General features: G+C 38.0%; 1 protein-coding gene across 1 annotated transcript; it reads left to right on the top strand.

Moving 5' to 3' along the window:
• Positions 1 to 8498: 8498 nt before the first annotated feature.
• Positions 8499 to 20948, top strand: LOC113091490 (CD209 antigen-like protein C). Its single transcript, XM_026257052.1, has 5 exons — positions 8499 to 8932; positions 9430 to 9606; positions 19919 to 20046; positions 20574 to 20695; positions 20804 to 20948. The coding sequence occupies exons 1-5, from the start codon at positions 8761 to 8763 to the stop codon at positions 20946 to 20948; spliced, it is 744 nt and encodes a 247-aa protein (XP_026112837.1). The 5' UTR covers positions 8499 to 8760.
• The last annotated feature ends 44613 nt before the right edge of the window (positions 20949 to 65561 follow it).

The raw sequence follows: 65561 nt of genomic DNA, 5'->3' as shown, positions 1-65561 counted from the left end.
AATGGCATGAAGAGGAAAAACTAGAAAGCGCACCAAGGCATGTCAAATCAAGGGGAAATAACTGGAGCCTAAGACATTCTTTAATGCAGCCCTGAAATGAATTTTATTATGATATATATATATATATATATATATATATATATATATAAAGGTAAATTTAAATGGTAAAATACATTATTCTCACCAAGTTTTGTTAAAACATGAATCACGAGGGGGCAGCTTATGAATGCAGAGTGCTTGCTATGAGCTCTCAACATTTACAAATGGGCTTATGAATATGGAAGCTTTAGCCTAAGTTCTGCCAGGAAGACTCAATCACTTCGTCACCAATTACCTTCATCATTATCCAATCACGTCCTTATACTCCTGTATAAAAGATCGTACTTACACATGTTTGAGTTCGCAGATGCCGACGCGACAACAACCTCCACCCTCCCCACCACCACCAGGATGGTCCTGTCCTTACCTTCCAGGGGGGTCGGCTGCACCCCTGCCTTCGTCTTCAGGCAAGAAATGCAGATTCACTACCCTCGGATTACGAACCTTGGACGGGGCCTTCCGCCAAAGAAATTTATAATTGTGCTTGCTGAGCTGTCAATAAATGTATGCTTCGTACATCATTTTATCTCCCGAGTCTTTCTGGTAGAACTGTAATTCATACAATAACAGGCACATTTTGGTCAAGTGTTTTCATTGAGCTATTCACTATCATAGGCTGCATCCGAAAACTGAAAAATGCTGCCTTTGGAGGTCGCATTCCAAGGTAGGAAGGCTTCAAGGCATGTCCGAAATCAAAGTCAGCTTCATTTCCTGTCTCCTGAGATGACTTCATCTGGCCGGTTTTGAAGGCAGGATAGATGTATCCTTCGCTGCCTTTGATATCCCACAATCCCATGTGTTCCATTCTGTGACAGTTAAGCCAAAAAAAATAATTATGGCGTCTGAAAGTTGTGGTCGGTGGTCAGTTTGTGTTTAAATGTATGTTTCTGAACAACGTTTTCCACTTATAAAATTTCTAGCGAGAAATTTATATTGCAGTAATGAAATATCCACTTAGTTATAACCAAAGCTCTCTATATTTTAATGTAGAGCATTAAACCATTACTCCGCCTCAGAAGCCTGTCCAAAATCCGTTGCATGAGGTGCCTTTGGGAAAAAAAAACGTAATGTAATATGTAATGTAATATGTAAATGTAATATCTTAAATTGAATGATATACAAACTGCCATCGTATTAGGCTGCTGCTGCTAGGGGTGCATGCTTCCCCCTTAATGTGATTTTTCAGCATGTAATATCTTAAATTGAATGATATACAAACTGCCATCGTATTAGGCTGCTGCTGCTGCTAGGGGTGTATGCTTCCCCCTCCATACTGTTCTCTCAATTATTTTGCATAAGCAGCTAAGCAACATGCTTGTTGTATGCTTCTCTCCAAGTTTGGGTGATGCTTCCCCCATAAATATAGCAACATTTCTCATTGCTGGCCATTCATATTGCATCAGTTGTGTTGGGGAGTTTTGGCATATGGTTGTTTTGGGGGTTTGTCTTGCTGCTCTCCCTGCTCTGTCCAAGCATGGCTGCATAGCGTAATTTGAATAATGTTCTACACCGGGTTGTACTGTATTCCCTTTTAACCATGATTGATAGCCAGACGTCTACTCGTAACTTTTACTTGTATTGTGTAGTTTATAATTTGTTTAATTTAACTGCATGCATGTATTTACATATACTTAAATGATGCATGTTGCCAGCTTGTAAGCGATTCCGAGGTTCTTTTGGGACTTGATGTGGCATGCTTTTCTATATTGTTGCTTACCTGTTAAGGGTGATGTCTAAGTGTCTAAGTGCATGGAGTATGTGTTTATTGATTTAGTTTGTGTATTCTTCCAGGATTAGGGCAGCAGAAGGCAGAAGGATTAGGAGTGGTTTCCTATTACTCTCGGTGGTGGTAGTCTTCACTGCGTGACTGAAACATTGCACTTCCAGACCAACTTTCATGAGCAGTCCTGAAGACAAGGAAAACTGCTTCTCCACCTATCTTGATGTCTGGTGACCCGCGATACTCATTGGTGCCTTCAATACCTGCAAACGTGGTCAGTACCGCCATTACACACACTGCAACACACGCACGCACCCATTCACATAGCTTTCATATTCGCACATTCTGTGTGCTTAGTGTTTTGTTTATAATGTTTAGTGTTGTAGCCCGTTAAAATTATTGATGCTGTTGATTTAATGTGTGTCATTTAATGAAACTTAATGAGATGTTCATCCAATGTTTTCTGTGTTCTCTCTTTTTGTTTATATTTTTTTATGGACATTTTTGTGAATAAATGTGGACACAAATCTGCAAACGTGGATTAGCGTGACGCGGTCGGTTTCTGGCAAGGGCATGGATTCCGGAGAGAGACCGCTAGTGGGAACGTATGGTCATTTCTTATTTTGTTTTATTTTTATTTTTTTGTCCATTTCGTTTTCTGTGTTATTATGATTTTGAAAATATGAAAGAATAAATATCCTGATGACCTTTAGTCTGGGATTATTATTATAATTTGTTGTGTAACAGGTGGTTTTTTTTCTGCTATCCTGGGTAAAGTTAATTATTGACAGGTTTAATCCTGTCTGGCGCCCGAAGGTTTTTTTCTTTAAAATGGTTATTTAAGTTAGGGCGCCTACCACCGTTATAGTTGGTGTGCATGTGTAGTGGACATGGATTTTGTGTCCTTTTTCTAGATAGGAGAATTTTGGGACTTATTGCTTAAGAGGAGCTGGATGCTGACCCCAATCTGTGTGTTTTTTGTTTTTTTTTGTAACGTGTATTGTCATTTGTGAATCATATTATTTTGTTTGTGATGTTTTGTGTGGTTCCTCTGTTTTTGTATTAAATAAATCTTTTGTATAATTTTTTTCTCATACCTGACCCCACCGAACTGAACCTGTGAGCTTGTTCTCATTTAGATAAATTCCCCTATAATCAGACTTGGGGTGGCGTAGTCGGTCTTATTTGGGCTTTTAAGTTCGTTGCCCTGTAATTTGTATCTGCCACACAACACTTGTCCAAACTTGCACCCTCACTCATCTTTGAGTCCCCTCTCCCCTTTCCCTCTTCTCCTCCTCCAGGCTCAAGTCCAGGCTGAGAGTTCATTAAATATGTCTTTACTCCACATATGAAGTATTTTGTGAATCTATTATTATTTTCACTTCCATGTTTGGTGTCATTTTAAATGTCTCGCTGTGATTGGTAAAATGGTCTCAATCTCACATCAGAAATCTTAGAAGAATTCTGTTCTACTGTTGAGGAACATGTTTTCCTCAAGGTCTGGTGAGAATGTTTCCCAGGTCATTCCACGAAATCGGTGCCTTTTTCAACTGAACCATTTAAAATGATTCAGTTCGATTTGGTGAACAGTTTCAAAAAGATCCGGTTACATCGAATGATTCGTTCGCGAACCAGATATGACAAACTGCTTTATTTTAAACTCTCACAACAGACACGGAAGAGAAGACAATGCTGAATAAAGTCGTAGTTTTTGCTATTTTTGGACCAAAATGTATTTTCGATGCTTCAAAAAATTCTAACTGACCCTCTGATGTCACATGGACTACTTTGAAGATGTTTTTCTTACCTTTCTGGACATGGACAGTAGACCGTACACACAGCATCAATGGAGGGACTGAGAGCTCTCGGACTAAATCTAAAATATCTTAAACTGTGTTCAGAAGATAAAAGGAGGCCATACGGGTTTGGAACGACATGAGGGTGAGTTATTAATGACATCATTTTTATTTTCGGTTAACTAATCCTTTAAAGTGATCATTATAACTTATACTTTTTAAGTACATTATTAAATAACCTGAAGTTTTAGTATATTTAAAATCAAATTTTTTTGTAAATTTTAAGTTTACTTCTTCATGCTTGGAATTAACTTAGTTACTTGGACATACATTGTTTTCAGAAAGTAATAAAACAAATAAATTATTATATAAAATATTACTTACCTGCAATTGGTTCTCTCGCCGTCTTTCAAGCGCCTCGTAACGTGACATAAATAAAGCGAATGCATTATAAAGTGTACAGTCAAGTAAACACTGTCTATATAACATGGCCAAAACACTCACTCTGCATTAATATTATATCTCTGCATTATTCTAACATATCATTATAAATGTTATGGAGAAATGAAGCTGAAAAAGAACGATTAGCATTCATATCTGAATAAAGCTGCAGAAGTAGTTCCCAATAATCAGATTTTAGTCTATTTCAATATTGTGTGGAAGTGGAATGACTTACAGTTTGTCTTTAGGCCTAATAATTACACATTTCCATTTGAGTGATTGAGGATGGACAGCAAATACAATATAAAATTAAAATACTATGTAAATGTTGAGGATATACTGTGTTTAGCTGAACATCTCTAAAACAAAATTCTTTAGCTAAAACACAGAATCTTTTTGTGGTGGATGCAGAAAATGCCCCATCATCATTCTTGAAAGACACATTTCCTGTAGGACCAGATAGGAAATTACATGTACTGTAAAATGTTATTACATGTATGTAATATGTGTGTGACAAATAAAGAAACTTGAACCAATTGTGCGGAACAGATTGACATTTATGCACCTGTCAAATCTCATTCAGTGTTATCTCATTATTTTTCCTAATGTATACTGGAAATAATAATTTCAGAAGAATAAATCGAGTTTTGATTTGCAAAGTAAAATGTACACATTGCCAGCTGTAGCATTTGGACCGATAAGACACACAACTATTGGTTACATTTAACAAATAATATCTAACGCCTCCTCATCTAACCAAAAGGAAGCCATCACTTAAAAATGGACAGAACAGGCCTCTGGTTCCCCTAGCAACCAAAGGGACACTTTCTGATAACACTAGGTTGACGACGCCCAAAAATGTGGCTAAGCCACTCTTAACTCAAGTCTCTAAAAACAAACACAAAATGCACATAAAAGGGACTCTAATTCACATACTTTCATGCATTGTGTATGCTGTTACTGTTCTTGTATATTGTGTTTTGTGTATTGTATATGTTTTATACATGCTTATGATGGATCACTAGTTAATATAACCTCATCTATATGATGTTTGGTATCTATGAGTTCGTAGTTTCATGATCTAAATGAGAGTGTATATTATATGTTGATTCCTATGCAACACATTAATTTCATAAGAATCTTAAAGATTCTTCTCTTGAACCGCCCAATCTAATTTTATATGCAAGACACCAGACTAGAGACAAAGAGTTGTAAAACTTCCCTCCAAAAGGTACAGGTAGGCCTGTTTCACTTTTACCGCAATTCTCAAAATTCTTAGAGAAGGTTTTCAATTCAAGACTTGATAGCTTTATTGAAAGAAAGAAATTACTCTCAGATAATCAGTTTGGTTTTAGGAATAATTGTTCAACTTCGCATGCACTCTTTGATTTAATTGAGGAAGTAACTAATGCTGTAGACAACAAGGAAAATGCAATAGGGTTATTTATTGACCAAAGTAAAGCATTCGACACATTAAAGGTACAGGTTGTAGGACCTGCCACTAGAGGGCGCACTACCAAAACAATAACAATCGCGTGGTTTGATGACGCTAAGAAGGAGTGTGGAATGATGGGATTTGTTGTCTTCTACAAAACAGCTGACTGCCATCAATCAGACGGAAAGATAAATCATGGATTTAACGGATGGGGTAAAGTTTTAAAAATGTTGGGTTTGATGTCATAATTTTCAAATGCGGGTTCATCGATTTGCACGAGTAGATTACATACAAAATTAATGCAAAGATGCGATCAGACAATGGATCTGACCCGTCCTCGCGCGCATCTAGAGATACGTTGCCCTGCGTTTGACGTCTATCTGCCCCATAATGTTGGTCGTTATAATAGCATATGTTTTCTATAAAGATAAGAATCAAAACAAATCACCTGTCGAGTAAAACACAAGCGAGATCAGCATGTCTTTCTAGTTGAAGTTTGTTGCGAAGCTCTCTCCATTTAGAAAGTGCAACACCGATATTGATCCTCGCTCTTTCTCTCCTCTAGTCCCAAACTTTTCTTGGGTCGTTTGGTTGACCCGTACGTTTATGTTTACGGGAGCTGTCCTTGTCGAACCAGCAGCAGACGGTAAACAGTAATTATGTTCCATAAATAAGTAACACAATCCACCATAAAACGTGCAAGAAGAAGTAAATAAGGAACTGCTTGAAGCAAGCTAGTGGTTTTCCGTACACTAGACACTACTTCCGCATTTGTCCACGACACTGTTGTCATGTGGTTTCTATGTCAGTAAAGGTGGGAACAAAGGGTAACTAACATCATTGACAGGCGACTGCACTGCACCGTGTCACTGTTTAGAAGGGGAATTTTCTCATGATTTACAAGTAGTTTAAAACATTAGAGATATTGTTAGTAATCAGCTGGACAAAATATATAACACTAGCCTAGTGGTTTTTGGATATTTTACTGTAAATATCTTACAAATCGTACCTTTAATTATGATATTTATTTATTAATTTATAAGCTATAACAGTATGGGATTAGAGGGGTAGCACTACAGTGGGTTACTAGTTACCTAAAAAATAGAAAACAATGTGTGATAATAGGAGATTATCAGTCAAGTTATCAAGAAATTGTGGGTGGTTTCCCCACAAGGTTCCATTCTGTGCCCAAAATTGTTTAACACGTATATAAAAGATATTTGTAAAACATCTAAAATATTGAGATTAATTTTGTTTGCAGACATAAATATTTTCACATAGTGTCAAAGTGTTACTTTGGAACTCAAACGTGTTAATAAGTTCAACAATAAATTCAAACAAAATAAATTATCACTAAATCTGAGTAAAAGCAAAATGATGATGTTTGGCAATGGTAATTTCAATGTTCAGGAATCAATTCAGATAGAGGGTGTTGTTATAGAGCGGGTGCATGAAATTAAATTCCTTGGAGTTATTATAGATGATAGAATTACTTGGAACTTTAATATTAAATATTTAATCACTAAATATCAATAAATGTTTCAGTAATTGTCAAAGTAAAGCATATTTTTAACACCAAAGCTTGCATATTTTATACTGTTCTTTGATCTTGCCCCATTTCATTATTGTTCTGTGGTATGGGGTAGTACTTATTAAAGCACATTAAAACCTATAGTAAAGCTGCAAAAAATAATTATCCAATTAATTAATAAAGTTGGGTTTTTGGATCACGCAACTCATTATTTTTAAAATCTAAGATCATGAAGTTTTATGACATTGATGAGTTCCAATAAATACAAATGCTATTTAAATCAAGACACAAATTGTCACCAAGTCAGATACAAAGAAGGTTCCATGAACTTACTGGTTGTTATGAATTATGTGATGAATTAAACTTTAGGAAGCAGAAACACAGTACAACTTTGAAAAGTTTTAGCCCTAAAGTTACTGGGGTACAATTGTGGAATAATTTGGAGATGGAGATGAAACTATGTCCAAATATCAACCTGTTCAAATATAAATATAAACATGTTTTTTTTTTTTTAAGTATAGAGAAGAAGAAATGATTTGTCACTAGGGGTATTTCTAACATGATAAGTTATTGTAAGTGTCTATAATCCATTATTATTATTTATTTATTTTATATTTCTTTTTTTGTTTCCTTGTGTTGTACTATTGTGAAATCTGATTTTTTTTATTGTATTCATTTTGGGGGTAGGCGCTCATAAGTTCTTTTGCTTCGGCCCACTTCTTTTGAGCAGAATGGTTACTGCACAAATAAATAAATAAAAATAATAAAGGTACCATTCCTCATTGGCTCACTCAAATCCTGAGGGTGTGACATCATCCCTCTATATAGATCACTGATAACCAGATCAGGCGGTTCTTCTAGATTCAGGAATTCAGGAAGATGCTGAGCTAAGAGCCTTAAAACCTCCCTAAGCTTGTGCCAGGCTTCGGCCTTGACTATTCACTCATCAAGATCCTCAGATTCAAACTGGTCTCATCAATTCACATCAGCAGAGACAAACTGGAGCCCCAAAGTGCATCAGGACTCTTTATCAAACAGTAGAGACTCACAAATATCAAACTTAGCCTTTTTAATTGATACATTAAGTATCATTTGCATCTTTTACAAAGGTGTGTTTGAACTAAGAAACTGATGTGTCCTTCAGACTGTAGATCAGCTGAATATCAAATTGTACCATAGATTCATGTCTTAGTTTCTTTTCTTTTTACTGCTTAAGTTTAAACTTTTTTTTCCCTATGCCAACTGTATGCATGTGTGTGTGTGTGTGTGTGTGTTAGACTAGTTTAAGTGTTTATGTAGTTAATGAAGTCTTATTTGTATCACACTTCATCATCTGTTACTGTAAAATTAATGCATGTGCTTCAACCACGTTTACATGAACACAATCCACATGGCTGAAACACTTATTTTCAGTGTCCTTATGCAGTGAGTTGAAGTTCCCTTTGACATAAATACTTGAAGTATTTCTGTAAAAACACTTCCTTTCTGCATAAATACTGGCCACACAAACAGATGAGGAACACAACACAGTCCACTACAGAGAGAGAAACTAGTGTTAGTTTACTGAATCTGGAAATGAAAATATAGAAAAGGGTAAAACTGAAAATATGCAGAGAAGAAGAAACAACATGGATGATGTCTAAGAATATGTGAACGTCGTACGAGGTAAAGTCAGAACAGATATCACAGATTCAACGCCACAAGAATCCAGTCATATAGCACGGATAAAGATTCAATAATGGACTCAGAAGACCGAACAGAAAGGATTGTTGATATCTACGTCAGTGCAGAGGCTGTAAGAGACATGAAACATAAGAAAGAGACAGAAGACTTCAACACAGAAGAACCCCGAACACCTCGACACACAGAAGACTTCAACACAGAAGATCCCCAAACACCTCGACACACAGGTAACTGAGATTAAAGGACATTTTCTGATTATTCTCTCTCTTCCAGGTCCTCCAGTATGATCTGACATGCTCCATTTGTTGATGGTGGTTAATGCTTTATTTTTTTTCCTGAAAATGTGACTGATTGTTTTGCTAGAGAAGACACTTATTTGTCAACCAGGGTCATGAAGATTAATTTAAAGGTTGCCAAATATGGATTTTTGACCTTTAGAAAAGGTTTATTTTGAGACCTGTTCATGTTTTCCTCCAAAACCAAAAATATATAATCGGCTGAAAAAAGAAAATCATATACAGTGAAACTGGGATGAGTAAATAATCAGGAAACCATTTTTGAGTGAACTGTTCCTCTGCATTTACTCACAAAACACAAGAACAAAAACCACACTAATAAACGTCTGACAAGCGTTAAAGTTAGTCTACAGTTCACATGTTTCAGAAGATGTGAGTCTTATGATATGAGGAAGTGAAGAGACTAACATCATATCTATCCTCTTCAGGAAGTGATGGTGTGACGATCTCCAGAGCCGCTGGTGTGTGTTTGGGACTGATGTGTGTTCTTCTGATGACTGCAGTCATAGTGTTGTGTTTCATCTTCATTCAAGAGAGACAACAGCTGCAGACTAAGATCACCAACCTCACAGAAGAGAGAATTGATCTTCAGAAGAAGTTTGCGGGTTAGTTTCTTCAGTCTAACTGGTAACTTGATCTAAAGCAGACTCAGATTTTAAAGTGGACTGTCCTGGATCTGTTGTGTAGCTTATGCTTGTAATTGACCTTTCTTTAGCGCTTTATGTTTATAATGATTAATCATAATTTAGGGAAAAAACATTATCTTTTGTGATAATCAATCTTTGGCCTCATATGAGAAAGTCATTGTCTGTTACAGAATACAACATAAACAGAGTGAACAGATACAGTGAAATTAAGCAATAAGCTGTAAAACGCTCTTGCAGTAGATTAAAAGCACTCAAAAAGAGAAGTTAAAAGACCTGTAAATTGAATATGAACACACAATACAGTATACTGTCATTTATTGTACAAAAATGTATAAATAATACTATAAACCGCTATAATAGTGGAGCGGCTAAGTGCTTATGTTTGGCAGAATCGTTCAGTTTATGATACATGCATGAAAATAAGCACCAGCAGTCTCCATGTGTCACTTGACAAGAAAATTGTCCGAGCCACTTGATATTTCAAGATGGCGGCCATTTTTCAAGATTACCACCACCTAAATGGAGCAGTTAAGCGATATAGTTGTTTAGTTAGTGACATAAGCTTGTAAATTGGTATGAGCAGTCTCTAAGGGTTGCTTGACAAGAAAACACTCGCAGCCACTAGAAATTTCTATTTTCAAGATGGCCGATCCCTGGATCCTCAAAAGATAAATTTTTTCTGATAGAAATGTATTGTTTTTTCTTTTTCATTAAGGATGATTTGGTGTCATTTTATTTTATATGTTTTAGATTATTCTAAAGAACAACTTTTAACGCATCAAAATACCGTTGTGTTGATTTGTTGATTAAAGATAGATTACACAAGAGTGAATATCTGCACTACCAGGGCACACTGGTGATATTTCACCACTGTTGGGAACGTTATTTAAAAAAAGTAATCAGTTATAGTTACTCACTACTTGTTCCAAAAAGTAACTGAGTTAGTAACTGAATTACTCTATAATAAAAGTAACAAGTTACCAGGGAAAGTAACTATTTGCGTTACTGTAAAAAAAAAAAAAAAAAAATTAGCTATATGTCAGAGAATTTGTACTCTTTTTTTTTTTTTTTTGCAGTTTTCACAAGTCAGTTGAAATGAGTAGAACAGACAGGTGTTCGTACATAACTTTCGATATTTATTGCACGTCATCAGACAGCAAGAGTTTTATCCTGCACTTTAAGTATTATCTTTGTAAGTGTTTTTGGCCACTAGCTTTATAGATGCGTGTCACAAATTACTTGTACACATTACATGCACGTTCTTGCCTTTGACCACAATGAATTTGAAGTAGTGCTTATATCTCCACCTTGAAAATGCCAACTTTTCATCGGATTGCTCCTGACTCGCCATCTCTGCTGATGCTGCGAATCTCTGTGTAGCATGTGTGTGTGTTTTGGTTAGATTACCCCGTTACTGAAAAAATAACGTCGTTACCTAACGCCGTTCTTTTAAATGCCGTTATTCAAAACACTGTATTTCACTGCTGTTAAACTGAGAGTGGGGTTCAATGTCAGCTAATTGCAAAAGTTAGTATCCCAAATGCTGTCTTATCAACCCCAAAATAGTTAGATAGCCGCACCTGAATTGACAGGTTGTGCCAGTACGGGAGAGCCGAGCCAAGATTAATGGGGTTTTAGTTAACCGTATGGTGTACAGATCACACAGGATATAAATGGCATTGGATGAACGATCGCACTAAATGTAGGGTTAAGGCATGAACATAGTTGTATCCCCTACATCAAAGTGCTTGGTAAAAGGTGGTAAAAGGATAAACCTTCTGCCTATTTGCTGCAGACATGGCAGTGAAACAAGGACCCAAATCCCTGATGATTGATGCCAATGACACAGACATTTTAATCATAGCCACTTCTTTTATGCCGTCTTTGATGCAACTTGGCCTGGAGAAAATGTGGGTGTCGTTTGGCAAAGGAGAAAAGACAAGATGGATCCCTATAGATGAGGTGGTTTCAGCCATAGGACCAGAGAAAACATGTGGTATCCTCTTCTTCCATGCCTTCAGTGGTTGTGACATTGTGTCATCCTTTCATGGCAAATCAAAGAAGTCTGCCTGGAAAACATGGGACGTGTGTGATTAGGTCTCAAAAACATTTGCAAGAGGCCAGGCTTGATCTCTTTGCCAGAAAACAAAAAGACAATATGACTTGATCCCAGCAACTCAAGCAGCAGTCAAAGAGCATGCCAAACGTGCTTCTTATGAGTCTGGATACGTGTGGGGACAGGCATTGAAGTGACATCCACAAATGCCGGGCCTCATCCGACTGGGGATGGGTTAAAAAGGACGAAGAGTGGAAAGTCCTCTGGACTCCACTTCCACCCATTGCAGAAAGTTTTGGGAGTTGACCAAATGTGGGTGCAACAAGGCATGTACTGGAAGGTATAAGTGCTTCAGATATGGAATCAGTTACACATGCCTATGTGGTTGCCCTTGCTTGAACCTATTTGCCTATTAGTCCTGTTTTCGGTGTAGGCCTATGGCTCGGCTTCCCCTTGCCACATTGGCGCATCATGTTTTATTTTGTCACCAGACTATCACTGTGACATTTTCAGTTTAGTTCCTTAGTATTGTTTGAGATACTTTCTGTTTGTCATGGTTCCACGGCTGTGAGCCAGAATCGCTGTTGCCTTTGGATCTGTTCTTATTGACATTCAGTATTAGTCATTGCTCAATTTTTCAATAGTACGTTCCTGCACAACCGGAGGCTGCAGATTCAGGACCGCTGATCTAAGGCCGCAGTTCTAGGACCCTAGTTTTTCGTGACAGCGCCACCTACCATACTGGACGATAAAGCGATGGCTGCAGTTTCAGGACCGCAGTTCTAGTACCCTGTTGGTTTAGTTTGCAGTCATGTTACTTTGTATATAGCATCAATATATTAATCTCAGTAGTATTTGTTTTTAAATGTGATTTTTGATTCAAAATGCAGCAGAAGTTAATTAATAAGTGTGCTTTGAGTCACAATTTTAAATTTAAACATGAATTCACACAAAATATAAATGAAATATCAAATTTGTAAAATTGATGTTTATCTTAGTATGTGAATTAGCTGATTATCAGGTAAGTTAAAGTTGGAATCAGCGTATGGAGTCACTAAACAACAGCCAATATTTTAAAAGTTGTTGAAAGGCAAGACAAGACATATATATATATGTGTGTGTGTGTGTGTGTGTGTGTGTGTGTGTCATTTTTGTGATAACATCACAACAGCACCAAAGTGAACCCCTTTTCCATCAGTTGCTGCATGGATAGAATGGCTGTAGGCTTCAACTCTAGAGAAAGAGAGAGCGAGAGACAAAGAGATAAATAAGAAACATTTGTTTAAAGGGGGGGTGAAATGCTCGTTTTCACTCAATATCCTGTTAATCTTGAGTACCTATAGAGTAGTACTGCATCCTTCATAACTCCAAAAAGTCTTTATTTTTATTATATTTATAAGAGAAAGATAGTCTGTACCGATTTTTCCCGGAAAAACACGACCGGCTGGAGGCGTGACGTGTGGGCGGAGCTAAAGAATCACGAGCGCCAGTAGGCTTTTGAGTTGAGAGCATGTGGAAGCTGTGACACAGATCCAGAGGCTGAAATTTAACAAGAGCAGCATCAGCAAAGGCGGTATGCTATGTGGTATATACTGAAACTGTATATATTTGCTTAGCGGTTTTGGAAAATGACTAAGTTTTACTTTATGTCGTCTTTTTTTTTATTTTATTTTTTTTAACTGTACATGTGGAAAGTGCAGTTTGATGACAACATCGCATGTTGTTTACTTGATGTGCTTACGCGCTGATAGCTAAGTTAACAACACAGAGATATTTGAAGCAGTTTTACTCACCGCATGCGGTTCCAACACACAATCGTGACACTTTTCCGTTGGGACTGCATTATCCTTAAGAAATAAACGATGTGCAATCCGAAATGCAGGGAACAAACAAAAACACTTGCACAACTCCGTTGATGCTCTGTAAAAATAAACTCCATCCACTGGTCCCTTAATGCTGTTTCTCTTTTGGTAATCTGTGCAGGGTTGTCTTGCACTGGCAACCAAAAACACACTTCTTTTGTGACTTTTCGCGACGCTCTCGCTCTGATCAGGCTGTGCTCAGCCTCTCTCTGCTCTGCTATACTGGAGCGAGCGCTCTTCCGGCAGAAGAGCGCGCACTCAGGACCCATATAAGGAAATTCCGCTCCATCTAACGTCACACAGACCCATACTCGAAAAAAACTTTCCGAAACTTGTGACAAACCGGAAGAGGTTTTTTTGGAACAAAAATACTCCTTCAAACATAAATTTCAAACTCTTTAACAGTGTAAAAAACTCAGTATGCATGAAATAGCATTTCACCCCCCCTTTAACATATTCAAATGGAATATATATATATATATATATATATATATATATATATATATATATATATATATAATCAAGAATTTTTTGAGATCATGAAAATATCCCTAGTGCCTTTTTTAATCATCTGTCCTACAATGAGCCTAACTAAATCCATAAAATCACTTCATATTGGCCATGCAGAACATGACAGAAACTAACACATGATAGCAATGGACTGCATGTGGAGTAGACCTGCAGATTAGGCCAAATTGTAACAAACTATTAAAATTGCCAAACACCTCATTCATCATTGCAAAACAATGCCAAAACAACAGGCTAACACAGTGCAACTAGGCAGTCAGTGCAGTTTAATTATGAAATATATTTTATAAATAAATATGGTAAAACAACGACTATTAAGCCAGTATTCACACTAATACATTAAGCTGAGGTAAATCTTACAAACCTTACATCAACCAGGCTCTTGTCATCTGATAAGTTTAATTAATGTGCAGGCTAGATTCACTTATAATACTTCGTCATTAAAACACAATTATAATTTATGAAATCATAGCCACGAATTAACATCGTAGTAATTAATAAAACTAGCTCACAAATACTTAATTTTGTGGGAATTAATTATTAATTCATAGGTAGCAGTTCTCACTATGTAAACTTTGCACCGTTTAAACATTATAAAATAAAACTTCATTAAATATCGGTACTCACAGTCTGATTGCTGTCCACGTCGTCCATCTTTAATTAGTGTTGATTCAGTACAGTAGGTGGCGCTGTCACAAAAAACTAGGGTCCTAAAGCTGCGGTCCTGAAACAGCAGCCTCCGGTTGTGCAGGAATACCCTTCTCCAATTATTTGTTTGTTCCATACAACACCACAACTGTGCTAATTTATTAATCTTATTTTTTGTTTTACCCACCTCTCAGTAATAATTTGACATGTTTAATAATGGGCTAGTTGCATATCTCCGCCATCTTGGATTTCCGGTCTTGCGAGTGTGTGCGTAGATATTTCCTGTTGTGCTTAAAGTCAGTGCAGAGAACCGGAGAAGTCCAAATATTAACTTCTATATGTTTACAGGATTTATAATAGCACTTCAAATGCAAATAAAATATACACTGCTATTATCACTATACTATAAATGTTAACTGAGCCAGTGGATTTGAAACTTGTGTATGTTTGGGTCTGGTGAATTAATTAAATACAATAATGTTCCCTACTGTTCACGAGATGAAAGTTGAACTCATGGTGTGTATACGCAGCTATATAATGTATTTTTATCTTACCAAATATGTAAATGTAATTAATTACTTATTTCTCGAAATTGTTAGTATTATTATTATTATTTTTTTTATTAAATATTTACCTCGTGAGACGTGGGCTGCGATTTATCTTCAGAAGTATCAATTTCTCAATTGTACACAAGTCTGTTTCATCATTTTTTTACAACATATTTTATTATTTTACACAGTAAAAAATACATGACTAATTTCAATATCTGTTTAATCTGATAATTAATGCAAAAGAATAACAATATACAGGGCTGTTCATAGACAGATAATGATTTATGCTGCAGATCTTTCACAAAACAAACAGATAAAAACACACATGAATGCAAACAGCAGTCTTTTATTAAATGCAAACCTATCATAATTATATTACGCTTAATTGTACAGTTAGTTATGAATTATGTTATCAAATAAAGTTAATAAAACATGCTTTATCAGAAATCTGTGCGTCTTGTTTGACAGACAGAAACATTGATCTTACATAACAGTCAGAACAAAACCAGCTCTTCGAAAATGAAAAGTATTGCATATTTGAGTGGTTTGTGTTTGAAAGATGAAATCCCTGTGGACCTGACCTGACGCTGATCTGCATAATCAACAGAAGAATAAAGCAATCTCCGAGTTGTATCTTGATTAATTTCCACACAGAGGTACGCAAAACCTAGGGAGGATGTTTCCCCATGTTTTTGATATACCACTATCCGCTGTTAAATTTGAAAATCATTAATTATATACATATAGCAAAGTTTCGTATGTGAGTTTCCCTTACAGTCAATGCGAGCGTCGCAAGACAGGAAATAAGTACGCACACACTCGCGTCGCTGAAGCTCACCGGCGCTATCTTGTGCACCTAGCCCATTGTTAGTTAACATAAATAAATAAATAAATAAACTCCCTTGTGACTGTTACCTTGTCGTGGTAAGGGGGCTTGTGTACCTCAATGAACCCTGAGAGCTATGCCGGTGGGATGCAACTCCTGACAGGCTTTACCAAACTGGACAGGTCATGGGTGAGGAGTCAAGACAAAACACAGTCAAACTAGCTCTCTTGACAGTCTTTTGAGGAACCCAATACATTTCTATGAAACAATTTATTATATAAAGATCCACATGGCGGGTGGCAGTTATCCAGAAAATTGCCGCCATCTTGAAATGTTATGTTGCACTGGGCGGTTTCTTGTCAAATGACCCTCTGAGACAGCTCATGGCAATTTTCATGCTTGTATCGCCAACTAAATGATTTCTTAAGCCTAATTGCTCCACTGATGTGGTGGCCATCTTGAAAATGGCCGCCATCTTGAAATTTCAAGCAGCTGTGGCTTATTGTCTAGTGACCATTAGAGACTGCTCATGCCAATTTTCATGCTTGTATCACCAAATAAACCACTATATCACTTAACTGCTCCACTAAGGTGTCGACCATCTTGAAAAATGGCCGCCATCTTGAAATTTCAAGTGGCTCGGACAATTTTTTGGTCAAGTGACCCATGGAGACTGCTCATGCCAATTTTCACACTTGTATCAAAAACTGAACGATTATATCACTTATATCAATTATATCGCTGCTCCACTATAATAACATATACACTACTAGTACAAGTAATAAAAAATAACCTTTTTAAATTGGTTTAGATTAAAATTTAGTTCAAGCCCTAGTAAGAAAAAAAAAAAAAAAAAAAAAAAAAAAAAAAAAATATATATATATATATATATATATATATATATATATTAAAAGTATATTTATTTCATATTAAGAATAGTTCAAATCTATTGACATATTTATGCATCACTCTAGACTTACTGATATAAACATTATTTCAGCTTTATTTGTAGTGCTACTTGTGCACAATGCACATCTCACAATATTAAGCCTTCAGTGTGTTTAAATGTCACTGTTGATGAGGATTGTATGATCTCTGAATAATATTTAATGTCTTTAAATGCAAGATATTTCAAGTGTAGCTGAAGTATAATTGCTATAGTCCCACTTTAACACAATCAAATAAACTTCAGTGTATCTTTAGTTGCACTTCAGCACTAGTTCTGCACAATTCAAAGTAATAAAGTACAGAGTTAGTTGTTCCAGTTTAGCAGACTTTAAGTTTACCAGTTTAAAATACCAAAAGTATAATTGCAGTGTATTTTTATTAAGTACATAAATATGTAAATGTATTTGTACTATGTATTTCAAATGCATTTTAGTGTAGTTATATTTCACAAGGGATGGCTTATCTGCAGAGGTGTTTAGTAACGAGTTACATTTACTTCGTTACATTTACTTGAGTAATTTGTTGGGGTAACTAATACTTTTTGGAGTATATTGAAAGATGGGTACTTTTACTTGAGTAAATTTTTTGGAAAAAATCTGTACTTATACTTCGTTACTGTGGGCGACGCTCCTCTCGTTACTTTATCTTAATGCCATAAATGTTATAAATGCTTCAGTTTATTCCAAACACTTTTCTCTGGACAATGAGCGATGCCCATTCGCGAATGATTCATTCTTTCGAGTCAATTTTGTTCAAAGGCTTGATCAAACCAAATCGCAAACGAGTGAATTAGTTCATGAATCAGTTTGAATGAGTCGTTCAGTTCCCTGCCGCACGCGCTGAGCTACTGAAGCAGTTCACTCAGAGTTGTAACATTTAACATCAGCAGCATTAAAAACGTGGCTATGGAACTGCACTGAATTGAAAGCAAATCTGCAAAGGCTATTTGCTAGTGATGAAGATCTTTATTAGAAGAACACCGCGTGCGCTGTCTACTGTTTAACAGGTAATAACTGGGCTACATTCGATTACAGTACACGATACCAATGTGACATTAGTTTGTTGTACGTGTGTGGCTTATAACAGAGGGGAGTCAAGCTGAATGCAGCTTCCAAAAGACAAAAAATAGCCGATTAAGATTTTATTAATATTAATACAACCGGTGCGAGAACGTTCAGCGAGTCATATCATCAGCTGCTAAATTCAGATCTGTGTTTGCTGGCTGGCGCTGAGCCAGTGTCACTGTCTTCTGTCTTTCTTCTGTGAGTGTTGTGTTTATTTGGTGCCATGTGCTCTCTCCTGTACTTTTCTGACCCCGCCCACCTTGTCACCTCATTACTGTTTAGTTGCTCCACCTGTGTTTCTCCCTTGCTCCCGGACTCATTACCTGGTTAACTCTGCACACCTGTTCAGTTACTCACACACACAGCTGTTCCCCATTTGTTCACTAGTATATAGTTTTGTCTCACACACCAGTCTGCCTGCCTGGATTATTGTAATGTCAGTTGTTTTACATAGGTTTCTCGTGCTTGTCTCGTGTATTTCGGCTTGTTCCTGGTGATTGTTTCTGTTTTGTTTTTGCCGTGTTGGCCTTTTTGTTCTGTAGTGTATTTTTGTCTGCCATGGATCTGAGGAATCACACAGTAGATAGACTTTATTTCAGAGAGAAACAAAGCCGAGATAATCTCTGCGAGAAGATCTCCCGAATGCTAGGTAGCATCTCATTATATACCCTATACAGGGCGTTTCCAAATAGTCTTTTCCTTATGCTTGCAAATTTGATACCTCCCTAGGGACTTGCTATGGTAAAGAAAAGAAGCCCATTGCATGTTTTTCCAGATGTTTCCTGAGACTTGCTATGGTAAAGAAAAGAGTTTCCTATCTGTGGTGGTCAGGATGTTTTTTGCAGACATAGGCACATTCCTTTCACACAAAGGCTATATGATTCTAATGGAATAAGACACATATGCATATATGTGACTAGATTCATCCTGATCACACCAATAAAAATCTTCCACAGTTCTCGTTATAATAAAGTGCCTCTTCCCTGCATTTGGACCCAGACCTTGCTCTTTCCACGGCGCCATCTCTACCGCGCCATGACAGCCAGAGACAGACGCGTTTTTACAGCGCTGTGCATTATAACCAATCACACAAGATTCTGTTGAGCTTATGAATGCAATGACCAATCAGAGGTGTTCAGATGAGTCATTGCTAAAATGCCGGTGCTTCCTTCACTTGCTCACTGACTGGAGACCTCTTTCTGGCGAATTCTCTCTCGTCAGAAACAACAAAGTGCAGATGTGTGTACGAATCTATAATTAAGATATTGATTTCACAGTGTTAACAGTTTCAGTGATTTTAATCTAGACTGTCAGTCAAAATGATCTTTATGTAAATGTTATTTGCTCTCTTTCTGAACAATGAAAGATTAGTAGCAATTTTTATATCACATTAACTTTCAATGTTAAATTCACATTTAATATAAAGTCAGTCATATTAAATATGTTATGGCATGACACCTATATCTGTTACTTAAGTAAACAGACAGGGTTTTATAATAAATTTCATAAATTGGAGTAAATGCTGATGAAATATATACATTTATACACACACACATACATTACATACATTTTATCTATATATCTAAATAAAAAAAGGCTCTGTATATATGACCCAAAGTAACTAGTAACTAACTACTTGAGTAGATTTTTTATCTGATACTCTTTTACTCTTCCTCAAGTAACTATTCAAGACTAGTACTTTTACTTCAGTAGATATTTCCAGAAGTACTTTTACTTGATTACAGTTTATGGTTACTCTACCCACCTCTGCTTATCTGTGTTTATAGATGGATGGAAGTGTCATCAATCCAGTCTTTACTTAATTTCCTCTGAGAAGAAGAACTGGAATGAGAGCAGAAGATACTGTAGAGAGAGAGGAACAGATCTGATCATCATCAACAACAGAGAGGAACAAGTGAGAGTGTGTGTGTGTGAGAGAGAGAGAGAGAGAGAGAGAGAGAGAGAGAGTCTGTGTGTGAGAAAGAGAGAGAGTGTGTGTGTGTGTGTGTGTGTGAGAGAGAAAGAGAGAGAGTGTGTGTGTGTGTGTGTGTGTGAAAGAGAGAGAGAGAGAGTGTGTGTGAGAGAGAAAGAGAGAGTGTGTGTGTGTGAGAGAGAGAGAGAGAGAGAGTCTGTGTGTGTGTGTGTGTGTGTGAGAGAGAAAGAGAGAGAGTGTGTGTGTGTGTGTGTGAGAGAGAGAGAGAGAGTGTGTGTGTGTGTGTGTGTGAAAGAGAGAGAGAGAGAGAGAGAGTGTGTGTGTGTGTGTGTGTGAGTGAGTGAGTGAGAGAGAGAGAGAGAGAGAGAGAGAGAGAGAGAGAGAGAGAGAGAGAGAGAGAGTGTGTGTGTGTACCCGTGTGTGAGTGGTGTTTAGTTTTTAAATTAAAGAGAATGTGCTGAAATGTGTCTTTGCTTGTGTTATAATCATGTTATTGTTTCTCTTCTCAGGATTTTGTGGGGAATATTTCTGTTGGTTCTGGTCATTTCTGGATTGGTTTGACTGATGTTGAAGAGGAGGACAGATGGAAATGGGTTGATGGCAGCAACATCAACATCAACATCACCTCTGGGTGAGAAATCACTGAACTGAACTGATTATTATCTAATAAATGATTGTCTCAGTCAGTATCATATCTCACAGAAAGCAGCTCTGATCTAACTCTGATCTGTTGATGCAGGTTCTGGGCGTCTGGAGAGCCAAACAATCAGAAAAGCAATCAGGGAACAGATGAAGACTGTGCTAACACTCATTCATCAGGATGGTTTGATACTAAATGTAATGATACGGCTAAATGGATCTGTGAGAAGAGTATCCTTAAATGATACATTATAATAAAAAAGTACGTATATACATCATGAACGGATAAATGTCAGTAATTTTACCTGTTTTTTTTATGGCACATTAATTAGGTTATTCTGTAAAAGCAAATACAAAATAAATAGAAAAAAACATTGTAATATTACAATTTTCATATAAAACATTTTAAAATCATTTTGTTTTGAATTTTTAGATTTGAACTAAAATCTGAATGTGAAAAACAACAGCGATGTTTCTACAGACTGAAATAAAATCAGTAATACTCTGATATAATAGAAATATTCATAAAAATAACCAAAATGATCATGATTTTAGGAGTATTACTCAGTACATCAGTAAAGTTTGATGTGAAATGTGACTCCTGCAGCTTTTTTGTAATTACAGTATGACAATAAACATGATTTACTTGTTTTCAAAAACTGGTTTATTTCCTGAACCACGTGAAGATGAATATAAATGAAAAATCACATAAACAGCTTCTAATGTTTGACTGAGAATATGAACAACAGTCTGACTGTAGAAATCAGGATATGGTCTAACGTTATCACTATGTTTGTTTTATGCTAGTGAAAGCAAAAATTGCTTGCACTGCAAAGCCTAGATTTTACCTCAAAATGACTAACAGTTCCTTTAAAGTCTGAACTTCTGATGTAACAACCTGAAGCGAATCAAACATCAAAGGGTTTCAACACCAGATGAACAAGCCCCTGACGTCTTTACACACAAACAGACAAACTGTGCTAATGACTGTTTTCACATGTTTATTAATGGTCATTGATTTATTCAGATCAACACCAAATTTGTTATACCTAATCTAAAGGCCTTTGCGATGTTAAATTGCGAAGATCTTGAGGTTTCGTTAGAGGGCGAGTCCATGGCGGCCTGACAAATTTCGATGTTTTGCCATGAAAAAGGAAGTTGCTGTAACTCAGACATACAATGTCTAATCTGCCCCCAAACTTCACATGTTTGATAAGACTTCTACCCTTAACAGATCTACATGCCCATATTCAGTTATAGTCATAGCGCCACCTATTGGCAACAGGAAGTGACATGTTTTACGCTGCGACAAACTACTCCTAGAAATAGTAAGACATTAATGTTTTTTTTGTGGTCAGTCTAATCTAAAGGCCTGTGCAATGCTAAATTGTGGAGATCATGAGTTTTTGTTAAAGGGTGAATCCAAGGCACCATGACAAATTTTGATGTCTCGCCACAGCAAGAAAAGTTGTTGTAACTCAGGCATAAAATGTTCAATCTTCCCCAAACTTCACATGTTTGATAAGAGTCCTGGCCTGAACACATCTGAAGGCCAATATTCCATTATAATGATAGCGCCACCTGCTGGCAACAGGAAGATTGACACATATATGGAATATACTTTTATATATTCCACTTATATTTACGACTTTAAATGCACATTTCTCACCATTAGTTTTTTTTACTAAAGCAGCTCGCTAGCGGTGAGCCAGGTTCTTAAAAAAGTATAAAAATTATAAGGCAAACGCAGCATTGTACAGTGTAATAAACACTTTTGTATTATTAATTTTACTGTTAAAAATGGCAAATTTCCCTGCAAGCTACGATTATCTTCCACTGCCTACTTTGTATACAGAATTAAACTATGTTTGTATTAAAGGAAGGGACAATGATTTTTGTTCAAAAACATTTTTATGCTGGTTGAAAATCTCTTCACATCCAGACAGCAATCATTAAGTTTAAGGGTATAAATGTATTTATGTCAACTATAAAATGTTTGTCCAATCATATCCCTGGGTCTGAGGACTTTGACTGTTTGCATATGAAACACCAGCAGCGCATTAATGTAGACCAGACAGAAAACAAGCGTGCAGTGAATGTCTGGGCTGCTGAATGATTTCATATCATCAGTATGAGAAAGGAAAATGAAAGGGGTGTATCATTACTGTTTTAAATTATATAGCATGACAAGACAATTATTGTTACATATAATTATTCATCATGCAGTTGATAAATGACACTGCAATAGTCTAATGTGTCTGCCAATTCAATTTTTATGAAACGTTTAATTTTCATTACTACACTGCAAAACATAGACTTTTTCTCCCCTTTATTTCAGGAAAATATAAATATAAATATAAACTTTTATTTCTATCGGCCAGTGATGATTCTGAAAGGACATACCTGTAAACCGTTGCTATAGTAACGAACACAATTTCATGATAATTGTGCTCTTATTTTAGTGCAGTCTCACAGCCACTGTCAGATATTGAGAGTGTTTTAAAAAGACCAAACTCAGTAAACATTTTTAATAACACATTTTATTTACAGACTTTTTTGTTCTTATTCTGGGCTCATATCTGCTTGTCTGTGAATAGAATGCTTTATTATTAATTTGTTTACTGAGTTTGGTCTTTTTAAAACACTGTTTTAATGCATAAAGCCACGTACTTTCACATTAAGCGTGCTTTAGAATGTCCCGATGATTCATTTGTGAATTAATCTGGTCGAGAAGAGTAAACTTGCAGCAGCTAACATCTCTTGATTCAATAAATCAGACATAGTGATTCAAGTTAACAATAAAAAACTGCATCATAGTAAAGGCTTTGTAAACGTGTACGGCGTTTTTAGCTTTTTAAACAGCATTCTCCATTCTACACCAACTACGCACACATTACCTATCAAGTAAGTCTAGGAAAGACGATCGAACCAATCAGAGTAGGTGCAGGCTGCAGCCGGGTGTACTTGCACTGAACCCTCTTCTCCCACCTGACCAATGCCTTTTCTCCGTGGATGTCTGACGATGAGGATATCACACATCGCTGTAAGGTAAGTTTAATGATAAGCACAGAGCTAACGTTACTCTTTATGTTAAAATATGTTTTAGTTTATAACGATTTATTGTTAATAAAACAATGGTGAAATTAAGAGCATGAACTGTTAATCAAGTTAGCTTTGGTGAAACAACCTTACGAAAATAACTAGGAGTTCCAGAGTAAGTAGGCTGTCAAGGCTATTTTATTTAAAAACATCGGATTAAGTGATTATTTTGTGTTTAATACTGACAATGAGGAGTAATTAGTTAAAACAACAACAAAAAGATGATAACTGATGATTGCTGCGTCTTGCCGTGGTATGTTTTTTTTTAGCTGAGTTTGGCTGTTCCTCACCCAGTTCTGTTAACGTTAATATTACTGTATATATTGTGTGTATTTAAAAAAAATTTTTTGATGCTTTGGAAATATTCTTATAATGTTTATGCCAATAAAACCCCTTGAATTTAATTAATTTTTGTGTGCGTTTAATTTTGGAGGGAAAAGGGGCCTGCTCCGATAAGGTATAATAATTTACAGTATATATATACAGTGGGGCTCGAAAGTTTGGGCACCCCTTGCAGAATCTGTGAAAATATGAGTAATTTTCAAAAAATAAGAGAGATCATACTAAATGCATGTTATATTTTATTTAGTACTGTCCTGAGTAAGATATTGTGCATAAAAGATATTAACATTTAGTCCACAAGACAAAAAAATTGCTGAAATTACTAAAATAACCCCACTCAAAAGTTTGGGAACCCTTGGTTCTTAATACTGTGTTCTGTTACCTGATGATCCTCAACTGTCTTTCTGTTTTGTGATGGTTGTGCATGAGTCCCTTGTTTGTTCTGAACAGTTAAACTGAGCAGCGTTCTTCAGAAAAATCTTTAACGTCCTGCAGATTCTTCAGTTTTCCAGCATCTTTGCATATTTGAACCCTTTCCAGCAGTGACTTTATGATTTTGAGCTGCACCTTATCACACTGAGGACATTTGAGGGACTCAAACACAACTATTTAAAAAGATTCAAACATTCACTGATGCTCCAGAAGGAAACAAGATGCATAAAGAGCTGGGGGTGAAAACTTTTGAACACTATGGGCCCTATTTAAACGATCTGAAACGCAAGTGTCAAAGCGCGAAGCGCAAGTAAGTTTGTGGGCGGGTCTCGGCGCTGTTGCTATTTTCCCGGCGGGATAAATGGCTCTTGCGCCCGGCGCAAATCTAAAATGGGTGGGTCTGAAGTAGCTTCATTATTCATAGGTGTGGTTTGGGCGTAACGTGAAATAAACCAATCGGAGCGTCATCCAACATTCCCTTTAAAAGCAGGTGCGCAAGTTCCATTATGGATTGCTATTATTATGGCGTATTTACCAGGCGCACGCCAGGAGCGGTTCACAGCCGAGGAGACTGATGTTCTTGTAAGAGCAGTGAAAGACAGAGAAATTGTGTTGTATGGGGATGGGAGAAACCCACCCAAAATAGCGTCGGTTAAACAGGCGTGGGAGGAAATAGCCACAACTGTTTCATCGATTTTTTTTCCTGGTTCTTGACGGACAAACCAATTTGTCAAATGTCCTTATATACATATATGTATTGCCACTATTGGGCAAACAGGTCTGATCCTTAATTACTACAATTAGCCTGAATAATTTGTAAGCAAGATTTATGCCTATTTTTTCACATCTTCGTGACACACCACAATGATTTCCGTCATCTCATGTGTTAATATTTTTTTAGTGTAACAATTTATGAATCTTAATAAAAATCTGTGTAGATTATATGAGCAAAGTGTATGCGCGTTGTGCACGCTATATACATTAAGGTCAAACATGCGCCCTTAAAATAGCATAATGAACAGCGCGCAACGCGCCACTGACTTTAGACCAGGTTTTTTCTGGTCAGTGGCGCAATTGCTTAATGGAACAGCAAAATAGCACCAGGGATTGTTTGCGCCGGAACACGCCTCTTTTTTTGCGCTGATCCGCCCAGGGAGCGCAAGTTCATTCACTAGTTTAGCGACGTGCTTCTGTGGAGGGAAAAGCGCGCTTTGCGCGGGTGCAAAATAGGAATGACACATGCGTCGGTGTACAAAGTCAATTGCGCTGGGTGCAAGATAGGGCCCTATGAAGATGACCAAATTTGTCTTATTTTGTTGAAATATAATTTTTTTCCATTTAGTTCTGCCCTTCGTAAGCAACAAAAGATACTTGTATGTTTCCCGGTACACAAATTAAGTACAATTTACATTGATCTTCAAATTCCAAAAGTTTTCACCCCCCAGCTCTTATATATATCTCACATATATATATGTGTGCTATATATATTTTTCTTGTGCTTCTATGGTCATAATTACTAACATCCTAAAGTTATATTAAGACCCATTCACATAAATATACTGTATACACATGCACAACAAGTGAATATCAATGAATGCCAGAAGCTGCTCAGTTTAAGTCAAGAAAAAATGTCAACAGTGAAAAATATACAAGGCAATCAATTGCATTCAACAAAACATTTAATTAAACATTACATCCTGCGACAGGGTAGATACATTTTCCTTGAATGTTCGTTCTTCAAAGAGACTCGCTTGACTTCCAACAAGGAAGCTGTAAGTAATGCAATAGTTACTTGAATTTTTGGGTGAGAGCATTCCATTACCAGAAGCAAACCATGTTACAGGCCCCAGAGGAGACTGGGTCATGAGCAGAGATGTATAGTAACGAAGTAGAACTACTTCACTACTGTACTTAAGTACTAAAAGGCGGTATCTGTACTTTACTAGAGTATTATTATTTCCCCCTACTTCCACTTTTACTTCAGTACATATTTTCGCTGAGTTTAATACTTTTACTCCGTTATTTTTGTTATGTGCTGCATCGTTACTCGTTACCCACATTACCACTGCCCGAACTGTAGATGGCAGATTTGATGAAGCTGGCACATCATTGAGCGAATCAAGCGATTCGCTCAATGATGACTGCGCGTGCTGACTGAACTGCTGTGAAGAGAGAGATGAACACCGAGCCGAGCCAGATAATGACTCGTTCACGAGTCAAGTACCAGTAGCATCGGTGAACATCCGGATCACCAGTAGTTCTTTCTGACAGTTCGATTCAATAAACCAGTTGAATAAAACGGTTCACCGGTTCTTTTGCGCTCGACGTAATGACGCCATTGGCGATGATTGCAAGCCTTCGGTTTACCTGGGCTCATAACATTAGCACAGAATCAGTTCAGAATCAATCACCAAAAGAATCAGTTCGGTTCAACGCTCTGTGTGTTGGTTTGCTTCACGCTGAATCACACATCAATCAACTCGCAGTATCATCAACTCGGATCTCGAATCGGACACGAATTCGTAAACGGTTCTTGACTCGAGAACGAGTCAGTCTTTTGTTCATTATCTGGCTCGGCTCGGTGTTCATCTTCAGTTCTCTCTTCACAGCAGTTCAGTCAGTGTACTGTTTGAGTGCATGAATTACTCCGGGATATTGGTTTGTTTTAACTCAGAGGGAGTGTCAGCCACATTAAAAAAGTTAACAGCTTAAGTCATGTGTGGATTAATGTGTATTAGAGATGCGAACCGTTTAAAATGATTCAGTTCGATTTGGTGAACTGTTTCAAAAAGATCCGGTTACATCTTATGATTCGTTCACTAACTGGATATCACAAACTGCTTTGTTTTGAACTGTCTAACAACAGACACGGAAGAGAAGACAATGCTGAATAAAGTCGTAGTTTTTGCTATTTTTTTATATTTAACTGACCATCTTATGTCACATGGACTACTTTGAAGATGTTTTTCTTACCTTTCTGGACATGGACAGTAGACCGTACACACAGCTTCAATGGAGGGACTGAGAGCTCTCGGACTAAATCTAAAATATCTTAAACTGTGTTCCAAAGATAAACGGAGGTTTTACATGTTTCAACATGAGGGTAAGTTATTAATGACATAATTTTGCAAATTGGGCGAAATAACCCTTTAATTTTGTTTACAAAAAGTTACAGTCAAAAGGAATTGTGATTGTACTTTAGGTTAATCATTTGAAATAGTAAAAACAATATGTTCAAACTTTTGTTTACTTTCTTTAATAACTACATAACACAATACTTGTACTTTTACTTTCAGTACTTGAGTAGTAAATTTTAAAATAGACTACTTGCAATACTTAAGTACAAAAAATGTTGAATACTTTAGTACTTCTACTTAAGTGTGGTGCTTAAAGAGCACTTCAACTTCTACTCAAGTGACTTTTTTGATAGAGCACTTGTACTTTTACTCAAGTATGGGTCTTTAGTACTTTATACATCTCTGGTCATGAGTCATTCAAGTCATTCAAGCCCATTGCAGCTGGACAGAACTGGGAGTGGTCAAGAAAGAGGAAACAGTGTTAAGGTTAATATATTGAAGGACAGATTAAATAAACATTGAAAGCCTATGTTTCCTAAAAAAATTCATGGGATTGAGAGAAAGAAGTGAAAGCACACACCTATAGTTATGTCCATACTTATTTGGATGTCAGTCCAGATTTCTGTTATTTTGGCTCTATACCACAGTAAAGAATTAAATGTTTCCCTGGTCCTGTAATGAACTGGCTTTTGTCACAGGAGTCCAGGAAGAGACAATAGGGGAAAATGGAGTTGTAGGAACTACAGTATTGGAAGTGCAAAGATTTGGGAGGAGAGAGGAGGTGGAGTTGGTTAGGAAGAGGTGGGAGGGTTTGATGGCACACTTTCCTGAAAACTGATCACAACATCTAACTTTTATAGACTGATTTTCTTACCATGGTTGGCTGTGTGGCATTTGGATGCACCAATCGGTCCGAGAAAGGTATCCAGATGTATGGTTTCCCAAAAGATGGCGACAGGAGAAAGAAATGGTTAGCCCAAGTCAGCAGAAGCAACCTGACCGTAACAAAAGATTACAACAACAGAAAACTGTGTGCAGTAAGTTATGCTTGTAATGCACATTTGGACATCTCACTTGTGGATCAAGGTTCAAAGTCTAATATGTACAAGACTGCAATGAAATTGTGATTTAACAATTATGATGTAATATCTGGAAAATGTGGGGAAAACAACCCCATAAGTAACTCTGCAGGCACATTTTGAGGGAGAGCAATTCTCAAGGACAAAAAAACACAATCTGATATTGAAAACTGACACTGTTCAAACCATATTTATGCATCGCCCTGAGCCCAAGAGGCGGAAGGGTCCTGCCGTGAGAAGAACCACAGAACCTCCAGTTCACGCAGTGGCCTGTGACCACACATATTGTCCTAAAATGAACTTCGGTATGAATAATGTGAAGTCAAACTTTAAATAATATTTCTTACTACAATGACTAGCCTGTACACTCTCCATGTAACACTAACAATGCCATATCATCATTTCAGAAGTTGAGGTAGGAAGTGAGGAAAGTGAGAGAAGGGTAAGTGAGGGAAGAGAGGATAAGGAAGGAGAACACTGTGAGCAAATTGAGAGGGACATACCAGGAGCCAGGTGCCAGAGAGTCAGGTGTCAGTGAGCCAGGTGCCAGTGTGCAGGAGTCAAGTGAACAAAGACAAAGAAATAAGACAAGGAGGGCAGAGGGAGCTCTAAAACAACAGGAAAAAATTAATTCTGTCCTAGTCATGGAAAAGAAATTTGCTACAATTTTTTCTAAAGATCAGATAAAAGTGATCAGTATAAAGAGTAAGAGGGGCATGAGATGGGGAAACACTACAGTCAAAAAGGCCATAAAACTGCATTTTGCCACCGGCTCAACAGGCTACAGACTGCTTCAAGACATGGAGATTCCTCTACCTGATATCAGAACACTGCAAAGAAGACTGCAGCATATAAAGATTGAGCCAGGAGTGTTAGATGATGTATTTGACATGCTAAAGCTGAAGGTTGACAGCCTGACAGAGATGGAGAGGGAGTGTGTGCTGACACTTGATGAAATGGCAATTACACAGAGTGTGGAGCTGTACTTGGGAAGTGGGAAGCTTTATGGAGACGTGACATTACCTGACCACACAGGAATGGCAACGCATGCTTACATTTTTATGTTGGCAGGAACAACAACATGATGGAAGCAAGTACTGGCTTACCATTACAGCAGTAACTCCACTAATGGGGCAACCTATAAGCCTATTGTCCTCAACATTGTTGAGAAGGCAGCTTCCATAGGGCTTCATGTGGTTAACATCACCACTGACATGGGCAGCCCTAATCGGGCAATGTGGAAGGCATTTGGCATGGATCACAACAAAACATCTGTCACACATCCTGCAAGACCAGACAGGAGGTTATACTTTATGCAAGACGTTCCACATCTTGTTAAGAACTTGAAGAGTGCCCTGGTCCGTGGACAGACGTTCACAATTCCTCCGGATACGGTAGAGAAGGAGAAACTCTTCTTCAATGAAGTTTCCATTGGTCCACTGAAAGATCTGGTGGATTTTCAAGAGGGGATGACATTAAAAATTGCTCCAAATCTAACAAGTAAAACCCTTTAACCCAGTCATTTTGAGAAGATGAAGGTGGGCCCTGCAATGAATATCTTTAGCAAGGCAAACAGTGCAGGCCTGAAATACATGGTGGAGCAGGAACATAGACCACCCACCTACCAGACCACAGCATGGTTTCTAGAGCAGGTCGACCACTGGTTTGACATCATGTCCTCTCGCCGCCCAGTAATTGGCACTCAACACACACAAAATCGAGGAGTACCAAAAGGCCATCAAGTTCCTTCAGGACACCATCCAACTCTTCCATGGGCTGAAGATTGGACGAACGGGTAGCTGGAAGCCTGTGCAAACAGGAATTGTGATGGCAACACCTTCAATTCTATCAATACAGCAAAACATGCTGGCCCAGGGACACGTTTGTGTTGACCAGCAGGTTTACCCAAGACTGACTTGAAAACCTATTCAGCTGCATAAGACAGAGGAATCCAGTCCCAACTCCAGTAGAGTTTCAACAGGCACTGAAATCAATATCAGTTGGGCAGTTTCTTGCGACTGTGAAAACAGGAAGTTATCAGGAGGATGACAATAGCCTTTTGGCAGACTTCCTGGACACAAAGCAGTCACTTCCAAGTCCTGGCCTCAAAGTGGAGGAGCTGATGGCACGAAGAGCTGCTCCTGACCTCACAAATACTGAGATCAGTGCTCTCTACCACCTTACAGGCTACATCGTGCATAAAGTGATTAAATATTCCAAGATTTGTGAGGGTTACCAAAGTGCAATTAAGCACAATGATGACAGTCCTGAAAGAAAGCACAGTGTTTTACTGAAGCTGAAAGAGTTCAAGTCAGGTGTACTTTGTCGGCCGTCACAAGAGGCCTTCGATTTAGTCCGGCAAATTGAGGAGCTATTCCGAACTAGGACCAGTGGCTCATTTATGGATCCAAATGCCATGGATATGCTGGAGAGAGAGGGTAGGCTCTTGGACAATAGGCTTCCTTCATGCCATGATATGCAAAAAAAGAAATAACCAACAGATATATCAGGCTGAGGTTAAGAATTGCAGCAAAGCAGATCTGATTATGGTCATCTTGGAAGCAAAAGCCAGACAAAAAGGACAAAAAGGAACCAGCAAGGCCAAGAAAGATCCAGGCCTACAACAAGCAGGCCCCCACCAAACACCTTGCTTGTTATCATGGAGGAGTTTGGTCTGACCTTTGCTCCTACAAATGTCCCACCACCTAGCATGACTTCAGCATCAATAGGTATGGAGGGTCTGTTTCGCCTGTTTTCTGGTATCTTCTCTTATGTCTATACAAGTTTCATTGATTGTATATGTGTTATTCATATATTAGTCCAACATATCTGCTTAAAGGGGGGGTGAAATGCCATTTCATGCATACTGAGTTTAACACTGTTAAAGAGTTGGATTCCCATGCTAAACATGGACAAAGTTTCAAGAATTAAGTTGAACGTTTGAAGGAGTATTTTTGTTCCAAAAAATCTCCTTCCGGTTTTTTTCGAGTATGGGTCTGTGTGACGTTAGATGGAGCGGAATTTCCTTATTTGGGTCCTAAGGGCACTTCTCCCGGAAGAGCGCGTGCTCCCGTATAGCACAGCACTGACATTCACTGATCAGAGCGAGAGACCATCACCCCACCAGCTTCAGCACTCCATTGTTCAAATTCAAACCAGCTTCATCATCACGCCATTGCTTACATGAACCACAAGCTCCCCCAGCCTGGCCACTGCCCCACTCCCCACCGATGATCCATCCTGTTGAAAAACAAAACACACACATACAGTGATGGCTTACAGTTTATGGCTTTGTAAAAATTAAATCCCACCTGTTCGACAGCTGGAACTTAAATTACTGTGAGTCACTTTATCTAGGTATAAGTCTTGGTTTTGACTTGTTTTCACCTCCTAAAAGAGAGAAAAAAGTGAAATATTGTTAAATTAAATGTCATCAAAAAATACTTAATATTTCCAAAGATGTATTCTGCTTTCATGTGTATACATTCCATTACACAAACAGGACTGTTAGATTAAAGTTCAATGTGTTACCAGAGCAGCAGTGTACATGTGCTTCTTTCATCAAAAATTTTAAGAGCCATGAACATGAGTTATGCAGCTGAAATTCTTCACTGTATTCTAAATAACAACTTTTAAAATCATGACTTCAGTTTTTTGGTCAAACGTCAGTCTCAAATGGTTTCACATGTCAATGCCTCTTGAATGCCTTTTCAATTTAAAAATAGATTAATAATCTTTCTTTTTGCAATTATACTTTTTATTTGCTGGCATCATCTACATTTATGCTACATATCCTATCATCACAAAGCACTGTCTAACAAACGGTCTTTGTAACTTTAATGACTAAATTAACCAAAGAACAACCTTGCAAGATAAAAGTTAGCTATGTTATCTAGTTGAGCTAGTAAAAATAAATAAAAACAAAAATTCTAGTTAAACTAGCTAAAGTTAATTGTAATCAGGTGTACTGATACGGTTGAAAAAACAAGGGTTAATCACTTTAACAACAAATCTAATAACCGACGATAAATGTTGTATGCCAACGAACTTGAAGAAAAATTTGAGGTAAATGTAGCCCATCATCAGATTATGCTAGCTAATATTAGTTAAGTGTTTGTTACTTAAGCAGCTACCTCAGGCTCCAATAAACATTAATAAAGCTGGCTGCATAAAATACAACTATTATATAGATTCATGGGAGGTCGGCTAATGCGTTCAAATGTTGGAAATACAGTAATTGCATCAATTTACCAGCGAGCGTACTTCAGAAACATTGAAAATGTGTGAAGTTCAGCGCTGGAACTATCAGTGTTTGGAACTATTGGCTGCTCCATGACACGCATTACTTCCGCATTCTAAAGTTCCTATGGCAGTCTATGGGAGTGTTGCAACTCTGTTTTTCAATGGCTCTGCCCCGGACGTCAGCGTGTAGGGTCCGCTTGACGTTGTGCAGCGGACATTAGGGACGTTTTCAAATGTTATTTTATTTTAATTTTAGGCTAACCAAAGAAAACAGACACATGCCAACAGTTTGGAACATAGGGTACATTTAAACAATTTAAACGTTTTTTTTTTATTTTTCTTTTTATTAAATGTTAAGAAATAAAAGATATATAATACACAACTGTAACAAAACAAAGTATAGTATATGTAAAGAGAATAAAAAGGATTGCAAGAAAAATGAATGTATAAATTAAATGTATAATTATGTATAATTAAATAAAATGAATAAATATAACTAAATAAAAAAAGAAGAGAACAACTGCATCTAAAAATCAATGCTACAAAAACAACGTTAAATTTTAAACTACATGACTCTTAAGCAAATAAAAAAAATATTTGTATTCGTGTTTTTTTTTTCAAAATTAAGTGAATATACTGAAAATGTACTCAAATGTTTTCTAACCTATTCATTTAATTTGTAAAGGTCATCATCAAGTAAAATAAAAAATAACATTTGAGGACTTAAGGGGGGGGGTGAAATGCTATTTCATGCATACTGAGTTTTTTACACTGTTAAAGAGTTGGATTCCCATGCTAAACATGGACAAAGTTTCAAAAATTAAGTTGCACGTTTGCAGGAGTATTTTTGTTTTCCAAAAAAACCTCTTCCGGTTTGTCACAAGTTTCGGAAAGTTTTTTTCGAGTATGGCTCTGTGTGACGTTAGATGGAGCGGAATTTCCTTATATGGGTCCTAAGTGCGCGCTTTTCTGCCGGAAGAGCGCTCGCTCCCGAATAGCAGAGCACTGAGAGGCTGAGCACAGCCTGATCAGAGCGAGAGCGTCGCGAAATGTCACAAAAGGAGTGTGTTTTTGGTTGCCAGTGCAAGACAACCCTGCACAGATTACCAAAAGAAAAACAGCATTAAGGGACCAGTGGATGGAGTTTATTTTTACAGAGCATCAACGGAGTTGTGCAAGCGTTTTTGTTTGTTCCCTGCATTTCGAAGATGCTTGTTTTACAAACAAGGCCCAGTTTGATGGCGGATTTGCACATCGTTTATTTCTTAAGGATAATGCAGTCCCAACGGAAAAGGGTCACGATTGTGTGTTGGAACCACATGCAGTGAGTAAAACTGCTTCAAATATCTCTGTGTTGTTAACTTAGCTATCAGCCCGTGAGCACATCAAGTAAACAACATGCGATGTTGTCATCAAACTGCACTTTCCACATGTACAGTTTAAAAAAAAAAAAAAAAAAGGACGACATAAAGTGGAACTTAGTCATTTTCCAAAACCGCTAAGCAAATATATACAGTTTCAGTACATACCACATAGCATACCGCCTTTGCTGATGCTGCTCTTGTTCAATTTCAGCCTCTGGATCTGTGTCACAGCTTCCACATGCTCTCAACTCAAAAGCTTATTCGCGCTCGTGATTCTTTAGCTCCGCCCACACGTCACGCCTCTAGGCACTCGTGTTTTTCCGGGAAAAATCGGTACAGACTATCTTTCTCTTTTAAATATAATAAAAATAAAGACTTTATAGAGTTATGAAGGATGCAGTACTACTCTATAGGTACTCAAGATTAACAGGATATTGAGTGAAAACGAGCATTTCACCCCCCCTTTAAAGTGAACATCCAAAGTGGTCGCTGAACGTCCGGAGGACATCCCGGTGACCTTTATTTGTTAGTTAGGATATTGGCGTTAACAGTCACTTAAACATTAAAGTGGTAAAAAAATATTTTAAAGTTGTTTCAATCAGGACCACTTCTGTCAAGTATATTTATGACAATTATAATTGCATTCAGTTAGTGTTGGCAGTATGTTTATGTTCTGGGCAACACTCCACATCTCTGTCCATGCAGCCATCCTTGGACAGAGCGGGGAAAGCAGCAAGACAAACCCCCCTGGGGTACAGAACAGAACCATTATAAGCATATATAATTACAATTCTCAATTACATGAGTTGTAAACAAAATGTCAGAGACTGCTTCCAATGAAGACACTGTAAAGAAAGAACAAGTTAGATCACATTACAGGTTCAGTTGGTGGAGTTGGAGGAGGGAGTTCATTGCAAGCAGCAATGTGATGGAGAGACACTGAATAATGGGAATTTAAATAGACCGCAGGTGATATGTGTCGAGACTGGATTGGTACACGTCAGCCACTTCCGTCAAGTATATTTAATGACAATTATAATTGCATACATTTAGTGTTGGCGGTATGGTTATGTTCTGGGCAACACTCCACACGCCTGTCCATGCAGCCATGCTTGGACAGAGCGGGGAGAGCAGCAAGACAAACCCCCAAAACAACCATATGTTGGACAAAGATATTAAAACTCCAGTTATAAAATAACACACATTAGAATGGAATCTGGAATCTCATGACCAGAGCAGAAAGCTGATATAATAAGTGAAGCACAATTAACTGCTTTTCAGCTTAAAAACAACACTACGGCTGCATCTGAAAACTTAGGCAGGTGACTTGCTGGCTGCGGTCTAATCATCTGACTTAGCAGGCAGCGTTTTTCCCAAAGGCACCTCATGCAACGGATTTTGGACAGGCTTCTGAGGCAGAGTAATGGTTTAATGATCTACATCAAAATATAGAGAGCTTTGGTTATAACTAAGTGGATATTTCATTACTGCAATATAAATTTCTCGCTTGAAATTACATAAGTGGAAAACGTTGTTCAGAAACATACATTTACACACAAACTGACCACCGTCCGCAACTTTCAGATGACAGCTTTCTTTTTTGCTTAACTGTCACAGAATGGAACGCATGGGATTGTGGGATATCAAAGGCAGCAAAATACATCTATGCTGCCTTCAAAACCGGCCAGATGAAGTCATCTCAGGAGACAGGAAATGAAGCTGACTGATTTCGGACGTGCCTTGAAGCCATCCTACCTTGGAATGCGACCTCCGAAGGCAGCATTTTTTTTTCGTATGCAGCTTATGATAGTGAATAGCTCAATGAAAAAACTTGACCAAAATTTGCCTGTTATTGTATATATTATTACAGATTCATAAACCAATTTGTAAATGTAAGATAGCTCATTGCAAGCACTTTGCATTCATAAGCTGCCCCCTCGTGATTCATGTTTTAACAAAACTTGGTGAGAATAATGTATTTTACCATTTAAATTTACCTAATATATACATATCATAATACAATTCATTTCAGAGCTGCATTAAAGAATGTCTTAGGCTCCAGTTATTTCCCCTTGCTGAATTGACATGCCTTGGTGTTTCCCAGTTTTCCCTCTTCATGCCATTAACATTATTCTGGATGTTTTCAGCCAGCAACATTACAAAACCTTTAATGTTCTCATGCGTCACATGACGGTATCAATAATTCTGTGTAACATCTGAATGGCTGAAGCGGTTTGTCACTTTACATTGTTGCGCAAACGCAGCGCTGCGCGGAAGACTCTGATCTTGCATTCAGCTGGTGAAAGCAGTGCGTAGCGCCGCCTCACACTTTTTTGCAGTTTGGTGTAATTTAGAAACGGTGCCTAAAGTGGGGGAGAACTCCCTCGCTTCGGCGAACAGTGCTCACTCAACCGGACCAGAAATGTCCCGGTGCACCCGATGGCATTTGAGCGGAGTTCTCTCGCTGCAGCGGACACGCGCACTCAGTATATGATGGGCCGGGAAATGTGAGATGACAGAACTGATAATGCACCAATTACAGCAAAGAATCACTAGTTTCTCAACTGTATGGTACACCATTAAAGGAAACGATTCCTGATGGTAAATTGAAGATTTTGCGAAGCAACAAAACATGTGGGTATACACTTAATGGCCCCGACCACACCAGTGGTACGATAGAAGACAGCCTTGGTCATGTGAACTGAACACGGTCACTTACACACTGAGCACACGAATGAACACTAGAGTTTCAATATTAATCTGCAAATTCCAAGCAAGTGCAAACAGCTATTAAAAATATGAATGCAGGTGTAGCAGTCGATTCGGTTCCCTTCTGGAATTCCTCGGGTTGGCAGATCAGTGTAATAAACCCAACCAAATAGTTATTCAAACATATCCCCAAAGTAGCCTAAATTCCGTGGATTTGGCAACACTTTTGCATGCAAATACACCAAACACACCTGGATGTAAGGAAAGCAAAAAGGGACAAATCTCTTGCTACACTGCAGCATAGTAAAATTATCCTCACACTCCCGTTTAGGTTCTATTGTTTTTTATTCATCTTGCAATTGTTCCTTGTCTTATGTCCAAGTTTTTGCGGTTTAATTTTTCCTTTGCAAATTAGTTTAATCTGTCCTTTCTGACGTCCAAACTCAGGGTATTATATTACTGTTTCCATATAGAGCAACAATACATTTGAACTAATATTCTATTTGATTAATCTGTTTACCTTCTTACTGATGACAGTGGAATATAGTTCTTCATATGTCAAACCTATATGAGGAAATTCTAAATTACAAAATTCAAGGTGTTTTTCCAGTTTTCTTAAAAAAAAAAAAAAGAGCATAAATATTTTACTTACAGATGTTCCTCCAGTATTTTAAGTGATGACTTCTCTACACTGACACGTTTTCTCATAGTAAAGTGTGATACACCAAAACAAAAAGTCAGTGCTTGTCAAGACACTATACATAACTGACTTAAAGCAACTAGCACATTGACAATAAGACAATTTAAGTTTAAATGGGTGTATTCCTTCAATTGGGCCTTTAGAACCTCATTGCAGGTTATTTGTTTAGATTTTAACAATACAGCTATTTCAATAGATGGCCAGCTTGACCACATCTCCTCAAAAAACAATGTAAAGTTTAGAAGAAAAGTGGTTGATGGACAACAAGAGGCCAGACAATTTTAGTTTTAGAATTAGAAAAAAGCAAGCTTGCCATTTCAGCTGGATTCTACTGGCCTGGAATGGGGGAATGTTGATAAATGGTTCAAAAGGCTACTAAGTATTTTCCTTTTCAACATTGCTGTGAGACATATACTGATTATGTTAACGGCTATAGGATGAATTTAGTGGGAAAAGACACCAGGACCAACAATGTAAATGAGTACATTTATTGACCATTACACAAAATAGCCTATGCTATTCTTACTAAATATGAAGCAGTTGTGTACTGCATCACTTTATTTCACAGGTTTGGGGCAGCAAAGATCATTCTTTCTGACCAAGGCTGTTAACCAGGTTTATAGTTTATTGAATAGGGGGGGGGGGGGGGGGGGCTTTTTACTTATAAAAAAAAATAATAACTTTTTAAGCTATAAGTGCATACATAAATACAACAACAGCAAGGCATATAATAAAAAAGTAAAAATAAATTAGCATAAATAAGTATACGACAGTATAAAACAGAATAGCCAAAGCATCACATTGTAGCTAATCGGTAATAAATCTGATTGGAAAAAAAAAAGGAAATGAATTTCAAGTTGAAAATCCTCTCGTCATAAAACTATTAACTAAGTTTAGGATTTAGGATGGTATTTTGAACCATTTGACTTGCTGTACATCCAGTCGTGCTTCTTGCGCACGCTAGTTCTGATCGTACGTATAGTAACTCGGCAACTACGCAAGAATTATAGTATGTTTGCGTAAACGGGAACAGAATCGACTGCTACACCACCGCGTTTTTTTTCCCCTCTCTCTCTCTCTCTCTCTGATAATTTGCATGTTATTGTAGCCACTTATGTCCCAAAATCGAAGCACGAGCACATGTAAACACCACATCGGATTAGATAACATCTCATGTGGTCCACCAAATCTTTAAATCTGGATGAAGAAATAAATATAAATATGACACCTATTATATAAATATGATAGGTGTCAAGACTGGATTGGTACACGTCAGGAACAGCTGACTGTCAGCTGATGCAAGCATGACTAACATGACCTGACTGAACTAACGAGATGCTCAATGTATCCTAGCCTATGTGTAAAAGCAGACCTCATCCTTGATGTCTGCATGAGATCATTAAGCTTGATTTCCACAACGACTTTGTCACATGTGCTTACATCTAAAGCATCATGAAAGCCGTACGAAAAATAAGTTAAAAATAAGTTTTGTGAAACAATGTTGAAATTCAGTCCATATATGAACGGTATTTCAATGGTATTTCAATTATCAGGAATATTGAAACAATGTTGAAATTTCAACTGAACTAAGGATCAACGTGATTTCAATGGAATTTCAATTGTTTTTAAATGTTAATTTTAAATGTAATACCATAAATTAAATAGCCTGCTTTATCTACAGCCAGGATGTTAAAAAGTAATGGAACATTTAAAATTTTGTATAACACAGAACACACCACACTATTTAAAATCAAATTCATGTTTATTAGCCTCTCTACTCTTTATTTACACTTCATTGTCATCTGATGCCTGCATAAGTTGTCGTCCAGTCCCTCCTGCCCGGTCTGGCACATACCGCAGCCAAGTTGTGCAAATGAAAATTAGGTGACGGTAGCTGTCCCCATCTGTTCAGTAAGGGCATCTAAAACAGAAGATAAAAATCACAATGCAAAAAAAAAAAAATAGCATTTAAGTTAAACAGAAAATATTTTGAACACTTGGAACAAATTCAGTAGCCTAGGCCTATGATTTTTCAATGATCGGATAAGGCAATAAGTCCTCGTGTTGTAGGCTAGATCATATTTCCCCTATATTCAAAGCACTTTTCAAAACCTGCCTGTTCATGGATGTAATGGAATTATAGGGAGGCAAAAAGGATTAGCTTGCAGTGACCTCTTTCATAAGGGAAATGTATGAGGCCAAATGACTCTAAAAAATTTATGTTTATTATTTTATTAGTTCAGAAGTAGTCGTTAACTCCACAAATTTAATATAAATAACTGGATACTAATTGAATAGTTAATGTAGATTAGAGTTCCCATTGACAAAATAATCATAGACAAAAACCGTTGCCTTCAGTTTTTGACGAGGTTTTGGGCTGGAAAACCTTACTGGCATCTGGCAACCCTGCCGGTCGACAGCTGACATTAGGGCTGCTTCACGATTGACACACCTCTCTGGCTACCAACCAAAGGTAAGTTAACGTTACTGTTATATATAACATTACACATTAGACATTATATTGCTAACGTCACTTGGACTGTAAGATAGTTTGCTGTGGTCTAGTTCCCAAATTTTCTAAATAATAATAATAAAAACCAATATGGTAAGGTAGGCAACACATGCTCCAATTCCTGTCAGAAAATGCACGTTGTCTACCTGACAATAATGCTGACCTATCGCTGGGTGGTAGTTTGTATGGTATTATTTATACCTTTGGGATGAAAATATTAACATGATTAACACGTGCAAGCGTGGCGTTTCGATTGCGTGTCAGCTGCGTCGCGTGCCTGACGCGTATGCCATTCTTTTCCTGTCAAATGTCAATAGCGCATTATTGTAGCGCGAAAGTACATTGCACTGAACACGTTTTAAGCAGGCATATACTCTGAGCGAGCCCAGAGACAATTCTTACAAGAGCAGCGTGTATCTGAGAGCGCGCGCCCAGTTCCAGTACTTGGCACTTTAAATTCCGTGCGTGAGCAGAGAGATTCGCGCTCGCGCATTATATATTAATGTACTTTCGCGCTACAATAATGCGCTCTCTACATTTGAAAGGAAAATAATGCCATAGACGCTGCGCTACTGCTGCTAGGTCAGAGCCAGAGGGAGGGCCGCCGACAGACAAGTCTACATTTGGATTAGCGGTGTTGCTCTTATCTTTACGGCAACATTTCAACTTTCTCATTTTGAGGTGAACTAATCCTTTAACAAATATAGATCACTGTTACAGGTCACTGAATGCTGAGGTTTATTTTGGATTATTGTGTTAACTTCATGCTAAGATTCTGGGTGAGTTGGGGTGTGCATTAAGGCCCTTTGGCTTGCAGCCAAGGATTGATAATATAATGGTGATTGAAAATGGAGCAGGACTTACCAAACAATGATCGACAGAGTGCCAATTCTTTAAAGGGACGTTTTTGTTTGGTAGGCTCCTTGTTCTTTTTTCCAGCCTAGTTCAGTCTTGAAGCCAGTTCATTCGACAACAGGTGTGCCATCATATGGCGGACCCTCATCTCTAGGGTAGTCCCTCCAATGGTAGTGAGATAAGCAATCTGGCAAAGTATTAAAATTTGCAGTGTTAAAAGAATACTCCACTTTTTTAGGCTCATTTTACAACTCCCCCAAAGTTAAACAGTTGCGTTTTATTGTTTTCGAACCCATTCATCGATCTCTGGGTCTTTAGAAGAATGTCAGTTACCAGACAGTTTCTGGTCCCATTGATTTCCATAGTAATCATTTTTTCCTACTATGGAAGTCAATGGGACCAAAAACTGTCTGGTTACTGACATTCTTCTTCTTCCTCACCGATCTCGTATATTTTAGCAGTAAACGCAATGTATTTGTCCCTTAATGTCTGTCCCTCCCCTGCCACAGCGTACTCTCCCATCATCTACAGACTGTAGTTGGATGGTTAAAGCATGCAAAAATAAGGCATCAGGAGACCAAAAAGTATTCGTTGATCATACGGCAAATATGTATTGCCATTACAGTCAACAGCTCATAATATCTCAGATGTAGGCTAATGCACAATCTGCTTATGACTCCCTTTCTTATAGTCATGTAGCACAACCGTAGGAAATGAATGTTTTGGGCATTCCACAGTGCAAAGCTAGATACAGTGACCTTATGTAACTCCAGAGTAAAAACAGCTCAAGGTCTTGGATTTCTTGATTCCGCTTTGGAGAAACACCCCTCTATACAGTGCTTCAATATCGAACATAATTTTCAGCCAATTTGGTCTGTGCAGAATTATTAGTTTTTTCAGTCTGAATGTAACTTGGATTGATAAAGCCATACTGAAAAAACAGCAGTTTTTAGGAGATACTGAAATGTGAAATGTGAAATTAACCCATGAGTCTACTGTCATAAAGGTCAGACAGTTTAAGGAAGTTGTGCATATCAGTGAAGTTTTCTGGCAGAATAAAGATGTAACTAAAACTACCATTGCCTGTCGGTTTGTGCCATTTAACAGTGTCCCTTCTGCATGGTCCAGGGCCTCCATGGTGTGGAAGGGCAGCTCCAAGGGCTCCGACAGTTGCTGTACCACAGACTCCAATTGTCCACACCTGCAGGACTGGCGGAATTGCCTAAACTCCTCTCGCAGGTCCTTCACCTCCTTGGACAGCTACTGCAAGTGGTGCAAGTTGTTTGCAGAAATAAAATTAAATTAAATTTAAAAAAAATATATTTTGCTTACTTTGTGTGGAATTGTGATCTGTAAAAGAACAGAAAATCAAAAATATCTGTTAAAAACAGCAATTAAAATTCACAATCATACAGTCTGACTGTACTTTATGTACTCCAATCTGTTATAAAAAAAAAATAAAACAAAGAACATAAACAACATAATATATAAATTAAATATACAATGGTTTATTCTTTTCAGCTACAGTTGATGTAATAGTAGCATTCAAGAAATAAATGTAAAATATAAAAAACGAAATACACTTTAATGTAGGCCTATAAAATATACAATTCTCAACCAAAAATGTATGGATTTTCAATCATATTTCCCATTCAACTATATTTCGATGCATTTTCTATCATATTTCCCGGTCAACTATATTTCGATGACTTTTCAACAACCACGTCGTTTCTCTGTCCACTATACATCAATGACTTTGACACATTCAGGTATCACCCGGTAACCAAATATCAATGCTTAATCATAAAGAAAACTATAGATCAATGTTGTTCCAATATTGTTGCCATCAACATTAATAATATCAGGTTTTCATCGATATGGTAATGGTGATTCAACATTTATTTTGCATTGAAATTTCAGTATCAACCATAATGATGATTCAGGTGGAAAAACAATGTTTACCAATGTTGACTTGCTGTCTGGGAAGTGTCATGACTTCCATGATATGGGGGAAAAATACTATGGAAGTCAGTGGTGTCCAGAAACTGTTTGATCACCAGCATTCTTCGAAATGTCATATTTTGTGTTGCGCACAAGAAAGAAAATCATGGGCAATTCCATGTAAAAGTAAACTTTACCATGAAAATATATTTATTTTTTTATCAAAGAAGAAAAAAACCCTGTTTAAGTTTTGCATTTAGGTCTGCATTAAAGAAAAATATGTAATTTTGACCCATACAAAGTATTGTTGGCTATTGCTACTGTACAAATATACCCATGCAACTTAAGACTGGTTTTGTGGTCCAAGGTCACATATTGTTGTGTTTGTCTGTCTGTCCATCCATTACATTCTGTCTGAGGATAATATATGTGTATATATATTAACGTTCTTTTCATGATCCGGGGCATGTTTAAGGGTCTCTTCCACACACTGGGATTTTTGGTGTGGGTATGCCTTGCTGCAGGCACCTTGATTTAATACAGAGATCACCATTATCCATATTAAAACTACAAATTAAAATGACAAAGTTATAATCTAAGAACATCAAACATTAAGCTTATTTCTGCTATGAATAATATATGTATTTAGAACAACTTAAGAATTTTATATTTAAAAGGAGGAACAACGTTTACAACCTACCAAATCTTATTTACAATTTATTAACAATCCAAATGATTTGACAGGCAGATTATTAAACAGAGAGATAATAAGAGATAATTAGTCATTAGTGGCGAGTTTTGAAACTTACGAATGATGACATCATTGATGTAGAGCTGCTGAAATTTAAGTTTTCCCTTTCTCCCTTTGTAACTATAACATCCCCATAAGGAATTATCTCCAATTCTTTTCAGCATCCTCCTAATTCCATCTCTCAAGCTGCCTCCACTCTGAAGACACAGATAACGAATCTGCAAACAACAATCAGTAATTAAACACGAGCAAAATGCTTTAAATAATTATAGGTTAAAAATAACTAATGTTGCTTGTGTTAAGGCACATACCATCTTCTTTCGAAATTCAGCACCTTTCAGTTTCACACACAACTCCTCTAATTCCTCTACAGCAGTGGTTTTCAACCTGTGGCCCAATTATTTTCTGTTCATTTCCAGTCCATTCTAGGGCTGTGCGATTAAAAGAAAACGTCCTAAAATCACGATTTGAGCGTGCGCATTTGCCTAACTCCAGGTTCACACACTGTCTGTGATGCGCCTTTTTTCTGAGCCAATGTTGACGGATCAGAGCGTTCTCACTGCGGTAAAAGGCTAGAAATAAAAACGTGCGAAAATAATTCATGTCTAACACATGAGCATAGAGTGAATTTGTTAGTGAACAGGATGCAGTTTAAGTGAGAGGAGACACGTTTTAAGTGTGCACACTCTCTCCTCGCAAAGCAGCGTGTATCTGAGCAAGCACGACCGGTTTTGTGACAGAGCAAAGGAAATCTGCTGCGAACAGAGAGATTCGCACTCGTGCATTATTTTAATGTGCTTTCGCGTTATATTTATGCGCTCTCACTGCTGACCGCATACACTGCAAACACCTGAGGCACCGCTACAATTAATGAGCTCTATGAAGAATGCATGGCAAAAAAGAAAAAAAAGTCCCTGTATACAGTCTATAAATTTTTTTACATCTTCACTATAGTGATAATTTTGACTTATGTCTGTTCTAGAGATGTTACAACTTTTTGATAAAGCTCTGATTGGTTTTCTTTTGGAAATATGTTTCAAATTAATCCTGAATGCATTTATGACTGTAAAAGCACAATTGCAAAATTGATCAAAAAAATCGTGATAGTTTTTTTTTTTTTTTGACCATATCGCACAGCCCTAGTTTATTCAATAAATATAGTTTAAAATCTAGCTTCTGAGTACTAAGTTATTAACCCAACAATAGCGGGGTCAGTTAATTTTTTTGAAGTGGGCCGCGCAAACATATGTGTTTGGTTGTGTGGGCCGCGAGTTGAAAAAGGTTGGGAACCACTGCTCTACAGTCTTGCATGGTTTCTCCATAGACAGTAAAAGAAATGGACACAGCGACCCCATTGGAACTCAATTGAGACAAATGAAGCCCAGTTTTAGCGTTTTTTAGCACTTCCGTTTCTGACGCGCAGACTCAAACGAAGCTTGACGACGTCAGCAACCTGTCTGGCAGATGTAAATCTTCTAGTAGCTGTGCGTGAAAACTGCCATCGTTAATCTTGCAGAGTAGGCGAGCTTGAGCGGGGAGTTCTTTGTCGTGAGTGAGCAGGAGTAAGTATTCTGATTAATTATTTTGTATAGTATTTTAAAATGTACCGACAGTACGCCATATTAAGTTAATTGCCTGCGAGCTTCTCCTCCTGTCTGTACGGTAATGCGACAGAGAGCCGAGTGGTTATGACGCAATCGTTAGCCTATTTTTTACAAAAACTGTTTCTACGGGGCCATAATGTAACATAGAAGGTAATGGAGCCCTTTATACATTGTCGTGTATCTTTAGAAATAAATAATGGACAAACAGAGTCTTCAAACGCCTCAGATGTAAAGTTATTCGCTGTCAAAGTGACGCCAAAATGAATGGTGTCGCCCCGCCCATTTTTTTGTTTTCCCCGCCTTTGACATTTTCCTCCGAGCCAGCAGGGGGCAGTTTGCGTTGAAACAAACAGAACGGTGGCAACTAAAGCAGCAGAGTAATAACGCTGTTCCGTTGATTGCTTGAGGTGAGTAAAAGTGCTTGTGTAAATATCTTATAATATGAAATGCGATGTTCGATCATTTATTTATCCATGGTACGTTCAATTTGAATAATTATTGTTAATAATTGTTATAAATTGCTAATTTTATTGTTCTTTGTGGATTGTAACAGTACACTCTGTACATGGCTTTAGTTCATTCGCTTTTACAGAGGTATGGCATCACATTTGTCAAGTTATTTGAACAGACAAGCATGAACAGACTGTTTTGTGTGTATATTATTATTATTATTATTATTATTATTATTATTATTATTTTTCAGGATGACATGATCAGGAGGTGGTGGTGTTCTGTTCTCCTGGACAGCTTCACTCCGCAAATGTATGTAGCTGTTTGAATGTTGCTACATGAAACATTACTCTGTATTATATCTAGCAATATACCTACCTCTTGACATTTGTTCTTTTAGAGCTCAACCACTGAGGGGAGGAACTTCACCATTCACCATGTCTTCAGGTAGAGTCCAGCAAAGCAGGTTATTTGTGCACATACATTCATTAAGAACTGATAATTACATGTGTGTACATGCAGAGGTATTTTAGTTATTACAGCTACATAGTTGTTCAGATGTGAAATTGGTATTATGTACAAGTACTATATTGGTCAGCACTGTGGATTATTTAATAGATAGCTATCAGTTAACATCAGCATCAAAGACATTTAAAAACATTTCAGCTTAATTCATTTTCAGACAGCAGCGAGTGTTTTAAATAACTTCTGTTTGCGATCTAATGTGGATTTTGTTTACCATATAAGACAGAAATATTTATATTCAATGTAAAAGATCTTCATGTGGATCATGCATACAAATATATACAAATATCTCACTGGATTATTACAATTAATGGCAAAATGAATGTGTGGAAATGTAAACTAATATATCCTACTGACACACAACAGCAAAAGATATAAATAATTGGCTTAAAACAGTTTTTTTTTCAATGTGAAAATACTAACACTAATACTTCTGCACAGTACTGTATATATTAACATTTTATTAGTGTTATTATAAAAGAATGAGTATGCAGTTGTGACAACAATCTATAGTTTTTAATGAGAGTTTTAAAGCAAGGTTGTCTGTATTCAGTGTTTATATGTTTAATGACTTTTATATACATGTATAAATAAACCTATGTATGTTTTTGATTCAACAGCTTCCACTGGAAATCCTCAGGGAAGTTATTTTGTCAGCGGGTGACTCTGCATATTTGACTCTTTCTCTGGTTTGTAGATGGTTTAGGGATGTGCTCCGAAGTTTTTCGGAAAGCGGCACAGTTTGCCTGGCTAGACAGTAAGATTTCCCCGTTTAATGCTCATTTTCCAATTTAATTTTGTAGTAGAAGGCTGTTAAACTTTTTTTGTATTATTATTATTATCTTTCATGTATTTTGTCTTTACACTATAAGTTGTGGCCAACTGGAAGAATTGTCCTCCTGTCTCTCGGAACAAGTTCAGACAGATGTACTGCATCAGGGAATGCTTGCAGTGCAGAGCCCTTTTCAAGTTTAACCCACCAGGGTACAGGGAAGAGACCGGCGTGGTGATCTTCTAGGCTTTTGTTTACACAGGATTTTGTTCCAAGGACTTTTTTTTTTTTTTTGCGGCATAAAACACATTTGTGTGTTAAGTTCATTGAAGGGAAATAGAGAATGGACTGAGATCAACTGGTTTTGATGTATTAATTGATGTCATTTTAAGTTAAACTTTGCAGTGTATAATGTTTTAATAAAAAAGCTATGGAAAACACGTGCATGACAACAGGTTTCAGTCATTTACATCAGTCTATCATTCTTTAAGGTTTCTCATATTTGATGATAACATAATTTGCTATGCATTTCTCATAATGGATTCTTAATTTAGTTGTGACAGGATTGTGAGGATTAATGAGGTTTTCAGTAGTGCAGTTCAGAAAACAAATAACAGAAAGTAACAAGTGTTTTTGGGCAAGTTCTTTAGAACCTGTATAGTTCCTTCCTTGCAAAAAGTAACCATGGATTTATTGTAGTAAAAATATTTGTTGGCATATTAATTACTGTGAGCTGTAATTATAAAAACACCATAGTTTTACTATAGTTACTGTAGCAGAACCATGGTAAATTTTCGTAGGGGCCAAGGGAATGTTCAGAATATTATTGGTGACGTTCAGAGACTGGTGACAATTTGTTACACACACGACGCACACACACACACACATACATACATATACATATACACACACACACATATATATATATATATATATATATATATATATATATATATATATATATATATATATGTATGTATGTATATATAATTTGAATATATAAATCAAGGTACTCCATGACTATCTACATAACCATACTTCGCATAATATTGCCGTGTCATTTTCAAACCAGCGAGTAATGCCGAGGTAGCGTCTACACTACAGCCATTGAGGGAGTAGACCATTTATTTCTATTCTGTTCGTCGTAATCCAAAACTCTTTGTATTTATACGGGATGTTGTGGAAATGCAACAATAAATGCAAAAACATTTATACACAACATTTATATTCACTTTTTAATTTATATTAAAAGTTTAGGGTGTACTCACACTGCCAGTTTGAACCGTGCCCGAGTGCGTTTGACCACCAAAGCGCGGTTCGTTTGACTAGTGGGAGTGCTCCGAATCGTGCCCGGGCGCGGCTCGATTGGCCGGTGTCCTGACATTTTATCCTACCCCGTCAGATTTTCCTACGCGGGTTTACTGCGCACACGCACATCAATATCGCATCCTTTGTCTCATGCTAAACAATGATATTTAATGTATCTGCATTACTGTAAGGGTAGGTTTAGGGCTGGGGTAGGTGTAGACTTTAATAAAAACGCAACCTAATTGGTAGAAAATAATATTTATTGTTGGTTTCCTGTAACTGTATCCCTTTTAGCTACAACCGCGAATATAACACATAATTACTGTATTTGCAGTACTGTAAAGGTATGATTAGGGTTGTGGTAGGTGTAGACGTTAATAAACCATAACTTTACAGTAGAATTTTCATTGTGGAATTGTACTACCCACTGTTTTGGTGGGAGGTAGGAAAATCTGACAGCGTAGGACAAATCGACAGAACACCGGCCCTGGCCCGCTTGGAAGAGGTGGGCCAGGGCACGGTTCAGTTGGACTCGGGCGCGGTTCGCATGCAGTGTGAGCGCTAACCGTGCCGGGGCACGGAAAAGGACGCTTTGCATCACGGTTTTGCGACGCTCCAAAACCAACATGGCAGGGAAAGGGTCGCTTTGGTCTACGGCAGAGGTGCAAAACGCATAAAAAAACTAAAAACTGCAAAGTCCTTGCTGCACTTCAGCTGGTATCTTGCAAACATCCTCATACGAGCAGCACGATTACGTGAAAATGTTCGCGCCACTAAGGCGACACATCTGTTTAACAACAGGCTGTGGACCAAACAACACAAAATTATCCACAAAGAAAACAGAGCGATGCACTCCATTGTGTTCAGAGAGCGCCGCTCTTCCTGTTTATCCCAAAACCGTCGCACCATAATGACGTAAGCGTGCTCCGGCACGAATGCTGAAACCCTATATGTGAGTGCAGGCCAGAGGGGGAGTGGGGAGGGGGGACAATCGTACTCGGGCCCGGTTCATGGCAACCGTGCCTAGTGTGAGTACACCCTTATTCATCTGAGTGTCTACTTCCGCATTCCAATCCTGCTAATAGCGTCATAATTCTCTATACCAATAAGCTGTAAAATCGTCACTCATCTGTACACCAATAAGCTCATCTTAATCATAAACCAATAACCGCATCGTCCAGACTGCACTCTGGGATACTTGCCTCTGTGAGATCAGAGACAGAGGTGATTGGCGGACTCACTGATTGTTGCATTGTAATGTGGTTTTGGATTTGGTCCAGTTTCAACATGATTCTTCTTTCTAAATTCTCAAATAACCTGTAGATTTCTGAGCAGAATTTCTTTTGAAACAAAAATGAAATTACAAACTACAGCAATAAATAAAAAATTATAATAGCGCTAAGACAACATAATAATTGAAGAATTATGATGAAATAAATGATTACCATCCTGAAGAGAGTGTGGATTAATCACACTTCCTAAACAAGTCACAAATACATTTCGTCAGATAATGAATACATTATGTGTGTGTGTGTGTGTGTCGGTGTGTGTTTTGGTGTACCTTGATTCTGCCAATTGGCTGAAACTGACTGTTGTGGCTGCAGTCGTGCTGTTGAAAGACATGGAACTGTGAACACATTACAAGAAAAAAAAACTTTAGATTACCCCTTTAACTGCCTGCTCGACCAAATGGTTGAGCACATTTTGAGTCACTATATTTTATTGAGAGGAGTACCTAACTTAATTCAAGCTGATTGAGCCATCTCTACCATCTGGTAGAGGTATGTTAAGCCAAAAAAATCCACTAGATGTCAGAGTGTCAATCAACAGCGTTTGTCACAACACTTCTTCTTTGATGGATGTCAGATAGAAAGAAATCACTCCTGCCATGTAAACTGTTTTGGGTGAAATTTTGCAAGGTAAGCATATTTTTTTAACATATTACACTGTAAGAGCCCTAACTTTACAAAATTATTTTACTTGCTGCCATGAAAAAACTTTAGTATGTTTTCAATAATTTTTCAAAAACGTGCTCAACCAAATGGTTGATTTGTCACTTTATGGTAAACATAGAAAAGCTAAGCTAATGTTTTCAGATAATCCTTTCTGCTGTCAGAATGTACTATTTGCTGAGAAATATAACTTTCTGATCATTCACAGCTATGAATATGACACAGCTATTGTTATTTCTTAATGAATATATTGAGATAATTTCTTTAATATGTATTTTTTTGCCACTTTTGGATATTTTTTTAAATAAATATAATTAATTCATATAATTAATATGTGGAAATCATAATTATCAAAGGAAATTACTTCTTAAATGACAAATGCTGGTGTACTAACATTACTAAAATTGTAAGAGATTGTTATTTATTTATTTATTTATTTCTACAATTACTAGATGGATGTCAACAGTTTCTATGGTACAAGAACACGCACTCTTCAGGCCCTTGTACCAGAAAACCCCCAAGACTCTGATGCTGATCTCAGTGATGTTGATGATCCAATAGAGGATCCGAGAAGGGGTAGCTGGTGACAGTTCTTTTGAATCCCTGGATGAAGATGATGCTCCCTCAACAAGCACATCCTCTAAAAAGCTTCCATGTAAGAAAAGAAGAAAAGGAAAACACACTCTAAAAACTGTTTCCTTGAAGGAGCCAGAGGAAAGCCCTGGCTCAAGTTCCCCCTCAGGCCCACACAATGGCACAAGAAGAATCTGGAAGCATGAAGACATTGAGGAATTCCAGGTCACAGAATCAAGATTTGAACCCCCTGTGGTTGTACAGTCACCCTTCCAATACTTCAGAATGCTCTTCACTGATGAGATGATTCAACATGTTGCTCATCATACCAACCTGTACTCTGCCCAGGAGCTGGGGGATCCAATCAAGACCAACCCAGAAGAGATTGAAGATTTTCTTTCCATGCTACTCTTTATGGGTGTTTTCAAATTTCCATCACTGGAGGACTACTGGCACCATGAGTCTTCACTCACTTCCAAAACCGCAACCAGATGTGCGATATGACAGCTTGGGACACTGGCCACTACATTGTGACAAGCGGGGGCGGTGCAACTACTGTCCGAAGGGGGTGTCAAGATGGAAATGTCAAAAATGCAATGTTTTCTTGTGCTTGAACGCAAACCAAGAATGCTTTGCAGCATACCACCAGAAATAAGAGGGGGGTTCTCATGTTCATTGAGCACTCATGCTCAGTGTTGGGTATAGTTACTTTGGAAAGTAGTTAGTTAAGTTACAACGTTACCATCAATTAAAAGTAATCAGTTATGATACAGCGTTACCTATTCATAAAAGTAACGCGTTAGAGTACTCATGCGTTACCAAAAATTAAAAGCCGTTTGCAGCGGCTCACACATGACAGACACAGCCCCCGGCCCCTTTAAATGCACCTAGAAGCCGTGACTCCCGACAATGAATAACGTCAGTCATCCGACTAAATTAACACTGCAGGATAACAATAACAGGAAAGACAGTCAGCAATAGGCTATTCCACATGGCGTTTTATTTATTTATTATCACAGAACATCCATTTAGAAATGATGAACAACCAGCCAGCCAACGATCTAACAGAAATTAACAGCTGCCTGTCAAAACAAAAATGATAACAAACCGAATTAAATCCTTCACTTCCACACAGGCAAATTACAAATCGCTTAATAGCCGAACTAATTATTATTAAAGTGTCACTCACAGTCACAAGCCTAAATTCGCTGTAACACAGTCCTCTTACATTTACTCTTCAAAGTAGTGATTAAAACGTAGCAGAAGCAGATTTTCGAAACGTTTGTCCGACAGTCGATCTCTTTTTCGTTGACAAATTGAAAATAATGTGCGTACTTCCATAAACCAAACGCTGTCCTCTCTGCTATCTTGCCGGGAGTTCAAAAAAAAAAAAAAAAAACCCACACACACACACAGGGTCAGGCGCAGGGCACAGACGCATCACAGCCATTGACTTTATGATCACAGAGCTTCGGCTCCGCTGATACATCCGCAGGTGGCACAGTAGACCTAGGCATACTGTCTGACAAAAAGCAGGCTGTAGTCGGGATTTTCCTTTCCTTAAAATAACGGATTACTTTTTTAAAAAAATAACGAAGTTACTGATTACTTACGCACGAAACTAACGCGTTAAGTTACACATTTCAGAAAAAAAGTAATTAGAGTACTCTAACGCGTTACTTTGTAACGCATTACCCACAACACTGCGTCATGCTGTTGCACCATTACACATGTAAGAGATATTGCTGAAATGTTTTACAATCCCTAGTGTTTTATATTGTTTGAGAGATTGTTTCTATTGTTGGCTTACTCTACACAGCATTGCTGGTTTACAAAGAAATGTTCATTTATCTAAAAAAAAGAAAGAAAAACAAATCCTGTTGCACTACCACACTTGACGGTGTGTTTCTTGAATCATTAAAGCCTAAAATGCCATTATATTACTATCTTTTTTATTTTAGGTTTTGAATGCAGAAAGAATGTAATGTCTTTTGGTTTTGTTACTTTTAGTTATTTATTTTTGTTTATTGTTAAAAAAACAAGAAAACCTGTAATTTACTGTATTAAAATGAAAACCTGAAATATTTTAGTGTCACATTTTCAATCGTGAGGTGATGGTAAATTAAGTGATGGTCAATTGTCAGCTCTCTTGGTCGTCAGGTCGTGTGATGTATGTTGCTGAACTGTATTCAAATGTTATAAATATAAAAACACCACATTTTGAAATTTAACTGCTGTATGTCAATTTAGTTTACTTGTGTGTGCTGCGCTCATAGACTTTAGAAAACGGCGCTCATTTGTTTGATTTCTCCTCGAGAAGCTGCGCATATTTGTTTTTTCATATTCGTCATTTGGTGGCTCTCAATGGTCAAAAACACCCCTCAAAATATTTGCTATGGATGCGAAAAATGCAGATAATCGAAACATCTGAATTAATTGTTATGACGGACGGAGGTTTCAGAGGCTGCAAACGTATGAAACGTGAAGTCGTATTTATATATATATATATATGAACGAATAAACTAGTCAAAATATAGGCTACAGTTAAAGCTTTCCTTTAGTTTGTGGAAATGCTGCCACGCACACACAAACATGTTTAAATACATTAATGTTGTTAATAAATGGGGATGAGCGAGTACAGCATTATCTGTATCTGTTAACTGAAGTATCTGTATCTGTACTCGGACAAAAATACATCACTGCATTTAAATTGACTCACGACATAGCTCTCCATTCACTCTAATCTAGTCTCTTGCCAAGTTTGCTTGTGCCAGCTCTCGCTAGTCTGTTATTTTTGAAGTCTATGATGCTTTCTTCTCTGATCATATGCCTATTGTATTTGAAATTTCCCTCTCCTGCGCCATAGTTAAACCGTGTGCCCCTGTGCGCCGTGGTCAAATAGTTAACCCTTCCACTGCTGCTTAGTTTTCCTCTGTTTTTAATCTAAATTGTGTCTCTCTTTGTCCTAATACAACTGTTGAAGATCTGTGCGCTGGTTTTAATACTGCTTGCCTAGCAGCATTAGACATGGTGCAGAAGGGCGGAAAGAAAGTGGAAGAGGGATAAACTCCAAGTGTCATTTTAGATACTTAGAGAGAGTTGGTGTTCTTATAAAAAAAATTTAAAAGCTGAAAAGACCAAGCATGTTTCTAACATTATTTCTTCTAACGGTCACAATCCTTGAGTTCTTTTTAATACCATCAAAACTTTTTTTTAATGTCCCACAACTCCAGTGCTTTGAGAACCCATCAAAAGTGTGTGAGGAGTTTCTTCACTTTTTTATCCATAAGGTGGAGAGCATTAGGGCCATTATTGGTCCACCCTTGTATGAACCTGGCATTTATGTAACCTGTTCTGCTGTTTTGAACCAGTTTGAGCCTGTTAGTTTGCCTCTTTTAGAAAAGATTATTGGTCAAATGAAGTTCACTGGCTCCCCCAATGATGTGATTCCCCCTCGTCTTTTTCAAGAGGTTTTTCCTACAGTGGCGCCCCGCATACTTGATATTGTTAATGTCCGTTTTATTACTGGAGTCGTACCTATGAGTTTTAAACATGCAGTTGTTCAACTCTTGTTAAAGAAACCTGGTCTAGACAGACTTGAGCTCTCTAACTATCGGCCTATTTTTAAGCTCCCTCTGCTTTCCAAAATTATGGAGAAAGTTGTTTATCTGCAGCTGAGCACTTTTTTGAATGACAATTTTATAACTTAAAATTTTCCAGTCTGGGTTTAAGTCAGCCCACAGCACTGAGACTGTTCTGCTGAGGGTTTTCAAAAACATTCTTCTGGCTTCAGATACCGTTGCTCTGCTGCTATTGGACCTTACGGCTGCGTTTGATACAGTCGACCACCAAATTTTATTGCTGCGACTGGAGAACTGTGTGGGCATTAAGGGGCTGGCCTTAGCCTGGATTATGTCCTATTTGGAAGGCAGAAATTTTTCAGTTCAGGTCAGTGATGCTGTGTCCTCTTCGGCTCCTCTGTCGTGCGGTGTTCCTCAAGGGTCTGTCCTTGGGCCGCTACTTTTTTCAATGTACCTGCTGCCTCTTGGGTCAATCCTTAGAAGTCACAATGTTTCATTCCATTTTTATGCTGACGACTGCAAAATATATGTGCCGCTAAGTCAGTCAAAAACCCTTTTAGAGTGTCTGAATGAAGTGAAAGCATGGATGGCTATGCATTTTTTTGTATTTAAATGAGAGCAAAACTGAGTTTGTGTTATTTGCTCCTAGTGACTCAGCTGCTGTGGTTCCTGTTGACTTGGTTTGTCTAACCCGAGACATTAGGCCTGTGGTTACAAACCTGGAAGTCAAGTTGGATGGTCGGTTAAAACTTGATGCCCAGATTAGTGCAGTGGTGAAGACCAGCTTTTTCCAGCTGAGGCAAATAGTCAAAGTAAAACCGGTTTTATCTCGACATGATTTTGAAATTTTAATCCATGCTTTTATTGCCACTTGTTTAGATTATTGTAATGCACTTTAGACTGGTATTAGCATATCACTTATGTCACAATTACAATTAGTCCAAAATACAGCTGCTCGTCTTTTAACTGGAACTCGAAAATTTGACCATATCTCACCCATCCTCCAATCCTTCCACTGGCTCCCTGTGCACTTTCGCACTGATTTAAAAATAATTTTATTTGTTTTTAAATGTCTGCATGGCCTGGCCCCCCAGTACCTGTCAGATCTGATGGTGCCTTACACCCCCCTTCGTTCGCTCCAGTCGGCTGTCCAGGCACTACTGGTCGTCCCCAAGACCAAACGAAAATCCAGAGGTGACCGTGCGTTTGTCATGGCAGCTCCGAGATTCTGGAATGAGCTGCCTTTCCTGTTTTTAAATCCCATCTTAAGACTCAATTATTTTCTTTGGCTTTTACCTCAGTTTGAGGGTTGACTTCTAGTTTTGTATTACTGTTGCATTTATTGTTATGTTTATCTATTGTTTTATTACTTTTGTTGTGCTTCTGTTGTATGTTATTGTTTATTTATAGACTGTGTTCAGCACTTTGGTCAACACTGTTGTTTTTAAGGTGCTTTATAAATAAAGGTGGATTGGATTAGTTATCAATCTCGAATTACATAGGCCTTTACTAAAGAACCCCAACAGTCTTTTTAAAGACTAAACCCACAAATCTCAGCCCTAGCCAGTAATTTATTTAACTGCTAGGCAGTAGCTACACTTAGCTAAAACTACCCCCCTGCACACACACACTGACGAGGACTACAATCATTTAGTATTAAAATAAAATCTGAATTTTCTGCAAATAATTATTTTGTTCGTTTAATTAAAGATCGTGCCTAAGTCCTGACTGATTAGCCCCTGATACGTCTCTCAACATAGCCACACACACAGTTACATATTGCCTAAACTTTATTGTGAACACATAACAAAAATGGAGAAATTTGATCTGAGACCTTAGTGTGTCGTGTGTGCAGAGGAGCTGGCAAATGACAGTCGAAACAAAGCATGCTGGCATTAAAAATAAACCGACTGAATATTTTAAAAGAAAGCTTGATGGCCTCCATCAGCAACAGGCAACCATATCAGTGCACAGCACTGTGTCTAAACAGTGTTTGGAGGCATCGTATGTAGTGGCCAAAAGAATTGGTAAATTGGGTAAACCGCATACAATCGCCGAGACTCTCATTTTGCCGGCAGCGCAAGACATGTGCAGAATAATAATAGGCGATAGTGCAGCAGCCAAACTTGGTGCAATACCCCCGTCCAATGACACAGTCGCTAGGAGAATTGTAGACATGTCCAATGATATCAGAGAGCAACTGATAGAGTTTGTAAAAAAGAGTCCTTACTATGCTCTGCAGCTGGACGAATCCACTGATATTGCTGGGCAGGCACAGCTCCTCACTTATGTCAGGTATCTGCGATTGAGGAGGATGTCCTGTTTTGGCGGCCTCTTCAGTCACACACTACAGGAGAAGCCATTTTCAATGTCCTTGATATTAAAAATCCCCCCTCCACCCCATCTCCTCCACTAGAGTTCATTTTACACTTTTATGGAGGGGGGGGGGGTGTACTCTATGTTCGGGCCATTCCCGAGCTCGGAGACCCTTCCCCGGACAGCATGCCAAATACGCATTATAATACTTCAGTTAATTAAATGTAAGTGTGAACTCGTGAATCTGTGAAAATGGTTTGGCTTGGGACCGATGTGTTGGCCTATGCATGGATGGTGCGCGGTCAATGACGGGGCGTGAGCGTGGCCTAGCTGCTTGCGTTCAGCAAGTAGCTCCACTTGTGAAATGGACACATTGCATGGTCCATCGCGAAGCACTAGCTGCTAAAAAGAATGCCAGTTTTCTTTGACTCCGTGCTGAACCAGTCCGTAAAAAATGATAAATCTCTTCAAATCATGGCCGCCAAACTCTCGCTTGTTTGTGGTCCTCTGCCAGGAGATGGGGTCAGGGCACGAGCAGCTGCTTCTGCACACTGAAGTTCACTGGCTCTCCAGGGGTCAGGGTTACAGCGGTTGTATGAGCTGCGAGAGGAGGTGAAGTGGTTTTTGACAGAAATCAAATCAGATCTGGCGAAGCATCTGGATGACACTATGTGGCTTGCATCTCTGTCCTATTTGGTCGATATATTTGGCTGCTTGAGTGGCCTCAACCTGTCTTTGCAATGCCGCGAAACTCATATTTTGCTCCTTGCAAACAAAGTGCACGCCTTCACACAAAAACTAGACCTCTGGCATGGCCGTATCAGTCGAGGAAACTGCGACATGTTCCTCAGCCTCACAGACTTTATCACTGATGCAGGCACATCACACGATTTCTCCTTCCTGTTTCAATCAGCGTCTGAGCACTTGTCAGCAATGAGAAAACAATTTGCGACATACTTTAAAGAGGATTATCACTCTTTTGCGTGGGTTCGAGATCCGTATGTGTTCACAGCAAACGAGCTATCAGTCGATATGCAGGAACAGCTTATTGAGCTGAAGAGTGACAGTAGACTGAAGGAACTCTTCAGCTCCTGCCCTCTTTCGTCATTCTGGGCAGCATTGATGCAGGAATATACCCTCAACTCTGTGACATTGCCTTGAAGATTCTCCTTCCTTTCGCGTCGACATATTTGTGTGAGGCAGGATTCTCAAAAATGACTGCACTCAAAATGAAATACCGCAATCGTGCACAAATTGAGGATGATTTGAGGCTATGTTTTTCAAATATTGTGCCAAGAATTGAGGATCTTTGCAAGGCAAAGCAGGCTCAGGTCTCACATTAACATCACCTACCTGCAAGCTTCTGTAAAAAATGCAGATGATGCCTAGTATTAGCCCTAGTAATAATAATAATAAAGCATAAATTAATTTCCGACGTCTGGTGCAATTCCCAATTATAGCAATAGCCTAGTTATGATAATAGGCCTACTGATGATGATAATAATAATACCAACAACAACAACAACAACAACAACAAAGCATGTAATAATTATAGATCAATGGTGCCCAGCTTCCAATAAATACAGATATACACTTATGAAAATTTATTTTATATTGAGTTAATAATTTGTATATTTTTAAAATGCAAAACTGCTGCTGTGCAAATATATATGGCAAAATATAATGATTATAAATTTGATATATGCAAACTACAAATTCATACATTTTAAGTTAAATCCTATAGATATTTTGGTCATCAAATAATTAATTCATTATTTCAATTACTTTAAAATTAAAATATATTTAATAAAATTAATACTTAAACAGCACTGACAGAAATTATACAAAATAAAAAATATAAATGTTTGCAGAAACATCTTATTGTGAAACCCTTTAAATAAATGTAATATTGGCCAAACATTCCCTTATATTATCCACTAAATCTTTCATGTTTCACAATTGTTTAACATACAAATACTACAATTAGTAGCCTAACTTACACAAGGGTATTTGGAAAAAAACATGAAACAGAGAAAAGGTACAAACCTTTATTTTCCAAAACAATGACCAATTTTTTTTTCTAAGTTACAAATACAAAACAAACAAAAAGTATACACATTTTTATATATATATATATATATATATATATATATATATATATATATATATATATATATTTAAATATCAAATCCAACTATTGACCATCCTTTATAAATGTACCAATCAAAAATAAAATTTTCAAAAATTACAAATTCAACTTCACATTTAACTTCAATAACTTATAATCTACTACGATTAACTATTAAATCTTAAATTAATTTCACATGATCATTTATAAAAAACTTTCAAAAAGTCCTACATTTAAAACTTTTATACTATTTTTTATCTCTAAACTACTATCTATCTTTAACAAACTTAACCAACTACTTTTTTTACAACACTAATCTCACTGAATAAAACATTTTACTAAATCTCAGTTTTACAAAATATTTACCACCATTCCAAATATTAAAGAACAATTAACTTGAAATATTAACAACTTATTTTTAATTGTATTTGTTTGTTATTGTGATTTTCACAATTTTTCACTTCTTCTTCCACGTCTTCCCTTGATATTTCAAACTTCAGTCAAATTTGCCATGCTTTGGACAAGCTGATACTTTCACCTCTTCTTCTACGGTTCCTTCAACACACTCTTCTTTTCTCTTACAATCAGTTCCTTCCAATTCAACCTTCTCAGTCTCCTTTTCATTCACATTATCCAACTCTTCACCAGTTTCACTCCTAAAAAACTCCTCAAGCATGAGATCATCTGAATCTGTTGCCCGATCCATCTCGTTAGTAGACTGAGAACATTGAGGCAAAAATGCTGATGCAGTAATGCGTTTATCTCTGCCAGTTAACTGGATTCTGTCCTCCGCAAGCAGCTTGGATACCAGAAGATCCGTTTCAAAGAACCTTTCAGTGCCTAAATTTTGAAGTTGGCACAGCACGTAATCATCAATGACAAATTCTGTCATTTTGTCAGTAAAATCTTCGATAGTCACTTTTGTATGCTGCATCAACAGCTGCAGTTTTGCAGTACGCCCCACGCTGTTGACATCTTGTAATTACAATGTCAATACATCATAAGATTTGTGACACAAACTTGGTCTTCAGTCAGTTGAAGAACCTTCACGAGACATTAACCTAAAAATTCCAAAACAAACAACAAAGTACTTAATTCAGTGTGACCACAACACACTTAAGGTGGGCGTACACGTGCAAATTCAGATGGTCGGAAGATCGTATGTCCACGCACACGTCACGAGTGAGTTTATCTGAAAATCGTACAGAGGAGGTGATTTACGACCTGATTTTACGACCTGCCAATTTCTGAAGCAATCGCTCAAACTTGATAGACGCGTTTGACTTGAAGCACCGCTGCACACAAGGATCCCGGTTTCCTGTTGCTGAAACAGAACCTGTACGTGTAGGAAACAGTCACGGCTCGTATCAATATTTCATATGCAGTTATGAAAGCGGGAAAGCAGTTATATTAGGTGCGTTCGACTTGAAGCAGCGCTGCACAGAATTATTACCTGTATGATATCAAAGTACCGCGAGAGCGAATCGAATGCATTGGATCCGTGTGCTCTCTTATCGCTCTCGTGGTACTATGATGTCATACAGCCGATCGTTCTGTGCATAGAATATGGGGATAGAATGTACAGTATAGAAAACGGTTACATCTATGGATGGCGGTAAAGTTAGTTTGATGTTTTACATTCATTGGGCATTCTTTTTTTTTTTAAACTCTTTGCTGCAGTTATGTTTTGAGCCCATACTAACTCTTTATGTTGCACAAGGCTTAATTTCTAGGATTTATTTTTTTAATTATCCATTTAAATTAATTAAACAATTTAACTATGTGTCATTAGAATATAAAACCAATAATAAAATGTTCAGAAAAACATCCCTGTTATTGCACACAGCTCAATTTTCGGAATTAACATTTTATGTGTTTTATAATAATTTTACAACTTAGTTGAAGGAATTAAACCAACTGTAAAATATTCAGAATATTATTCCCTATTATGCACCAGACAAGACTTTTTTTTTTTTATTATTATACCTTAATTGTTTTTATATACAGTACTAAATCCATATTTTCCAAATGTTTTACATACTGTACCCACTTAAGCTAATTCAACTCTGACACTATTTGAGCTAAAGGAATCAAACAAACTGTAAAATTAAAATACTGCAGAATATTATTCCCTATAATGCACAAGACTTGGTTTTTCAAATTATGCCTTTTGTCCCTAATAAATCATATTTTTTTGTATCTTTATTCACATGTGGTCTCCCATTTCATGTTGCCTGGGCAAAAAGGAGCCTGGTCAGGGTTACACTGTTGTTCCACTTTTCTGGACTTGTAAGCAGGGCGCCGCCAGGAATTTTGGGCCCCATGACAAAAAAATTGGGCCCTCTCTGCGCAGCTGTTGTCACCACATCACTAGGACTTAACTGTCCCATCAAAAGCTTTACATAACTCTAACCAAAGGCTTGCAACTGTCTCGCTTCTTGTTGTTCAGTACTAGTACTAGCACAATATTTATTGCTGGTGATTTGTAAATGCAAGTCTGCATACAGTATGCAGTTAACGGTAGCACTTTATTTTACAGTCCTGTTCCCCATGTACATACTATGTACTTATTATAGTAATTACAATAACTATGTACTAACCCTGAACCTACCCCTAAACCTAACCCTAACCCATGTAGTTACCTTGTATTACCAGAACTTTCTTAGATAAATACACTGTAAGTGCACTATAAGCACATGGACGTACACGTACTGTAAAATAAAGTGCAACCCAGTTGTACAATTGTAATGTACAATTCCAATTACAACCTGAAATATATTAATGTTTTAATGAAAATAAATTAACATAATCAAAACAAAGAAAACAGCAGATTTTTAAACATAACTCCACATATCCCAACAACAAGCAATAGGTTTTAGGGTTTGGAATATGGTCATAACACACTAACAATACCAATGATATCAAATTAAAAGGTAAGTTAAGATGGTACAAATAAGAACAATGGACTCCTGGACCCCAATACTTTTCTCTCAAATAACAGCTCAACACGTTTTTGGCAGTCCAGCCATACATCTCGTTCTCAGTTTGTTTTTAAGGCTGTGGGCATTATGTCTTTAGTTAGAGCTGCACGATTAATCGTTAAAAGATCGCGATCTCGATTCAAACCCTCTCGATCTCATTTCTAAATAACAACGATTCCCAGAGTCTGTTTTAAACCTTAGTCTTACCGGATCATTCAAATCGGTGTTCACACTGCCGCTGACACAGAGAGAGCAGTTAGCATGTTTGGTTAAGAAACATCTTCACAAACGGTCTTTTCAACTACACAGTATTACACAGTATTACAATGCCAATTGAGAGCTATCACTAAAACTTGCTTAGCCTGACTCAAGAGCCCAGCGCCGAGCCTTCTTGCTAGCAAAGTCATTGATCAAATCTTTGAAGTCTAAATTTCTAGCCAATTGACTTTCAATGGACAACATGGCAAGACTGCAAAGCCTGTCCTGAGCCATAGTGGACTTCAAATAGTTTTTTTATCAGTTTTAGCTTACTGAAAGCTCTCTCCCCACCAGCAACAGTCATAGACCATGTACAGAATATACGTAAAACAATGCAGACTTCTCCAAAAATGCTATTGTAGCTGCATCTTGTTAATTGCATTCAGGAGACCAAGAGGGGACAAGTTAGGAGGGAAAGTGGCAGCATATACTGTGTTCAGGTGTCTTATTTCATTTTTCAACTCGGACGTGAGATCTCTGGAATATTTCGTGACAAGTGGTTGGCACACAGAAGGGACTTTATCCTCACTAATCTGCCCAAACTTTGAAAACAGCGGAGAATTCCTTAACTATTTCTTCAGTAGTGGGAAACCTGGTGTCCATATCACTTATGATGCTGTCCATAGCAATAAAACACTGTGTACTGTACTATTGCTGTACTGTACTATTGCTGCACTGTCATGAGCTGTCTCCTCTTGAGAGGTCTCATCATGGAATCTCTTCCTTTTCTTTTGCCGACTGTGTTATTTGCTAAACTGAGGTGCAACACCTATTTGTGTTGCAATCAGTGTTGCCTCAGACAGGAGTGACTCCCATCCATCTCTAACTGTGCGTTCACACCGCCGGCATCGAGAGCGCCAAAAATCACTCTTGCTGCTCTGCTCACAACGCTGCAGAAAGATTTGTGAGCGCTCAGACACTCTGACGTAAATCGAATGCTTATTTTGTATTTAAAGTGGCCACAAAGCAAACAAGCTTGTTGATCTCATGCAGACTAACCACAAAGTGGGTAATGTTATAAGTTAACCTCATTAAATATTGTTGTGGATGAAGTATTAAGATCCTTTACCTAATAATGTATAAAGCACTGTAAAAAAATTTCTACCAGAAAGACTCGGGAGATAGAATGATGTACGAAGCATACATTTATTGACAGCTCAGCGAGCACAATTATAAATTTCTTTGGCGGAAGGCCCCGTCCATGGTTCATAATCCGAGGGTAGCGAATCTGCATTTCCTGCCTGAAGACGAAGGCAGGGGCGCAGCCAACCCCCAAAATTAGGTGGATTATGAGACCTCCAGACGGGGCCAGCCTTCCCCCCAAAAGTAGATGAAGTATACCCACCAGTTGTGAATCCTAAGGTTCCTTGAAGATATAGAAAGAGAGTTAGCATGATCAGTATAATGACGTTAGATTAAACCTCTTATAAGTTTTTTACAGAAATAGCCGCAACAGGCCAGACACAGACAGCCATGATAGGCAGACACAGATGCCACGATAGGCAGGCACGGACAGGCCTCGATAGACCACAGAAATAGCCACGATAGGCAGACACAGACAGCCACGATAGGCAGCACAGACAGCCACGATAGGCAGCACAGACAGGCCTCGATAGACCAACAGAAATAGCCACGATAGGCAGACACAGACAGCCACGATAGGCAGCACAGACAGGCCTCGATAGACCAACAGAAATAGCCACGATAGGCAGACACAGACAGCCACGATAGGCAGCACAGACAGCCACGATAGGCAGACACAGACAGGCCTCGATAGGCCGAACATAAATAGCCACGATAGGCCAGACGCAGACATCCACGATAGGCAAACGCGGACAGGCCCCAATAGACCGTACATAAATAGCCATGATAGGCCAGACACAGACAGCCACGATAGGCAGACGCAGACAGGCCCCGATAGACCAACAGAAATAGCCACGATAGGCCACACGCAGACAGCCACGGTAGGCAGACACAGACAGGCCTCAGTAGACCAACAGAAATAGCCACGATAGGCCAGACGCAGACAGCCACGATAGACCATACAGAATAGCCACGATAGGCAGCACAGACAGCCACGATAGGCAGACACAGACAGGCCCCAATAGACCGTACATAAATAGCCACGATAGGCCAGACACAGACAGCCATGATAGGCAGACGCAGACAGGCCCCGATAGACCAACATAAATAGCCACGATAGGCCACACGCAGACAGCCACGGTAGGCAGACACAGACAGGCCTCAGTAGACCAACAGAAATAGCCACGATAGGCCAGACGCAGACAGCCACGATAGGCAGACGCAGACAGGCCTCGATAGACCATACAGAATAGCCACGATAGGCCAGACGCAGACAGCCACGATAGGCAGACGCAGACAGGCCTCGATAGACCGTACAGAAATAGCCATGATAGCCAGACACGGACAGCCACGATAGGCAGACGCAAGACAGGCCTCGATAGACCATGATTAGCCACGATAGGCAGACGCAGACAGGCCTCGATAGACCGTACAAAAATAGCCACGATAGGCCAGACACAGACAGCCACAATGGCAGACGCAGACAGGCCTCAATAGGCCGTACAGAAATAGCCACAATAGGCAGACACGGACAGGCCTCGAAAGACCGTACAGAAATAGCCATGATAGCCGGACACTGATAGGCCTCGATAGACCGTACAGAAATAGCCACAATAGGCCAGACACAGACAGGCCTTGATATACCATACAGATATAGTAACACCACCACCAGTAATTGCATGAATTTACCTGATTAGTTACAGGAGAGCTTGCTGAGCGTCGATAATGGTTTTGAATCAGGTCTGATGTATGATTCAAATGCGGAGGAAGACCATCTGCCCATGATCTTAACAGCTGATGTAGAGATCCCTCGTTCAGCTGCTGAAGTAGCTGCCCCAATTCTGAATGAATGGCCAGTAGAGAGAGGGGGATAGATTGCAGCTTTGAGAACAGTGGTTAAGTGAGTTCTAAAACAGGCCTTGGAAAGGGGTGCTCCGTTAGAAAAAATAGAGACTGGTGCGTTTTTAGAAGTTCTAGGTCAGATTTTAAGAAATTTCACCATGCAGAGAAGGGACAGAATTTATTATTGATTTTAGAATTGTTAAGGTGACACCAGAACCTTGCACATCGGTTTAGAGTGCTTGAGGAGAATGTGAAGAATTTAGGTCCGAATCGTAGATCTGAAGGAAATGCCGCGAGCAGGATCAAATCGATTAGTTTGAAGTGAATTCCCCTGGAAGCATAACCATAGAAGGCAGATAAACACTGCCTCGAGAGGAATATT

This window comes from Carassius auratus, unplaced genomic scaffold (assembly GCF_003368295.1).
Source record: "Carassius auratus strain Wakin unplaced genomic scaffold, ASM336829v1 scaf_tig00214203, whole genome shotgun sequence".
Lineage (NCBI taxonomy): Eukaryota > Metazoa > Chordata > Actinopteri > Cypriniformes > Cyprinidae > Carassius > Carassius auratus.
This window is presented reverse-complemented; position numbering and strand designations above follow the sequence as displayed.

Bases quoted from the DNA above. Each gene is read 5' to 3' on its own strand.
- LOC113091490 (XM_026257052.1), top strand. From the start codon at position 8,761: ATGGACTCAGAAGACCGAACAGAAAGGATTGTTGATATCTACGTCAGT. The intron at 8,933-9,429 runs GTAACTGAGATT...TATCCTCTTCAG, and splicing joins CCAAACACCTCGACACACAG to GAAGTGATGGTGTGACGATC. The intron at 20,696-20,803 runs GTGAGAAATCAC...CTGTTGATGCAG, and splicing joins AACATCAACATCACCTCTGG to GTTCTGGGCGTCTGGAGAGC.